General features: G+C 41.7%; 1 pseudogene; it reads right to left on the bottom strand.

Moving 5' to 3' along the window:
* Window positions 1-34,898: 34,898 nt before the first annotated feature.
* On the bottom strand, window positions 34,899-40,429 carry LOC128497742 (serum paraoxonase/arylesterase 2-like; annotated as a pseudogene).
* Between the last annotated feature and the right edge of the window lie 31,660 nt (window positions 40,430-72,089).

The following is a 72,089-nucleotide window of genomic DNA, read 5'->3' as shown; positions in this document are numbered from 1 at the left end:
CCTCCTATATGCTACTCTGTCCCCTGATATGCCTTTTACCCCGATATGCCTTTTACCCCGATATGGCTTATACCCCCTATATGCCACTGTGCCCCCCTGATATGCCTTATAGCCCCCTATATGCCACTGTGCCCTCCCTGATGTGCCTTATAGCCCCTTATATGCCACTGTGCCCCCCTGATATGCCTTATAGCCCCCTATATGCCACTGATATGCCACTCTGTCTCCTGATATGCCTTATACCCCCCTATATGCCATGTTTAATGTTATCTCTATGTGAAATGTGTGACAGTGTAAACCCCAGGGAGATGCTTAGTGTGGCATTTGGGTACAGGTGCTATCCAGATCGTAAATATGGGTCCCTGGGGTGGAGCAATTGGAGAGCAGGGTGGGCCAATGCTCCGTTTTCCCATGCTGTGGAAATTCCATGCCGGGTTTTCCAGGAGGCAAGAAATCTGCAGGATCCGGTCCGGGATTCCTATGGGGCCGGCGTCAGGCACAGGTGCTGGACATTAAAAACCCCTGGAGCCTGATACTCAGAGAGACTGTTGGGGGAAGAGGAAGTTCCCTATGGTCCCAGGGCAACGAGAGGCCCTGAAGAGGACAATCCCTGAGCCAAGTGAGGCAATACCTGCCTGGACATTTTGTGTGTTGTCTGGGGGAGGTTTTCCAGAGCCTGGCGTAGCTGGGTCTGGCTGGGAGGTTGAGGTAGTGGGTGATTAGGCTGGTTGGTCTGGACCAGCATAGTTCAGTTAGAGACGACTCCAATTGGAACTAGGTTTTCTTTTGCAGGTTTCACAGATACGTAATACTTTTATCCAGCAAAAAGAAACTTCATGTCCGGATCATCAATAAGTCGTCACAAACACATCAAGGCCATCCGCCATAAGCATATGTATTTCAGCCAGCAATACACACAAGGGCACATACCATGCAACAGTCAAAGAGTGGTTTTGGGGGTTTAAGCGGTTAAAATAAAGGGGAAAAGAAAAAAAAAGAAAATAAAGCGCTGTTTTGTTCAAAGCTGCTGTTCCTGGCTCTGATTGCCCTAGAGGACTTAGGTGCTTAGGACCCCTAAAAGTGACATGTATGGCCCTCATGCTATAGGGTTTGTCACATATGGTGGAGGATGCGGGCAAAGCACTGCTATGGTCTGTGGGCTGAAAGCAGGAACCAAAAAAAAAAAAAAAGAAAAAAATAAATAAAGCGCTGTTTTGTTCAAAGCTGTCCTGGCTCTGATTGCCCTAGAGGACTTAGGTGCTTAGGACCCCTAAAAGTGACATGTATGGCCCTCATGCTATAGGGTTTGTCACATATGGTGGAGAAAGCACTGCTATGGTCTGTGGGCTGAAAGCAGGAACCAAAAAAAATAAAAAAATAAATAAAGCGCTGTTTTGTTCAAAGCTGTCCTGGCTCTGATTGCCCTAGAGGACTTAGGTGCTTAGGACCCCTAAAAGTGACATGTATGGCCCTCATGCTATAGGGTTTGTCACATATGGTGGAGAAAGCACTGCTATGGTCTGTGGGCAGAAAGCAGGAACCAAAAAAAAAAAAAAAAGAAAGAATTTCGCTTTATTTTAACCGCTTAAACCCCCCAAAACACTGTTTGACTGTTGCATGGTATGTACCCTTGTGTATTGCTGGCTGAAATACATATGCTTATGGAGGATGGCCTTGATGTGTTTGTGACGAATTATTGATGATCCGGACGTGAAGTTTCTTTTTGCTGGATAAAAGTATTGCATATCTGTGAAACCTGCAAAAGAAAACCTAGCTCCCAACTGGAGCCCTCTCTAACTGAACTATACTGGTCCAGACTGACCAGCCTAATCACCCACTACCTCAACCTCCCAGCCAGACCCAGCTACGCCAGGCTCTGGAAAGCCTCCCCCAGACAACACACAAAACGTCCAGGCAGGTATTGCCTCACTTGGCTCAGGGATTGTCTTCTTCAGGGCCTCTCCTTGCCCTGGGAGCACAGGGAACTTCCTCTTCCCCCAACAGTCTCTCTGAGTATCAAGCTCCAGGGGTTTTTAATGTCCAGCACCTGTGTCTGATGCCGGCCCCATAGGAATCCCGGACCGGATCCTGCAGATTTCTTGCCTCCTGGAAAACCCGGCATGGGGAAACGGAGCATTGGCCCACTCTGCTCTCCAATTGCTCCACCCCAGGGACCCATATTTACGATCAGGATAGCACCTGTACCCAAATGCCACACTAAGCATCTCCCTGGGGTTTACACTGTCACAAATGCTATGTCCATGTTTAATGCTTTATCCATGTGTAAGGCTGTGTCAATGTTTAATGCTATATCCATGTTTAATGTTATCTCTATGTGCAATGCTATGTCCATGTTTAATGCTATTGTCAGGAACCACTTTTTCGCTGCCTGAACCATGGCTTTTTTTTTTTTTTTTATACCTGTGGTGTTTAAATCTGCTACCACTAGTGGCCACCCTCTGGAGCACTCAGAACTGAGGTGTGCCTTTTTACCTGGGTTGAGCCCTAGCCAATACATCCAGCTGGGCAGGGCCGGCCTTTGGGGTGTGCGACCTGTGCGACCGCACAGGGCGCCACACTCCAGGGGGCGCCGCCGCGGGGTCCGCCGCCGCCGCCGCAGCGCGGTCCGACGCCCCTGCCGCCACGGGGTCCGCTGCCGCCAGTATGGGGGCACCCCTCCAGAGACGGACAGTAATGTCCGCCGCTGGAGGAGCAGGCTCGCAAGGGAGCAGTATCGGAGGCCTTGTGATCCCCGCGGCAACAGCTGCTGTGCGCCGGGGTTTGCTGTCAGATCCCGGCGCACAGCACTGAAGCCGCGCCCACCGGTCTCCGTGCCCTCTGACCCGGAAGAAGAGAAGACAGAAGAACTAAGAAGAAGAGCGAAGAGGAGGCAAAGAAACTGAAAGAGGAAAGGTAGGAAAGCATAGAGTGACAGTGAGAGTGGATTGGTGTATATGTGTGGATTAGTATATCTGTGTGGTTTGGTATATCTGTGTGGTTTGGTATATATGTGTGGTTTGGTATATGTGTGGATTAGTATATATGTGTGGATTGGTGTATATGTGTGGTTTGGTGTATATGTGTGGTTTGGTGTATATGTGTGGTTTGGTGTATATGTGTGGTTTGGTGTATATGTGTGGATTGGTGTATATGTGTGGATTGGTGTATATGTGTGGATTGGTGTATATGTGTGGATTGGTATGCATGTGGATTGGTATATATGTGTGGATTGGTGTATATGTGTGGAGTGGTATGCGTGTGGATTGGTATGCGTGTGGATTGGTGTATATGTGTGGATTGGTGTATATGTGTGGTTTGGTATATATGTGTGGATTGGTATATATGTGTGGATTGGTGTATATGTGTGGATTGGTATATGTGTGGATTGGTGTATATGTGTGGATTGGTATGTGTGTGTGGATTGGTGTATATATGTGGATTGGTGTATATGTGTGGAGTGGATTGGTGTATATGTGTTGGATTGGTGAATATGTGTGGATTGGTGTATATGTGTGGAGTGGATTGGTGTATGTGTGTGGATTAGTGTATGTGTGTGGATTGGTATAAATGTGTGGATTGGTGTATATGTGTGGATTGGTGTATGTGTGTGGATTGGTATAAATGTGTGGATTGGTGTATGTGTGTGGATTGGTAAGTGTGTGAGAGTGATGGGTGTTATGCTGTACCATTTCCAATGTATTTTTCATTATATAATTATGCTCTAAAGTACATCATAACTCCCATCACTCTATACTGTTCCTTACAGTGGCAGAGCTGGGAGGCAGAGGCCTTGCACCCTCACCGCAGGACTTCTGAAAGGTAAGTGAACTTCAAAGAGGGAGAGGGTAGATAGTTAGGAGGGGGTAGATAGGGAGAATGGAGTGAGACGGGGTACATAGGGCAATCATACTCCTATCATGCCAAGTAGTCTACGAGTACATCCTGGAATCTGCGGGCATGATAAGAATGTGATTGCTGTTAATCATATATATATATATATATATATATATATATATATATATATATAAATATTGTTATTTAATTGTTTTGTTATGTGTTATGGTGTGGGGGGGGGTCATATTCGGTTTCGGCCAGGTAAATGCTGCACTTTTGGTTTCAGTCCAGAATTCGTTTCGGTGCATCCCTACTACTAAGCCAGACAATGAAGTGGTAGGCCTACACCACATCAATGTTTGGCGTAGTATATAGTGATTGGGGTTTTGTTACAAGTTTTGATTCCTTTCTTTTTTTGGGATGGGGGGGCACCAGACGAGTAGTCCGCACAGGGCGCCAGAACACCTAAGGCCGGCTCTGCAGCTGGGCCTTGTTACCTGGGATGACCCTGCCTTTCAGTCAGGGCCTTTGTATTGAAGTCTATGGATCTTCCTACTGTGGCTCTGCACTTGTACTGTTCCTGGTTCCCTGCTTTGTGTCCTGATCAAGTGGACTCCCTGCTTTGTGTCCTGATCAAGTGGACTCGCTGCTTTGTGTCCTTCCAAGTGGACTCCCTGCTTTGTGTCGTTCCAAGTGGACTCCCTGCTTTGTGTCCTGATCAAGTGGACTCCCTGCTATGTCCATGTTTAATGCTTTATCCATGTGTAAGGCTGTGTCAATGTTTAATGCTATATCCATGTTTAATGTTATCTCTATGTGCAATGCTATGTCCATGTTTAATGCTATTGTCAGGAACCACTTTTTCGCTGCCTGAACCATGGCTTTTTTTTTTTTTTTTTTTATACCTGTGGTGTTTAAATCTGCTACCACTAGTGGCCACCCTCTGGAGCACTCAGAACTGAGGTGTGCCTTTTTACCTGGGTTGAGCCCTAGCCAATACATCCAGCTGGGCCTTGTTACCTGGGATGACCCTGCCTTTCAGTCAGGGCCTTTGTATTGAAGTCTATGGATCTTCCTACTGTGGCTCTGCACTTGTACTGTTCCTGGTTCCCTGCTTTGTGTCCTGATCAAGTGGACTCCCTGCTTTGTGTCCTTCCAAGTGGACTCCCTGCTTTGTGTCCTTCCAAGTGGACTCCCTGCTTTGTGTCCTTCCAAGTGGACTCCCTGCTTTGTGTCCTTCCAAGTGGACTCCCTGCTTTGTGTCCTTCCAAGTGGACTCCCTGCTTTGTGTCCTTCCAAGTGGACTCCCTGCTTTGTGTCCTTCCAAGTGGACTCCCTGCTTTGTGTCCTTCCAAGTGGACTCCCTGCTTTGTGTCCTTCCAAGTGGACTCCCTGCTTTGTGTCCTTCCAAGTGGACTCCCTGCCATGTGTCCTTCCAAGTGGACTCCCTGCTTTGTGTCCTTCCAAGTGGACTCCCTGCTTTGTGTCCTTCCAAGTGGACTCCCTGCTTTGTGTCCTGATCAAGTGGACTCCCTGCTTTGTGTCCTGATCAAGTGGACTCCCTGCTTTGTGTCCTGATCAAGTGGACTCCCTGCTTTGTGTCCTTCCATGTGGACTCCCTGCTTTGTGTCCTTCCAAGTGGACTCCCTGCTTTGTGTCCTTCCAAGTGGACTCCCTGCTTTGTGTCCTTCCAAGTGGACTCCCTGCTTTGTGTCCTTCCAAGTGGACTCCCTGCTTTGTGTCCTGATCAAGTGGACTCCCTGCTTTGTGTCCTGATCAAGTGGACTCCCTGCTTTGTGTCCTGATCAAGTGGACTCCCTGCTTTGTGTCCTGATCAAGTGGACTCCCTGCTTTGTGTCCTGATCAAGTGGACTCCCTGCTTTGTGTCCTGATCAAGTGGACTCCCTGCTTTGTATCCTGATCAAGTGGATTCCCTGCTCATCGATATATCTCTTCCACAGCACCAGGTCTGCTTCAAATGGATTGTTGTGCCATATCTGTTCTGCTTCCCATTCGGCTACGAAAAGGTTGGCGTAACTCGGCACGAACCTGGGACCCATGGCTGTCCCACAAAGATGACGGTAAAACTGGTGTTCAAACCAGAAATAGTTATATTTCAAAATAAAATCGATACATTCCAAAATGAAATCCTTCCGATGTGTTGCATGTTATCTCCATGTTTAATGCTATCTCAATGAGTAGTGTTATGTCCATGTTTAATGCTATGTCCATGTTTAATGCTATGTCCATGTTTAATGTTATGTCCATGTTTAATGTTATGTCCATGTTTAATGTTATCTCTATGTGTAATGCTATCTCCATTAGGGCTGCAACTAATGATTATTTTCATAATCGATTAGTTGGCTGATTATTTTTTCGATTAATTGATTAATCGGATAAAAAAATCAATATGCAAATTTTTCGTGTATTTAAAATAAAAACTTATAATTTACTTTAAGATGTGTCATTAACACTTTTTTTTCTCTTTATCACAATGGCATTTCTCTATTTGCCTTCTTATTTTACTGATATAATAATGAAAGCTATATTCTAAAGGTACAGGAACCCAAAACACATTTTTTCTCAAACAAAGTTTTACCAAAATACCGAAAAAAGTTTTACTAGTAAATATTCATTCATGTAAACTATTTTTTCATATTTAATAAAAACTATGTCTGAGAAAAATGCCTCTTCTTTATATTTTCTTTTATTTGCCAACCTGCCCCCAGATATGCACATCTCACCCCCAGCTTGCCACTCTGTCCCAGAAATGCCTTATACCCTCCTATATGCCACTCTGCCTCCCTGATATCCCTTACACCCACTATATGCTACTCTGTCCCCTGATATGCCTTTTACCCCGATATGCCTTATACCCCCTATATGCCACTGTGCCCCCCTGATATGCCTTATAGCCCCCTATATGCCACTGTGCCCTCCCTGATGTGCCTTATAGCCCCTTATATGCCACTGTGCCCCCCTGATATGCCTTATAGCCCCCTATATGCCACTGATATGCCACTCTGTCTCCTGATATGCCTTATACCCCCCTATATGCCATGTTTAATGTTATCTCTATGTGAAATGTGTGACAGTGTAAACCCCAGGGAGATGCTTAGTGTGGCATTTGGGTACAGGTGCTATCCAGATCGTAAATATGGGTCCCTGGGGTGGAGCAATTGGAGAGCAGGGTGGGCCAATGCTCCGTTTTCCCATGCTGTGGAAATTCCATGCCGGGTTTTCCAGGAGGCAAGAAATCTGCAGGATCCGGTCCGGGATTCCTATGGGGCCGGCGTCAGGCACAGGTGCTGGACATTAAAAACCCCTGGAGCCTGATACTCAGAGAGACTGTTGGGGGAAGAGGAAGTTCCCTATGGTCCCAGGGCAAGGAGAGGCCCTGAAGAGGACAATCCCTGAGCCAAGTGAGGCAATACCTGCCTGGACATTTTGTGTGTTGTCTGGGGGAGGTTTTCCAGAGCCTGGCGTAGCTGGGTCTGGCTGGGAGGTTGAGGTAGTGGGTGATTAGGCTGGTTGGTCTGGACCAGCATAGTTCAGTTAGAGACGGCTCCAATTGGAACTAGGTTTTCTTTTGCAGGTTTCACAGATACGTAATACTTTTATCCAGCAAAAAGAAACTTCATGTCCGGATCATCAATAAGTCGTCACAAACACATCAAGGCCATCCGCCATAAGCATATGTATTTCAGCCAGCAATACACACAAGGGCACATACCATGCAACAGTCAAAGAGTGGTTTTGGGGGTTTAAGCGGTTAAAATAAAGGGGAAAAGAAAAAAAAAGAAAATAAAGCGCTGTTTTGTTCAAAGCTGCTGTTCCTGGCTCTGATTGCCCTAGAGGACTTAGGTGCTTAGGACCCCTAAAAGTGACATGTATGGCCCTCATGCTATAGGGTTTGTCACATATGGTGGAGGATGCGGGCAAAGCACTGCTATGGTCTGTGGGCTGAAAGCAGGAACCAAAAAAAAAAAAAAAAAGAAAAAAAGAAATAAAGCGCTGTTTTGTTCAAAGCTGTCCTGGCTCTGATTGCCCTAGAGGACTTAGGTGCTTAGGACCCCTAAAAGTGACATGTATGGCCCTCATGCTATAGGGTTTGTCACATATGGTGGAGAAAGCACTGCTATGGTCTGTGCGCTGAAAGCAGGAACCAAAAAAAAGAAAAAAATAAATAAAGCGCTGTTTTGTTCAAAGCTGTCCTGGCTCTGATTGCCCTAGAGGACTTAGGTGCTTAGGACCCCTAAAAGTGACATGTATGGCCCTCATGCTATAGGGTTTGTCACATATGGTGGAGAAAGCACTGCTATGGTCTGTGGGCAGAAAGCAGGAACCAAAAAAAAAAAAAAAAAAAAAAAAAAGAAAGAATTTCGCTTTATTTTAACCGCTTAAACTCCCCAAAACACTGTTTAACTGTTGCATGGTATGTACCCTTGTGTATTGCTGGCTGAAATACATATGCTTATGGAGGATGGCCTTGATGTGTTTGTGACGAATTATTGATGATCCGGACGTGAAGTTTCTTTTTGCTGGATAAAAGTATTGCATATCTGTGAAACCTGCAAAAGAAAACCTAGCTCCCAATTGGAGCCCTCTCTAACTGAACTATACTGGTCCAGACTGACCAGCCTAATCACCCACTACCTCAACCTCCCAGCCAGACCCAGCTACGCCAGGCTCTGGAAAGCCTCCCCCAGACAACACACAAAACGTCCAGGCAGGTATTGCCTCACTTGGCTCAGGGATTGTCTTCTTCAGGGCCTCTCCTTGCCCTGGGAGCACAGGGAACTTCCTCTTCCCCCAACAGTCTCTCTGAGTATCAAGCTCCAGGGGTTTTTAATGTCCAGCACCTGTGCCTGATGCCGGCCCCATAGGAATCCCGGACCGGATCCTGCAGATTTCTTGCCTCCTGGAAAACCCGGCATGGGGAAACGGAGCATTGGCCCACTCTGCTCTCCAATTGCTCCACCCCATATTTACGATCAGGATAGCACCTGTACCCAAATGCCACATTAAGCATCTCCCTGGGGTTTACACTGTCACAAATGCTATGTCCATGTTTAATGCTTTATCCATGTGTAAGGCTGTGTCAATGTTTAATGCTATATCCATGTTTAATGTTATCTCTATGTGCAATGCTATGTCCATGTTTAATGCTATTGTCAGGAACCACTTTTTCGCTGCCTGAACCATGGCTTTTTTTTTTTTTTTATACCTGTGGTGTTTAAATCTGCTACCACTAGTGGCCACCCTCTGGAGCACTCAGAACTGAAATCTGCAGGATCCGGTCCGGGATTCCTATGGGGCCGGCGTCAGGCACAGGTGCTGGACATTAAAAACCCCTGGAGCCTGATACTCAGAGAGACTGTTGGGGGAAGAGGAAGTTCCCTATGGTCCCAGGGCAACGAGAGGCCCTGAAGAGGACAATCCCTGAGCCAAGTGAGGCAATACCTGCCTGGACATTTTGTGTGTTGTCTGGGGGAGGTTTTCCAGAGCCTGGCGTAGCTAGGTCTGGCTGGGAGGTTGAGGTAGTGGGTGATTAGGCTGGTTGGTCTGGACCAGCATAGTTCAGTTAGAGACGGCTCCAATTGGAACTAGGTTTTCTTTTGCAGGTTTCACAGATACGTAATACTTTTATCCAGCAAAAAGAAACTTCATGTCCGGATCATCAATAAGTCGTCACAAACACATCAAGGCCATCCGCCATAAGCATATGTATTTCAGCCAGCAATACACACAAGGGCACATACCATGCAACAGTCAAAGAGTGGTTTTGGGGGTTTAAGCGGTTAAAATAAAGGGGAAAAGAAAAAAAAAGAAAATAAAGCGCTGTTTTGTTCAAAGCTGCTGTTCCTGGCTCTGATTGCCCTAGAGGACTTAGGTGCTTAGGACCCCTAAAAGTGACATGTATGGCCCTCATGCTATAGGGTTTGTCACATATGGTGGAGGATGCGGGCAAAGCACTGCTATGGTCTGTGGGCTGAAAGCAGGAACCAAAAAAAAAAAAAAAGAAAAAAAGAAATAAAGCGCTGTTTTGTTCAAAGCTGTCCTGGCTCTGATTGCCCTAGAGGACTTAGGTGCTTAGGACCCCTAAAAGTGACATGTATGGCCCTCATGCTATAGGGTTTGTCACATATGGTGGAGAAAGCACTGCTATGGTCTGTGCGCTGAAAGCAGGAACCAAAAAAAAGAAAAAAATAAATAAAGCGCTGTTTTGTTCAAAGCTGTCCTGGCTCTGATTGCCCTAGAGGACTTAGGTGCTTAGGACCCCTAAAAGTGACATGTATGGCCCTCATGCTATAGGGTTTGTCACATATGGTGGAGAAAGCACTGCTATGGTCTGTGGGCAGAAAGCAGGAACCAAAAAAAAAAAAAAAAAAAACGAAAAAAAAAAAAAGAATTTTGCTTTATTTTAACCGCTTAAACCCCCCAAAACACTGTTTGACTGTTGCATGGTATGTACCCTTGTGTATTGCTGGCTGAAATACATATGCTTATGGAGGATGGCCTTGATGTGTTTGTGACGAATTATTGATGATCCGGACGTGAAGTTTCTTTTTGCTGGATAAAAGTATTGCATATCTGTGAAACCTGCAAAAGAAAACCTAGCTCCCAATTGGAGCCCTCTCTAACTGAACTATACTGGTCCAGACTGACCAGCCTAATCACCCACTACCTCAACCTCCCAGCCAGACCCAGCTACGCCAGGCTCTGGAAAACCTCCCCCAGACAACACACAAAACGTCCAGGCAGGTATTGCCTCACTTGGCTCAGGGATTGTCTTCTTCAGGGCCTCTCCTTGCCCTCGGAGCACAGGGAACTTCCTCTTCCCCCAACAGTCTCTCTGAGTATCAAGCTCTAGGGGTTTTTAATGTCCAGCACCTGTGCCTGATGCCGGCCCCATAGGAATCCCGGACCGGATCCTGCAGATTTCTTGCCTCCTGGAAAACCCGGCATGGGGAAACGGAGCATTGGCCCACTCTGCTCTCCAATTGCTCCACCCCAGGGACCCATATTTACGATCAGGATAGCAACTGTTCCTGGTTCCCTGCTTTGTGTCCTGATCAAGTGGACTCCCTGCTTTGTGTCCTGATCAAGTGGACTCCCTGCTTTGTGTCCTGATCAAGTGGACTCCCTGCTTTGTGTCCTGATCAAGTGGACTCCCTGCTTTGTGTCCTTCCAAGTGGACTCCCTGCTTTGTGTCCTTCCAAGTGGACTCCCTGCTTTGTGTCCTTCCAAGTGGACTCCCTGCTTTGTGTCCTTCCAAGTGGACTCCCTGCTTTGTGTCCTTCCAAGTGGACTCCCTGCTTTGTGTCCTGATCAAGTGGACTCCCTGCTTTGTGTCCTGATCAAGTGGACTCCCTGCTTTGTGTCCTTCCAAGTGGACTCCCTGCTTTGTGTCCTTCCAAGTGGACTCCCTGCTTTGTGTCCTTCCAAGTGGACTCCCTGCTTTGTGTCCTTCCAAGTGGACTCCCTGCTTTGTGTCCTTCCAAGTGGACACCCTGCTTTGTGTCCTTCCAAGTGGACTCCCTGCTTTGTGTCCTGATCAAGTGGATTCCCTGCTTTGTGTCCTGATCAAGTGAATTCCCTGCTTTGTGTCCTGATCAAGTGGACTCCCTGCTTTGTGTCCTGATCAAGTGGACTCCCTGCTTTGTATCCTGATCAAGTGGATTCCCTGCTTTGTGTCCTTCCAAGTGGACTCCCTGCTTTGTGTCCTTCCAAGTGGACTCCCTGCTTTGTGTCCTTCCAAGTGGACTCCCTGCTTTGTGCCCTTCCAAGTGGACTCCCTGCTTTGTGCCCTTCCAAGTGGACTCCCTGCTTTGTGTCCTTCCAAGTGGACTCCCTGCTTTGTGTCCTTCCAAGTGGACTCCCTGCTTTGTGTCCTTCCAAGCGGGCGGTGTGCCTTTTGGACCCTTCCAAGCGGGCTGTGTGCCTTTCGTGCCCTTCCAAGCGGGCTCCCTGCCAAAAGACTTATTACCGGTATTTTATTTTGCCATACGTCTGGTTTCTTGCTTAGACAGTATTACCCTTATTTGCTGGTCCTGTTATACATAAAATACACTGCATTACCTGGATTTCTGTTTGTGGTGTCTTTGTTTGCATAATCATGCACCGTGGGTTACAGACTGAACCCCAAGTATCCCCTGCGCATGGGCTCCTACCCGACCCGATCACCGGAGTCCGGACAGAATACAAAGGCCATTACAAGGAGCCCGTGGGGTTACTTTCAGTCATCAAAGTGATAGGAGAATGTTTACTTGAACTGTGCAAATCTGGGACTCCAACTCCAATCACTCTCATGAAAACCATTCACCTACACCTGTTCCGTCACCTGACAAATCCAACAAGCCTGTTACCAGTATGAAAAAGGAATCTTCTAGGAAACGTGAACCCCTTACCACAACCAAATTGCAACAAAGGGGTGATGATCAGGCTTGCTTTTACTGTGGCAAAAAGGGACACTGGATCACCCAATGTCCTCTGAAACCTCCCAAACCCTCTGTACCGATTGAACAGTCTACGTCACAAGCACAGAGCTCTCCTAAAAGGGGAAGTAGCCTTATTCAACAGGACAGTGAACCCATGGAGTATATACCACCCCTGGTGATTCCTAATGCTTCTCAAACTGTAGTGGATGTCCAGCTGATGACTGTTCTGTGATGGAATGCAGCTTCTGTGATTCTACAGTCTGTGGCAGTGTGGGTTTCTCCCGTATGGATGAACTTCCTATTGCTTTCTGTTCAGCCATGATTGCAAGTCCTATCACTCTTACCTCAGCAAAGTGTGATACACCAGAGACTACCATAGCCCCTAATATCTCCTTTGGACTGATGGCAAAGATACATGACCCTGTTCCATCTCTGAGGAGGAAGGGGCCTTCCATCAGTGCTTCCCATACCAAGTCTTCTTCTCCTGTTTTGAACCAGTGCAGTTCTGGTACTATCCCCCTGCCCCCAGTAGTGCCCTGGGTACAGGACAGCTATGTGACCCCTGGTACATGGAAAGAGAAAACACTGAATCATACCTTCTCATCAACTTCTTCAGCATCCAGTCCTAATTTGACCTATGATTGCACCACAGATAACCTTTCATTGTGTTATTACCTCTAATGGCAATGTAATCAGAAATGAAGACCTGGAGATCTGTGAACAAGCTTTACCGAAAAAGAATAAGAAATCACGTTAAGTACACCCTTCCGCTCAGTTTATTAAAGGTGTACAGATTTTGTTCAGACTGTTCGCTTTCAGTGACCACTCCTTGGGGAGGAACCACTTTTTCGCTGCCTGAACCATGGCTTTTTTTTTTATACCTGTGTTGTTTAAATCTGCTAACACTAGTGGCCGCCCTCTGGAGCACTCAGAACTCAGGTGTGCCTTGTTACCTGGGTTGAGCCCTAGCCAATACATCCAGCTGGGCCTTGTTACCTGGGATTACCCTGCCTTTATGAACCTGCCCTGCCTTTCAGTCAGTGCCTTTGTATTGAAGTCTATGGATCTTCCCGCTGTGGTTCTGCACCTGTACTGTTCCTGGTTCCCTGCTTTGTGTCCTTCCAAGTGAGCGGTGTGCCTTTTGTGTCTTTCCAAGCGGGCTCCCTGCCAAAAGACTTATTACCGGTATTTTATTTTGCCATAAGTCCGGTTTCTTGCTTAGCCTGTATTACCCTTATTTGCTGGTCCTGTTATACATAAAATATACTGCATTACCTGGATTTCTGTTTGTGGTGTCTTTGTTTGCATAATCATGCACCGTGGGTTACAGACTGAACCCCAAGTATCCCCTGCGCATGGGCTCCTACCCGACCTGATCACCCGAGTCTGGACAGCTATATCCTTATGTAATGATATGTCCATGTTATATCTACTTGTAATGTTATGTCCATGTTTAATGCTATGTCCATGTTTAATGTCATCTCTATGTGTAATGCTGTGACGGAACCCTCCATCACTGGGACCACCGGAGAGGCCTAACTGCCAGCCTCCTCCCTATTGACTATGGGCCCTGGGTTTGTAAAGACTTCTGTGGTTACCCCCAGCAGTATCATCTCATCACTGGCTGAGGGGATTATCTCCAGCTGACAGCCAGGATCTGGACTAGCCGGCTCCGTGACAAATGCTATATCCATGCTTAATGCTATGTCCGTGAGTAGGTCTACATCCGTGTTTAATGCTATCTTCTTGTGAAATGCTCTGTCCATGTTTAATGCTATGTCCATGTGTAAAGCCATCTCACTCTTTAATGCTATGTCCATTTATATTGAACTGATGATGTTAAGGCAGTCTATTAAAGGGAAAGAGCTTGCGGTGGAGACATAATCATCCGCAGAAGCTTTGTGCTTCCGTGTTGTCAATTACGTTTTGCCTTTTCTTCTCTACAGGTATAAATACACAGTTAACCTCTCAGTGTCCAGAGGGAAGGACAATCTTTCAAGCCATGGTTCCCCAGAGGTTTCCCCCCCTTAGGGGTGGTTTTTCCTCTCCTGCGTGCTGAAAGGTGACTCTTCGTGAGTCTCGAGGTAGCTGTCACCATGATCATTGCTTTCCGGCCTAATTAATTGAACTATTAATTAATTTTGTAATTAATAATAAATAAATTAAATGACCATCAGTTTCTGTTGTGTTTTTTTTATACTATTCACTAAAAGTAGCTGTAACCATATGTAATAACAAAAATGAATGGAGTTTATCCAGACCAATGGATCGGGCCCAACCAGTGTGTACGCTAAAGAGCTGCAGGGCTGGCTTCCTCAGGGCCCTTTGCCAGGCATTTCATGCTTTATTAAAAAACATCAATGCACAGGTGTACAAAAAGGACAATGTATGAATTTAAAAGGTTACAAATTTGCATCAGTGCGTCTCATGTTTAGACGTCACTTACATCTTCACACACATCATAGTTAAACATTTAGAATGAGTAATGTTATACAAAATACTAAAACCCCATATTTTTCATATATATCTAAACCCTCACTAAATCAGTTAAATTGACAGAACATACCCCCAACAACAATTCAGGTGTCCAGATTGTATATGCATTTCGAGCATTTTAATTGGGCTTATAAGGTGTATATTGCTGTTTTTGGAACTTTTTTTTTTTTTTTTTACATTTAGTATGTTGGGTTTGTAAATGGAATCTTTAAACAAAGAAGCCATGAACACCACCCAATCTAGGATATGTCACTAGTGGCTTCAGGACACATTCCAAGCAGACATTTGGCCATAGATTAGCTATAGAAATACTTTGTTGAACTTTTTTTCCACCAACGCTTCTGTGTTTTTTTTTGTTTTTTTTTAAAGAATTTTTTGGCACAGGGTTATGAGTTATGGCAGAGAAATCCAGTATATGTTTTTTAGATTATGGAAATGCCCTACATGCATAGGTTTTTTTACATTATTATTTTTTTTTAATTTGCCTGGAACAAACTTTTTGATAGCTGCGCAGAGTTTTTATATAGGTCATGTGCCATCAAAATACCCTACATTTTCATCTTGTTTTACTAAGTTGCAGCAATCCTATGGTCTGTTTTTTTTTTTTATCTCAATTAAAATCTCCGTTTATTCAAGGTATGCGTAAAGACAAGTTATAGTGTGTACATTAGAGGAATGAGAGACGCCTCCCGCGTTTGCACAGTAAAACAACGGTCCGCTAAAACAAATCGGTAAGCATACCAGGGTCCGAAAGACTCTAGAATGAACAGTGGAGAGTGAACAACACCAGATACGGAGAGGAGATCAAAATACTATGATCATGTCAGAAAATACAGTACTACAAAAATACAGCAGTATTAATAAAAAATAAACATAACTAAAACAGAATCAAAACACTCCAGGATGTCATTGCAATCCTACTGTTAAAGCAAAAGCAGAACGATATATATATTATTGAAAACATTTCCAATTCCCTATTGTATGATACAGAGACCTGGTAGAAAGGGACAGGAAGGGCAGTGGTACCTAAGGTTCTATCCCAATACCTTTTTTATAGCAGACTTTTTGTGCGTTTGGTGGGGGGATTGTACAAGGAAAATACAATTTTTGTCTTTGGATGAGAGGATGTTTCTCAAAATCTTTAGCTGGAACTGTAGAAAAGTGTAATTCTTTCCAGTTCCAAATTTATCTTAAAGCACCTATGCATTAAACACGGAAATTTGGGTCAGGTAGATCACAACTTTTGTATACCATGTTGTGGTCTTGCCTAACACTAGGTAGGGCTGTTGACTTTGATCGGAAAGGTATACCTCACCATGTTTTATTGTTATTGATAATGCACTGTGGTTTTGGGAACTGTGCATCACCCTTACCTCTGACATGTACCAGTACCAAACTTTCATTGTGTATGGAGGAGAGAACATACTCTACATGTCTTCACAGAGCACTTTTGTTTTGGGTACACCGATTGGTGGATGGAAGCTTTTTAGGCTGGGGTGTCATATATATAAAAAAAATTAAACAACTCCAGGCTGGTATCGGAATTATCTACCTGGATACCAAAGGTATGTACATTTCTAGTTTCCTATTTTTCCTTCTTGCTACATAACCCTGCACCCACTGATCTTTATACTTTTTTAATGCTATAAGCACATAAGCTTTCTAGACCTCAGAGGTCTTTTCGTCACCATTTCTTCTTCTGTAGGAGAGTCCAAACATACACCTTTCAATACAAATCATACAACTTATGCAGTTAAGTGTCCATTTTGCTTGTGGAGCTCAGTAAGAACAATACGAAGACTTTGCTACACTTTTAATTTCATTTCAAATATTTTAAATACACGATGGATACTTAACATAGACACAACTGTACAATGGAACTGACAACATGTTGATATTGTTTTAAAGATACAACACCTGGCTTCTTCAAAATATACATAAATAAAAATTCATTAATTCAATCTGAATCCCGTTATGACCGATGTATTCCTGGTTTTCATCACATTGGTTACAGATCTTCAATTTTATCTGGCAAGTGGGTCCAATACAAAAGCCTGACAAATGGAGATATTATTATATTGTGGAGCCTTGAACAAGTTTTCTAGTGTGAACTCTTAATTCAACTGTTTCTTATTCATTTATCGAATATCAATGCACTTATTTCACTTTTTTCAATTGTTTTCTTTCTCTCTAATTAATGATATAATTCATTATGTTTACTATGTTTTCGACGTGGTAAGTGGTAACTAGGTACCGGATAATTTAAGAGTTCCTCTAGACATATATACAGTGCACGCCGTCCCAGTTTCCTTAAACAGTTTGGTGGTTTCATGGGAAGGTGAAAGTGGCCATACCAAGTCAGGACTCTAGGAACGATTCTTAGAATCATGTTTATGCATTGTCATCTTTAAAGAGTTTCTTCTGAATCAATCTCATCGGGAAGGTTCATACAGGTTATCAGAGAAATATAGAGAAGAGCATCTCTGGATAGCTTCACCCTACTAATGGGAATCTCCGAGCGTGGTTTCTCCTTCTCTGTAACATAAGTTACATGCACGGGGCCTTTGAAGTCAGTTGTGGAGATGTTGTCATGTGTGTTCCGATTCATGTTGACACTTGAGTACTTCTGCGTACTCTTTGTAAGAGGAGTCGCAGCCACCCCAACGCCTGTGCGAAGGACAAAGAACCATTTAAACAAGTGATATTCATAAACTGCTTATTGCACGGCTTAGGGACAGCATTAGAACTCTTTGCTGTGTGATATGTATGCTCTATGTATGTTGTGCGGATATATATATATAGGCAATAAAGCTTGCTAAAATTGTTTGTAAATACCCTTCAGCGTTACCTGCAAGAGGAGTGCAGACCGCCCAGCAAACGGTTATAGATTTCCACATATCCACACAACTATTTCCAAAGCGGGCAGAAAGGCCGGGTGCCCCGGGAAGGGCTCCTCGTAGCTGCGAGTTTGGGAGTTGCCCTCAGACCTCCCATATACGTGCCAGCCTTCCTACCGCCTGACACATCGCATCTCTCTCCTTCTTCGCAGCACGGGCTGAACAATGACAAGCGCAGGGCACATACAAGGTTCTCTTCCTGGGTACAAATAAAATGTTAGCTGCCGTTGGCTGCACTGTTCAGCTCTGGAGTTATTTTTGTATGGCACCATATGAATTGGTCAATACATAACAATTCCCCTGCAATGCATGTGTTCTTCCTGTGTGTAAGTGTAAAGTGTCAGAGAAATGTATGCCCCGGAGGTATCCTAATCTCATTCTATTGGTGAGATTATTTCAAGTGTCACAAATCAGGGATTTGTATGGTTAAAGTGATGCTTAAAGGAAATTTGGGGCTTTAGTCAGGATTTTGGCCATCTTGCCTTTGCTAAGGTCACAGACTCCAGCTTTTACTGACTATATCTCCCCAAATTAACTGGATCAAAAAAACACCCATAAAAACTTCCTATTGCACAGGATGGTGAGTGTGTGGCTTTGTAAACCAGTGGCCCTCTGGGAATTTGCCTCGTATGCCAGATGACCAGTCCAGGCCTAGGTCTATTTCTTAAAGGGAGCTGGAACACATTTACAGAAGGGGGGTACATAGAAAACTAATACAAGTCACATAGAAAGGATCCAGTTGTGATGGAACTGCTGCGTTTAGTCCTTTTTACACTAGGCATCACAATGGATGTGTGGGGGATTGAAAAACGAACACAAAAAAGCTTCAGTGAATTACCTAAAGCATGAGTTGACAAATTTGGTTTGAATCTAGGAGCCAAACAAAAATTTAGGAGCCAACGTTTTTTTCTTCCCCAAACATGTTTTTCTTTTCATTTATTACCTCCTGGTCTGCTGTATCACTTTGTACAGTGCTGCAGTTAACCCCATTATGACAAAGGGTTATTTTACACCATAAAAACTCAAGCTTGTATGTTTAACCATTATTCTTACACTTACACACACTAACACATACAGTAACTGACACGCGTGTGCTACACTCATGTACACACATGCTAACACTATACACTAATACACACATCATATGCTGACATAATGCCAACATGGTGGACATACTGACTGGGACTATACATATACACACATACACACTGACTCTGGCATAACAATGTAAACACACACTCAGACTGACCACAGTAACTATACAGATACACACTGACTGACACTACAGTATACACATTCATGCATTACCCAAACCCGCACACACACATACGCCTCGTAGAGAACGGCAATGCTGCTGTCCATTGTGAATCTGGCAACATATGCTTTTCGGGGGGGGGGTTGTAGTGAAGCAGGTGCCATGAGGCGCACAGCAGGGTCGCATAACATGCATTACATGACCCCGCTGGGGTGTCAAACACACAACACATGGTTTACAGACCATTTGATGTAGCACCTAAGCAACGCAACATACGGTAAATAATGCATGACACAGTGCAGTAAATAAAATATGAATACAAAGTATGAATACAAATGTCACATAAAATAATATGGTATTCTTCCACAACATATACCAGTGACTTGTTCTAGCCTTGGCTGAATATGCCCAGGGCAGCAGGTCATGAGGCATTAGACCTTTTAACACAACCGGGAGTAGATTACCCTACTGAGCAAGCCAGATCCCCTATGGACTACAGCATTATGGGTTGATTGGGGAAATCAATGATCTCGATTGTAACCAGCCCAATTACATCTGGATGGAATAACCCCCTATGGCAAGCTTCCACAACACTACAGGTCCTTAAGAGACCAACACTATTATATTACAGTGCCCTGCAGAGAGGATGGCAGCTGCATCGGTGCAGGATGTGGGTAATGTGCTGCCCTGTGTCAGGCCTGGCATGTGCATTACTAAAGGAATCGAGGAAGAACGTTCAGTTTCAAACAGATTTATGGGTCCTGCCATTTGTTTTGATTAGTTACACATTACTATATTTGAAGCAATAAAATAGAAACCACAATAGGCTGAGTGTAGTGAATGATTAATAGCCACTGGACCTACTTATACATTGATTTTATGTGGTTTTATTAAGGATATAATTGAGTAACGTATTTTGTCAAAACCACTATATCTATTTTTAGCCCAAGGCCTATACCTTTTATTTTTTTTATAATTTGCTTGGGACATAGATACATATAATGATTATATATGTATATATATATATTATGTATATACATATTATGATGTCATATCTTTGTGTGAAGCAGTGGGACAGTCGCCTCAGGATCACACACAGGATTTCTGCAAGGTAAGTGAGTAAGAAAGGGGTAGTAGGAACATGTAGAGATAGGAATAAAGATATGGATAATGAGGAGAAGAAAGAAAGGGGAGAGAAGGGAGAGATAATGAGAAAGAAGAGAGAAGAAAGGGGAGAGATAATGGGAAAGATATGAGATGGAGAAAAGTTATAGAAATAACAAAAAAAGGAGATAATGAATTAAGACAGATAATAGATAACAGTCAGATAATAGAGCGGTAAAGAGAAAGAAGAGGGTTAAAGAGGAAGAGAGATAAAAGGGAGAAGAGAGAGCAGGAGAGATAAACTGAAAGGGGGAGAGAGATGTGGACAAAGGGTGAGGTATACAGAAAGAGGAAGTGGAGAAAGAGGAAGTGGAGAAAGAGGAAGAGATGTATATAGATGAGAGATGTAGGGGGAAAATGTATATACTTACAGCAAGTCAGCTCTAGCGCTGGATCGGTGAACACTGCAGGAGAGGGTCTATTCAGACCCCCATGCACAAGCACGACAAGCATTCCCATTGATTTGAGTGAATCAGTGGCAAACAGTGACCACAGACAAAGAGGAAAGCTGCAGCAACAGGGCTACAACTTCTAGGTCATATAAGTGCTCTATTGCATTTTAGTTTTGATGAATGCATATTAAAGTAACCTTCGCGACAATGGCTGTTTTAACATTTTTGCTGTGTTTGTGCTTAGCTATGATTTTCTTTTTTCTCATGTACTGTAACCACTCACATTATATATTGGGGGGGTTCTGGACAAAAAAATATAAGAGTCCATTATTTTGATCATATCATATAATGTATTAAAAAATATATATATAGAAAAAATTGAAAATGCTTTTTACTACATGAACTAATGAAAATACCTGCTAAATAGATTTTAAAATTTGCCCTGAGTTTAGAAATACACAATGTTTTTGTATTTTTGCAAGTTATAGGGCAATAAGTACAAGTAGCATATTACTATTTTTAGTAAACTGTCCCCTTAAGTTCTACACTATTCACATACTATCCAACATGTGATCCAGGGAATCTTGGACCCAGACTCGCATAGCTTTCTACCATTTTGTTGGTTGCATGTAGTTGCTGCTATGTTTTCAAAATCCAGGCCAATCTTCTGCCCCAATTCTCATGTTTGCAGGTGAACTAAAAGCCTGTGTGATACCTAAAACAAAATCCACGTTAGTGACCCATTTCAATATAAATGTTTATATTAATGTATTTGCTAAGAACAAGACATAATTTATTATTCAGAAAAGTAACTCTCATTGCCAATATAGCTAACTTAAAGATGTGTGTAACATGTAACACTGAAGTTTTATTTCATAAAGAAGGAATGGCCATTTGAAGTCACTGTGCTTAGTCGAGTTTTAGCTGATTGTTAAGATAAACCAACTCTGAATTCATACTTCTCTCTCTATGTAAAACAAGCGGATTGAGAGTATCTTTTTAAGCATGTTTGCAGGGATCAGTTGAACATCAGATAATCACTTGTAAATTCCTGGTGGATACTGTGATGTTCTTGTACTCAACGTGTAGCTCTAAACTAAGCAAATGCACTAAAAGTTGCAAACATACTGTATGTCAAAAAAAAAATAAAAAAATCTGCTTCATAGGTAGTTTAAAATAATGCATTTTGACACATTTGTGTCTACAGTGCATTACTCCAGTTACCCAGGAACGCAAATCAAAAACTTTGTAATGGCATTAAATGTATCAGTAAATCAGACTAAAGCTTCCAGGGATAGTGATAAAAATCTTTATCATACCCTTTGTAAGATTCTAGTACTGGTTGTTTTTCATATCCTCTTTATAAAAGCCGTGCTATATGGAAAACAATTGAATAATAACATCTTGGTGATACTTACATTACATTCTTGGAAATACACTATTTGGACAAAAGTATTGGGACACATGACCATTACACCAACAGGGACTTTTATGACATCGCATTCTAAATACATAGACATTAATATGTAGTTGGACTCTCCTTTGCAGCTATAACAGCTTCCTCTCTTATGGGAAGGCTTTCCACAAGATTTTGGAGAGTTTCTGTTGGAATTTCTGCCCATTTATCCAGTAGAGCGTTTGTGAGGTCAGGCACTGATGTTGGACGAGAAGGCCGGACTCACAATCTCCATTCCAGTTCATCCCAAAGGTGTTTGATGGGGTTGAGGTTAGGGCTCTGTGCGGGTCAGTCAACTTCTTCCACACTAAACCCATTTTTATGGACCTTGCTTTGTGCACTGGGCACAGCCAAACTGGGATAGGAAAGGGCCTTCCCAGGGGCATAACTAGAAACCACCGGGCACCGGTGCAGGCCCCCCAACTGCAAGAACTGGTCTGTGCCTTCTTTGCTCCTTACCCTCCCTTCCAACATATGTAAACACACTTACACAAATTACATACACTTACTCATACTCACTGACACACACTCCATCTCACCCCACTTAAGCAATTACTCATCCATGCTCACACACACAAGTATACATCTATGCTCACATACATGCACACACACAAGAACACATCCATGCTTTCACACACAAGTACACATCCATGATCACACACACCCACAAGTTAACATCCATGATCACACACACACGTGCACAGGAATGCTCATACAGGCACACACATATTATACATATATATATATAGAGAGAGAGAGAGAGAGAGAGAGATTTATTCACGGGTAATGCCTCTCGTTTAGACTTAATCTAAAGTAACATCATGGCTGCTGAGGTTTATAGTGCCTTTTCATTAGTATGATCAGTTCTATAAGAAACCTGCATATGTAGCCTAGAATGTAACCTCATTGATATAATTTGTTACTATGGAAAAGTTATACTCCGCTTACATGATTTCACGTTACATTACTTTTTTTCTTGGAAGCTTCCAAGGTGTTGCCTGTACTCAGCACCATATGTGGAATATCACCTTTAGGGATAAAACATTTTGAATAGATGTCTGAATAGGGACACCATATTGCATGTATTGTTGTTTTAGAGGACTCTTTATCGAGTAGAGTGTCTCTTTATAGGACTCCTGTTATGTAATCATAGTCTTCAAGCCTCTCAAATCATCCTGCCTTTACACAGACATTTCGCTTTGTATTTATCAATATTGCTTCCTTACACAATACCTCTCGTCCATGGTCTATCCGTTTCTGTCTTATCACAAAGCATAAGATACAGGAGAATATTAACCTGAAAGAAAACCGAGGCATTTATGTTTCAATTGTATACATTAGGTCGATAAACTCACAAGCTGCGTTTGCTTGTCAAGCAGTGGCGTCTCCAGCTTTCATATTTAGGGGGGGGCACATGGGGGGCCAGGGAACAAAGTAGGGGGTCCAATTATAAAACACTACATATACACTATATATATATATATATATATATATATATATATATACACATATACACACACACATGTTAGGCAGTTATTTCTCATTCTTTAATATTAGCCCCTGCTGACAATATATATAAATATTAGAGCCTGCTGCCGATATATAGAAATAGTACACCCTCTTCTGATATATATTAATATTAACCCCTGCTGCGGATATATATTGATATTAGCCCCTGCTGCGGATATATACTTATATTATACCCTGCTGCCGATATACATAAAAATTATACCCTGCTGCCGATATATATTAATATTTGACCCTGCTACCAGTATATATTAATATTAGCCCCTACTGCCAATATATATTATTAGTCCCTGCAGCCAATATATATTAATATTAGCCCCTGCTGCCGATATATATATATAAATACTAGACCCTGCTGCCAATATGAATATAAATACTAGACCCTGGTGCCAATAAATATTAATATTAGCCCCTGCTGCCAATATATGTTCATATCTCCATCTCCCTCCCTATCCTATCTATCCCCTCTCCCTCCCAATCTATCCTGTCTATCCCCTCTCCCTCCCAATCTATCCCCTCTCCCTCCCAATCTATCCTATCTACCCCCTCTCCCTCCCAATCTATCCTATCTACCCCCTCTCCCTCCCAATCTATCTTATCTACCCCCTCTCCCTCCCAATCTATCCTATCTATCCCCTCTCCCTCCCAATCTATCCTATCTATCCCCTCTCCCTCCCAATCTATCCTATCTACCCCCTCTCCCTCCCAATCTATCCTAACTACCCCCTCTCTCCCTCCCAATCTATCTCTTCTCATTTCCTATGTACCTCTTTTCACTCTCTAACCCCCTCCTAAATTTCTATCCCCCCCCTTTGAAGTTCACTTACCTTGGGCTTGTAGAAGTCCAGCGGCGGGATTGCGAGGTCTCTGTCTTCCTGGTTCTGCCGCAGTGTGCGCGACTTCATTGCTGAGCGCCGGATATGACATCATATACCGGCACTCGGCTAGAAATGCCGGCACTGCGACCAAGGCAGAGGCCTCGCGGTCGCGGAGAAGAGTGAGAGACGCCGAACGGTCGATGAGAACTTATTCCTCAGCGACCGCTCGGCGCCTCTCTCTCTCCTCCGGATCTATTAAAACAAAAAAAAAAAGACGGCGTTTCAATTGGGGGGGCACACCGGGGGGCACAGCATGATGTAGGGGGGGCCATGGCCCCCTCTGGCCCCCCCCGCCGACGTCACTGTTGTCAAGTAGCGTATGATGAAGTTCAATATACAGAACCAACCTACAAATGTATATATTAACTATATCAAACACCTGTGTTTTTTGTTTGTAAATAGGTTTGTGAAGAAGTGTATATAATAAAAATACTATATTTTATAATTGCACTGGACTTTTTTCTGCCTTTAAGAAGCGGTTTACATGTTACCGTATTTGTATGTAAGACTACATTTTGATTCAAAATATTACAGAAATTATATTCAAGAAGACAGGCGCCTCTTTGATCCTCCCCTTTCTCATTATCTCTCCCATTTGTTTATCTCTTGCTTTTCTCCCTATCTCTCCTTCTCTTTCTCTCCGTTTTCACCCTACATCTCTCATCTATATACATCTCTTCCTCTTTCTCCACTTCCTCTTTCTGTATACCTCACCCTTTGTCCACATCTCTCTCCCCTTTTCAGTTTATCTCTCCTGCTCTCTCTTCTCCCCTTTATCTCTCTTCCTCTGTAACCCTCTTCTTTCTCTTTACCTCTCTATTATCTGTCTGTTATCTATTATCTGTCATTTAGACCTCTTCTGTTGCCCCATGAGTGTGGTGGACGATTACCTTAAGATGACATGAAAAACCCCATGCCTGGGCAACAGAATCCTGGTAGCCGTTTAATACAAGTCCCTTGCTGCACAAGATCCTGGACCAGGTTACACGTAACAAATTGTTAAGCAAAAAGAGAAGTTCAATAAAAATTTGATTAAACTTTATTATTGGTATATTCGTTCATACAATTCAAATAAAATATTTAACAAGCAGAGATCATAAAAGTGTTTTTCTTCTTTACTTGTGGCAGCAGAAGATTCTGCAATAGAAACAAAAGACTTAATATTAATGGTTATAATGGCACAACAGAGGTCAACCTGAAGTCCATCTTTGTGCAGGAGATTATGATATATATATGTCAAATAGGCATACCTGGGAACTCTCTGTGTTTGACCCGGAGATCTCCAGTTGAAGTACCTACCGGTTCCTCCGGGTCTCGAGAGCGGGGTCTTGACGCAGCCCGCTCCCTGCCCATTTGCCCTTTAAATGGGCGTGTTTCAGTCTAATTTCTCCTACCTTATTTACGTATTTACCTTCAGTATTAGCCAACAACCTCTATTGCACTCTTTCCTTTCCTTTATTCTTGTACTTTTACTAATGCTCTATTTTCAGTCCTTAAACTTGGCTTACTTCTGTCTATCTTCTCCCTCTGCTTCCTCTACCACCACTGCTACTTCTGCTATCTTGACTTCCTCTTCTCTGATGCAATGCAAAGAAAAAAAGTTGCTTTACAAAGAGTTTTAATTAGCATGCTTGTGAACTAATAAAATTCCTCCTTGTTTTCGAGGTTAAAGAATAAGATTTACTCTCCAAATGCTCACCTCTGTATCTGTTCTTCCATTTCAATCTCTAAAAATGAAGACACATTTATACGTTTTTCATTCCAATCAATCTGTTCTCCTGATATTTGTTACTCTTTTATTAGATACACAAAAGAGTTACGACAAATAAATCTGTTCCACTACAAAATCTTTTCTTTGATAGTATGTAGTGTTCAGTCTGTTTGTTCTTAGCTTTTGATAAAAAGTCTTCTTAATGAGAGGTAATGTGTTGTATGATGTGTTTAAGAAATGTTTCTTTTTAGTGACTTTGGTTCTTTAGTTAATTTCCTGTACACTAAGCAGGTTGCTCAGAGTGCATCAGATTGCACTGGGATCAAGCTGAATGGCAGCCAAAATCTGGTGACCTATTATAAAACAGCCCTGGTTGTAATTATATATTATGTGTTCATTTTCTAACACTTATTAGTAACAACTAAATTCCTGCTAACACCTGGGTAGTTATCACCCCAATTCTATTTCAAGGACAGCTGGATTGTTATGTGGAGACTGGCCCAGTCTAGGAAAAGATAAGCCAGTTTTGTTGCTCCTGTAGGAACAATCAGATGTTCCCATCATTCTTTTGCTGTGTGTAAGTCTCCTCAACAGCACTGCTCCTTTCACTTTGCAGGGAGAGGGAGGTCTTTTAATACATAATAACATAACAAACAGACAAAAAAGGAGAGGAGGGCTCTGCTCTTGCAAGCTTGCAATCTAATTATTGGTGGTACAGCATAACTCATAACTATATACTGAGCCAGACAATGATGGTGGTACAGCATAACGCCTATAACTACCGTATTTATCGGCGTATAACACGCACTTTTTTAACTAAAATTTGAAGCTGAAATCCTACCTGCGTGTTATACGCCGATAAATCCTAGAGCCAGTGGCGGAACTACCGGGGTCGCAACTGCGACCGGGCCCTGGAGTTCTGCCAGTCAGGGGGGCCCAAGGGGTGCCGAGCGGTTGCTGAAGACGACCGCTCGGCAACTCTCGGGCCCCCCTGACTGACAGAAATCCAGGACTCCTCTGCTGGGGGCCGCCGCCGCCTGCCTCAGCCTCAGCCGCCTGCCTCAGCCTCAGCCGCCGCCGCCGCCCGCCGCCTGCCTCAGCCTCCGCCGCCGCCGCCTGCCTCAGCCTCCGCCGCCTGCCGCCTGCCGCCTGCCGCCTGCCTCAGCCTCCGCCGCCTGCCGCCTGCCTCAGCCTCCGCCGCCGCCGCCTCCGCCGCCGCCTGCCGCTGCCGCCTGCCGCCGCCGCCTGCCGCCGCCGCCGCCTGCCTCCGCCTGCCGCCGCCGCCTGCCTCCGCCGCCGCCTGCCTCAGCGCTTCAACTCTTGTGTTGGAAGCGTGAGGCGTTTGTCTCGTGTGCCGGCGCTCAGCAGTGAAGCGCCGGCACCCGAGACAAACGCCTCACGCTTCCAACACAGGAGTTGAAGGTAAGTGACCGGGGTGGGGTTAGGGAGAGAGAGGGGAGATCCTGAGAAGGGGGGTTAGGGTGTGTGTGTCTGAGTGTGTGTGTGTCTTACTGTGTGTGTGTCTTACTGTGTGTGTGTGGTTTCCCAGATAGCAGTGATTCTGATGAAGTTTTTTTTGTTCAGTTTTTTTGTTAAAAAATGGGGGTGCGTGTTATACACCAGTGCGTGTTATACGCCGATAAATACGGTATATACTGAGCGAGACATTAACAGTCCTACTATTATAATGTGGTCCATACCTTTATTCCCATTTTTAACGTCTTATTTCTCAGGATTTAGCAGAGCTTATCATACAGGTACCAAAGAAATAATTTTATATAAATGGTAAGGTCATTACAGTTGCCTGTATGGACCCAGTTTCCTGACACCAATAGAGATAATAATTTGCAAAATACCCGTGGGATACAGTCTCTCAGTAAGCGCCGTACTCCGCCCCCCCAAACTTGCGATCTCACTTACATATACTTTTGTCTTAGCCTAAAGTTGGCATTGTCCCATGCGATGACGTTGACTATGTCACTCAAAGTTGTTTACCACGAACGGACACCTGCTAACCTTGAACATGTCACTCAAAGCATGTAATATGTAATATGTAAGTTTTACAAAAACAAAGCACAAAGCTCAAACGGAGACAGTTGACCATCGTACGTTATGACTGCCTGATATCTACTAGTATACTTACAATATTATAAATGAAAGTGTGAGTACACTAAATCTTAATAGATAATTATATATTGCATTAATCTTAAGCTATTACATTAATCATGAAGAAATTAAAAAGCAAATATTTTATCATAAGCCTATAACAACCACATCGGCCTTTTTTTCCAGGACAGATATAACTTTTACATATTGCTGACCAGCCCAGATAACATGCTGTCCTGCAGTATGGAGAAGGGAAGGAACCAACTAGTCAGATATGCATCCCCCATACTGCATGGCAGCATCTTATCTGTGCTGGCGGCATCAATACATGGGGGGGCAGCTGAGGCCATTACATAAATCAATACTAAAGGAAGGGGTAGGCTGGGGGTGATACACAAGGGGGCATCTACTAGTTCTATAATCAAATAAACAACCAGGACTTCCGCAACTCAGCACTCTTCTTCTCCGTAGAAAGGACCAAAGTCGCTACACCACTTAATCTGCAGCGAGTGGTACCTCGTCTACGGGTACATTCGGATCCCTCAAAAATCTTATTCCATACAGCTCACCTTCTTCAGTTCAGAGAGAAGCAAGGCCTCTGCGTCATCCAGTCGCAAGCCTGGGGGCAGATGTGCATAACGGGGGGAAGGTTGGAAAATAAAAGGAAATTAAAACAAAATATTTTTCTCAATAGCTTCTATTTTACAAAAAAAATAGTTTACTTAGTTTACATGAATTAACATTTACTGGTAAAACTTTTTTCCTATAGGGCCATCTTATATTCAGGCCTTTTCTTTTTTTCCTAAATTAATAATCAGATTCTGGGGGGTAGTCTTATAATCAGGCAAATACGGCAATTTTGGGCTCTTCTTTACCAGTAAATCCACAAAGTATATATATATAAAAAAACAACACATTGAAACATCATTTTTACCTAGTGTACTCCCAGAAATAAAAAATTGGTTGGGGCTAATTCCCTCCTTAGCAAAAAACCAAAAGATTTTCATACATGTGAAAGGTGTAAGATGTGTGTCAACTTACCGAAAAAAAACCCACCAGTTTCACTTGCACACAAACAGGAACAACGTATGAAATAAAAAAGCATTACCTGCAATACCTGGGAACACTTAGGAAATATTAGAAATACAAGTGTGAAGCACAGTGTAGCAAGACACTGCAATTCATGTACAAAATTCTCCATGGAAACCTTTAATATTGTGGGGATAGATGTAGTGCCACCAAATTGGAGGGGGGCAATTATGTAGAGAATATCTCCAAAAAAGAAACAGAATGGATTTTTAAACTTAGGACCTATCAAAAAGGAGGGCTCAACACCGATTTAAATATAATATCCTTTATTTAGACTATTACAGCATTTAATTTTAACTGTAACATTTAAATCGCAACATTATTTTTGGTGATTCAGTTCTAATATATGCCAATATATATCCATATGTGAGACACTATAAATACATTTATTATTACACATAATACTTTCTATTGGCCTATGTTTCAATTTAAAGTAGGCATTGTCACATTTACCTTCATTGCACTATATCTCTCTTTCTCCCTAAGATATTTTAGATATTTCTTCTCCATTATATTCCTTTCATTGATTTTCTATATAAACACACATAAAAAATGTAAATATACACACATTAGCCATATTCATTCTATTTATGTTTTTCTATATATTTAGATTTTCCCTATACGTATATAATAATTGATATATATATATATATATTTATATATATATATATACGTAAATATCATTATAAAATTCATAAATAATACATAATGTCTAGGGACACTCTTTGTATGAAAGCATTTCAGATATTTTATTGTACCTTCGTTTTCTATTCTAAATTAACATATAAATTATCACTATACAATACATTAATTGATTAGGTATTCTTTACTATAATGTAGATACATAAATATGCATTTGTATTTTTTCGGAAACACTCCTTTGAATTGTCGGGTTTCCTAAGGAAGTTCTGTGTCTTCTTCCCCTTGATCTATAACGGAGAAACTGTCTGATGTCACTCTCCCCTGGCTGGACGCTTGGTAACATGGAAAGATAGATTGGATGACCTACCGTATTTGCTCGATTATAAGACGAGGTTTTCTTCAGAGCAAACGCTCTGAAAAATACCCCTCGTATTATAATCGGGGCCGTCTTATAATGAGACCTCAAATAGGTCCGACTAAAAAATATATTTTTTAGCAAAAAAACCACAATGTCCAAAAATAAATAAATAAATATTTCGATGCCATTTCATCTGTAGAAATGCCTTATACCCCCTATATGCCACTCTGCCCCACAGATATGCCTTACACCCCCTATAAGCCACTCCGCTCCCGGATATGCTTATACCCTATATTTGCCACTCTGTCCCCCAGATTTGCATTTTACCCCTATATGCCACTCTGCCTCCCTGGTATGCCTTATACCCCCTATATATGCCGTGTCAATGTTTAATGCTACATCCATGTATAATGCTATGTCCATGTTCAATGCTATGTCCAAGTGTAATGCTATCTCTGTGCAGGGCCGGCCTTAGGGGAATGCAACCTGTGCGGCGCACAGGGCACCATGGCAACAGGGGCGCCTGTCCGGGACTTAAATTAAAACATTGGGGGGGGGGGTTTAACTTTATTTAACATCCTCCATGTTAAATAAAGTGTTTTTTTTAAAAGGATGTTAAATAAAGTTAAAACAAAAAAACTGTGCTTTAATTTAAGTCCTGGGCGGTCGCTCGTGAAGTTTTCAGCAACCATTTGGCGCCCCTCACTCTCCGAGACTCCGTTGCGGTGCTGGCGTTTCATGCTGAGTGCTGGAATTATGCCACACCGCGGCAGAGCGGGAAGACGGCTCCCATCGCAGGACTCCGGCAACAAGGTAAGTAAGGATAGGGAGAGGGGGCAGAGGGGGAGATTTTTTTCCTTTCTTTTTTTTTTGGGATGGGGGGCGCCAGAGGAGCAGTCCGCACAGGGCGCCAGAACACTTAAGGCCGGCTCTGGATGTGATGGTCAGATGTTGATGTTGTACTTTTGGTCATATAACTTAAACTCATTTAAACTCTAATAACATCAGAGCTGCTGTAAAACTCATCTGCTCAACTATTCACATGTAACAAATTAGCATAAAGCAGCATCAGCAGGGGAATATCTCTTTGCACCGACAGAATCTTCTATTGCACCCATATTGCAAAAATGATGGACTTAACTTGCACCTGCACCCGTGTTGCACCTAAAGGACTTGTTTTATTTATTTAGTATTATAAATATGTGCAGGAATATTTTCTCTGTTAGACACGTTATGCAAACAGAAATATTCCCTGGCTGTCGCTTTATGCTAATTTTCTCAAAGTTACTTTGTTACATGTGAATAACTGAACAGCTCGGATATTATTAGAGTTTAAAGGATTTTCAAGAAACATTTTTTTCCTCACTCCAGTTGTCCTTTAATTCAACTTCCTCTACGTGTTTATTTCTTGTTTCCATGGCAACCGGACAGGTGACTGGGATTCTGAAAACAAACATTTTGGACGGATTTCGTCCAATCTTAAAACAGAGACAGACAAATTTCGTCGACTATGAAGAAATGTTTCCCCCGAAAACAAACATGGAAACGAACCTTCTTTTGCCAGTGCCCAATATATATATAATTATTATTATTAATTGTTTTATATAGCACCATCAAATTCCGTAGCGCTGTACAATGGGTAGACAGGACATAACAAGCATGCACATCTTAAAGAAAAGGAAGAGCAAGATTGGGGTATTAAATCCCTATAAACCAAAGCTATATACAAGTAAAACCAATTTGAAACAAGAAAAGTATAAACTTAACTTTTATGGACTTGTCTAAAATAGATAATAGACAAATATACATGCATTTGGATTCGTAAGAAATTGTATTTTAATAAAATTTGTGAATTTCGTTAATTCGTACCAATGTCTGAAAATGAGCTGTCAATGGCCTGCCCCCTCCTAAGCCAACAAAGTTAGTTCTTGTTTATGTAAATAAGTTAATATGCGTGTAAGCATACTACTATATGTGTGTTAGTATGCTATTGTGTGTAAGTATGTTAGTGTGTGTGCGTGTAAGTAAATGTTATGTGTGAGATGTGATATGGATAGGTGTAACAGAGTTATGTATGATATGTGATAGTTATGAGGGAGTCATGTATGACTTGTGATGTCTGCGAGGTGTTATATGTGATGGGTGGGAGGTTTTCTATGTAGTTGTGAGTGAATGAGGTGTTATGAGTGAGGTAGCGACGTGTGATGTTTGATAGGTGCGAGGGATTAGGTTGTTATATGTGATAGGTGTAGCAGAGTATGGTGTTATGTGTGATCATTGTGAATTGTTATATGTAATAGGCGTGAGGGGGGTGAGGTTTGATATGTGATATGTAGAGGATGTTTTAGTGAGTGTCAGTTATGGTAAAGGTGTGTGTTCTAGTGCATATATTAGTTATTGGGGGGTTAAGGGTCTGAAAGGCCTCATGGCTTTTCCTGCCCATGGGCCAGTAGGTGCCAGAACTCTCCTGGTTAGTGTATTAGTATGTTAGTGTATGTATGTTGTTAGTGTGTGTGTAAGTATGTTAGAGTGTGTATAGGTATATAACTGCATATATGTGTAGGAGGATCTTGGGGGCCCAAACCATAGGTCTCACAGAGGGCTTCAGCATTTTTTGTTAGGGCACTAGAAACAGGGCCGGCCTTAGGGGTGTGCGACCTGTGCGACCGCACAGGGCGCCATGGTAGCAGGGGCACCTGCCCGGGACTTAACTTAAAACATCGTTTTTTTTGTTTTGTCATGTTAAATAAAGTTTAAAAAAAAACAAAAAAACCCCGATGCTTTAATCTAAGTCCCGGGCAGGGGCGCCGAGCGGTTGCTCGTGAAGTTCTCAGCAACCGCTCGGCACCCCTTACTCTCCGTGACACCGTTGCGGCAACATGAAATGCCGGCACCACGGCAGAGTGAGAAGACGGATGCCTCCCGCTCTGACCGCAGGACTCCGGCAACAAGGTAAGTGTGTGGGGGGGGTGTAGTTTGAAGGGGCAGAGGGGGGTGTAGTTTGAAGGGGCAGAGGGGGGCAGTTTGAAGGGGCAGAGGGGAGGGGTAGTTTGAGGGGGGGCGCCAGAGGAGTAGTCCGCACAGGGCGCCACAACGCCTAAGGCTGGCTCTGACTAGAAAACATCACCATTTCTCATGATTAATAATGAAAAATGAGTATTTGAATATTAAAAAGATTTGTATTAAAAAGATTTGTACGAACAGAAGTCAGCAAACTATGAATCATTTTATTCATTTTATTAAGTCAAACGAAGTAAACCCATTAACTACATACCACCCTTCATGTTTTCATTATTACATTGATGAAGAAAACGTACATACCAACACAGATGTGTACTTTCTGACACAACAGTGAAACTGACACAGCCTTAAAATGCCATCAACATTTCACATGGAAGCCATGTTTTTATTAATTTCATGAAGAAACATTTTAACTCTAATAGATAAACATGCAACCATTCATATTCGAGGACAGAAATACAAGTTGAAATTACAAATGTTACTAAAATAAAAGCTGAAACCTTTCTCTTTCTCCACTGATCCATATGTGTTATTCGTTCAGAATAACACATATGGATCAGTGGAGAAAGAGAAAGGAGCACTTCCGCATCACAGGGGAGAGGTTGTCCCACTGCTGCGTGCCAAGAAAGAAGAAGGAAGACATGGAAATCAGGAAGAAAAAAAAGGAGAAAACGTGAGGAGGGGAAAAGAAGAGGGTAGGGAGACATTAAGAGAGAGTGTGACAAAGGGTAACAGAGAGTTACAGAGAGCGAGTGCAGAAAATGAGATTCAAAAGAGAATTGTGAGATTTTGTTTGATTGTTTCATTGGACATTCGTATGAATTAATGAAATTGGTAAATTTCATAAAAACTTAAAATCTGTACCAATCTGAATAACCAAGTCTATTATGCATTATTCTCACAGTTTATTTTTGTGATCGTAAATTATCCAGGGATTTGCACCCATTAGCATTGCTGTTGCTATTGTACATCACTGAGATCATAGTTCACAAATAGAGGGTACTCATTGGTACAAATGAATGCAGCATTTGTTGTTTGCAATACTATAGCTGCAGTATTCAACGCAGGTGCTGCAAAATACAGGAAAACTGTTAATTCTTCCATAGGATGAGATAAAACATGAGAATGAATATTGTGACAATGAACCTTGGCAAAACAATAAATTATACTTTTGTATGATTCTGATAATCATTCGCAATCAGAAAAATTGCTACTTCAATGTATAAAGTTGGCATTTGCCCAGCACCCACCATCAATAGACCATGGCTGTCAAACCAGTTGCTAGAGAAGTTGGCCTAGGCAGTCATACATGATAATTAAGGATTATATTATTCAATTATAAAATCTAAATCTATACAGGCATAAAGAATCTTTTTTACGAAGGCATTTTTTATTATTTTAAACAAAATTTGTTTGGTTACCTTATTGTGCACCAAATACAATATGTTTATTTAGTATACAGAACTATAAAGTACACGATTAGAAGACAGCATACTCCTGCCATCATATGTACTTTAGTGAATTTCACTGCTGAGAGATCCCTTTAAATGTATGTGGTGCCACCCTTGCAAATGCAAGAATCCCTAATATGCATTTCCAAGGGTTCAGGTGAGTTTCTGATGTCTCTGGGACGCTTTCAAATGTTTCACACAATGTGTGTGATTACTCCAGGTTACAGTACAATCCTTTGTGAAATATCGTGCCTACAAAAAGCCTCCCGTCGTAGAATGCAGCACGAGAAGAGCCTTGGATCAAAGAACCATTGTTGACATACATTTGGGTCACTATAGGATGGTCAGAATGTATGTTCTGCACGCGGACAACCTAAAGAAAAAAAAAATACATTTTGGAGAGTGAAGGTTCTTTAAAAGTAATTTATTCAAGTGTTCCTAACAAAGTTATTGCTCTACCTTAAGAGCCATGAATTTTTATTTGACTTCTTTCTTTCCATAGAAATATAAGTACAACCCAGCGTGCCCCCAGTGCCTATGCATGGACAGATGTCCATAAATGTTGCCAGGAGGAAAGAAAGCAGATAAAGAGAAAGCATACAGAAGGGGATCAGTGTAGGGATCAACCAATCTCAAAACCACCATGTGAGTGCCACATGGATATTTTATTATTAGCATTCATTCCTTACTCCAGATTATCCAAGGTTTATTTTTATTGTATAAAAAAAACCAGGACCACCTCCTGTTTTTACAGTGTGCTGTACATTTCCTATTATAAACTAATAACTCAATGTTTCCTTTTTTACAGTTTATGAAGCTAGAGATGGTGGTAGTGCAGTCAGACACTGTTGAACTGGCTCTTCACCTAGAGCGGCATTAAGGGCACTAATCAACCTCATGTGAGAATTATTCCTGCAATGATTCATTTAGTTTTTCATAAACCTCTAAGATCACAAAAGTTTATGTGACTTTTTCTATGTTGAAAAGAAAATGCTTCACGAAAATTTAAACACTAACCTCTGATCCAGGGGGATCTTCAGTTTCTTTCCATTTGGATGTGCTCCTGTCCAAATGTCTCCTGTGTTTGGGTCAACAAACAGATTGTCCACAAGTGTATCTAACTGCAAAACCTAAAATAAAAAAGGAATATGTGTTAAATAAAACATCATCATCTCCTCTGAAACAAGTGATAGTTATTTTAGTATTTTGTGTATGGTTTAATATGTCTCCTGATATCTAAGTAAACCATTTTGAGGCAACATTCAGTAATTCTCTTCACCGTACCCATGATAACAAGTCAAGGTATCTTGAGAATGGGTACATAACTGTTTCATAGAATATCTCCCAACAGTCCCAGTTTTCGATTTTCAGGAACTTTTCCAATGACCCTGGCCATACTTGACAACTTTTGCTCCAGGTATCCAGGCACAGAAAGGGGAGCCTAAAGTAGATGAAAGTTACGTGGTGCTGCATGACCCTGCAGCATTGAGCCTGGAGCTCCATGAGGGTGAAAGGGTAGATTCTCAGAGTCGCACAGTCTGGAACTGACTCCTTGTTCTACACTGTTCTGATCATATATAAGACTCCCAATTGGTGCTGCCAGTATGTTGTGGTTGATATCCCTGATCAAATCCACTGGTGACTCAATTAAGTGTATTTTTAAATAATGACAAGTCAATGTTCCCACGAGGACCGATATCAGAGTCATTAGGTTAACACATTCGGTGAGTCACCACACAGAATCTTCGTGATGGGCTATTAAAGGGATAATAATTCAAGAATCTCAGGGTCAGCTCATTAGGAAAGGTCCCAGGCATGGTTATTTAGCATAGTGAATAATGTTGTTTCTTACTAATAAACTCATACTACCTAAATAATAATAATAATAATAATAATAATAATAAATAGTAGCATCACAATTAACTATGAATTATCAAGAACAATTGAAATTCAGCAGTAATGTAAGCCTCTCACCTTCACTGGGGAGAGCAACCAGTTTGCCTGTTTTTCAGAGACATTAATCGCACGACCAAGAAAATCGGCTACATAAATATACCTTTAGGAAAACAGAAATGGCATAATCAGATATTTGGACTACAATGGGATGATCTACACAGTGAGAATTACCAGCATGTGGGGAGGTCGAAGGATAAAAGCTTATGAAGAGACCACGAGCAGGAGGGAGCCGGAAGCAGTGATTTTGTAGGGTCCCCGATGTGTGGGGCTGGTTTGGGAACCCTGCTTGTCCCTGCCCAAGGGCATCTCCAAAGGTGCCTTCTATGGCTCCAAGATTCTGATTCTTGTTTTATGTCCAGACAAATATTCCACCAAAAAACCCTGGCCTTATAGCTGTTCCTGCTTACTCACTGTTTGTGGTATTAGCACCATTTTAGCTCTGAAAATATGTTTGCTTTCAAAAGCTGCCATTCTGTCAACATCTTGTCATAAGCGTTTATAGCTATACGTTACTTTTTATCGGTTGACATGGTAATTCCATTTGCCATATTCAATCCAGAAACTACTTCTTTTACTTCACTCGGGCTGTAGTAAAGCACATTTGACCAAGATAATCCCAGAAACCATTCCACTAGTCTCATGGTGAAATCGGTAAAGTAATGATCATTGGTGGCATAAAAGTTTTCGGGTCCCACGGCTACAATGTCATTAACGCTGCAAGGAAGAGAAGATTTAACGTAGGTCAGGATTACGCAACTGCAATATTTCATAAGGCAGATTGATTAACCATTAACAGGCTCCACGATGTATGACCTAGGTCCAAACCATAGGACCAAATGCTTGCCTCAGGAAATACCTCATAATTACATCACAAAGGAGTCCCAGCATCTTACAATCACAGGGGTGAAAAAACATAAATAAAAAATAGCAAAATACTTAAAACTGTCCACTTAAACTGAAAAATGTCCTGGCATTGAAATGAGTTAAATTTCCACTATACTTTAGACATCTGAACCCTTTGGCACATCATCTTCAAAAGAGATAAGGATTTATTAGAGAGAACAAATAATAATTTGCTTATAACTGATAGATTCCATTAATCTGAGCTGAATATTTATATATGGTTTGTCAACATGCTTTATCTGTACTGTTGGTGTATTTATTAATCCCAGATCCTGGGCTGTCACTCAAGAGCAACTTTAGAGCCATATTATATGAAACATTGAATATTCAGTGAAACTTGAATCATAATGAAAGAGGGACATCACACATCTAAAACTCCACATTGTATTTATCAAAGCTTTCCATGGAAAATAAAAATGTATACAACTGTAAAATAGTACAAAATGTTTGTGCAGGTAGGCTATCACTGCATATGATTGTTATTACCTTTGTAGCAGCTCATGTTTTATTGTTTTCAGGTGTATAAGAACATTTTCCTCCTCATCAAATTAAAAAATCTCAACGGTGGATTTAGAATTTGGTTGATTGACCACGAAGAGGTAGACTGTCATCTAATGAGACATAACACAGAACAAAATCACAACATAGAAAATACTAAATTTTTACGATGAAAAGATACAATTAGAAGGCATTTACGCTTTGTGCCGATGTATCACACAAAGTTTCATGAATGGACAAAATGTCCATCTACAGGTACTCTATGGTAGCCTTAGAGTTCTTCCCAGTTTTACATTCAAGTTGACATTTACAAGGACTGAAGTCCTTCCCACAAATTGGGTTCATCAGCTGTAGCTATATGCTAGGTTTCCATTATTGCAATGCCTCTTTGAACATGTTTACAAATACATAAACTGGAGTCAAAAGAGATGGGCAAGAAATGCTGTGTATGATGAACTGGAGACAAGCCAGAAAGCAAATCTAAGCTTTCTGAACAGAGCCTGTGTCAGTCCCAGTTACTTGATATGGAAAATCCAGATAAATGCAAGGACCCAAAGACAGTGGAGTGCTCCCTATGGTACCAGTAGCGCTGATGTATGTACATAATGTAGGGCTTTTTTAGTATTTCTATTTTGCTGTTGAGACCCTCTCCTGGTGAAGTTAAAAAGTTTATTATATTTCGTCTGCAAATTCCAACATTTAGGATTGTGAGGGTGATTGAAGCCAACCCCTTGTTTTGCTGGTAGACATTTGTGTGGGGCTTTAATTTACATAAATCACATGAATGACAAAGCAGTGTGGAAAATAATTTTTTTTAAATTGTTGTAGCTTAGCCTATCCAGACTGTCTTGGTCTGTGTGTTTGGGTGTCGGTGTGGCAGAGCCTGTCCTGGTGTGTCTGTTTGGGTGTCGATGTGGCAGAGCCTGTTCTGGTCTGTGTGTGTTTGGGTGTCGGTGTGGCAGAGCCTGTCCTGGTGTGTATTTGGCCATCTGTTCTCTGGTACTTTATTTTCTGTAAATTGAACTGTTTAATTTTTACTTATTCAGAGATAAAACACCCTCCTGAATTTGTAGTCACTTCAGAGAACAACATTCTTGGCCCAGAAATCAGTGAGAGGAAAAGTAAAGGTTTTGTGTTATTTACTCTATTTCAATCTGCATATTTTATTAAAAAGGATTAGGGGCAGTACATGTCTCGTGCATGATAACTTTTTTTTTAGTGTACTGAGGAACTTCCAGTCCCTTCACATAAGATTCTATCCTATATTATCTGCCAAGCACTGATGTCATCAATGAGTTAAGATTCTGTCTGTAATTTGAACTCCCTGATTTTTGTAGAAATTATGAAATTATGAAACTAAAATGCTGGTGAGCTTTTTTCTGCAAGCTCACGCTGCTCCCATCACTATGCAGCCATCAGACTGCTGGGAATGTAATCTAAACGGCCGATGCGCGCTGATGCCGCCGGCCGGAGCTACATTAACACTTTTTTTTTTTTTATTTATATGGTAAGCTGGATCGGCTTGCCATATAAAGTAAAAAAAAAGTATTAAAGCAGAGGTGGCCGGCGGCATCAGCACGCACCGGCCGTTTAGATTACATTCTCGGCAGTCTGATGGCTGCATAGTGATGGGAGCAGCGTGAGGGGTGAAAGGTCAGTGCGAGGGGGCGGAGCTTTCACCCCTCACGCTGCTCCCATCACTAGATGGCCATCGCACACGGTTGCTGGGTGCTGATGCCTGCCGGCCGCATCAGCGCCCAGCGGCCGCTTTGATTAGATTTCGGGCAGCCTGGTGGGCAATTGTCCCCCTGCCCAGCCCGCCCCTGGCACCGAGGGAGGCGTTCAATGCCATTTGCAGCCGCTCAGCGGCTGTCTTCATGGTTAGTCTGCCGGCCGCCCAGCCCACGGACCTTCCGGCCCACCGGGAAATTTCCCGGTATCCCGGTGGGCCAGACTGGCCCTGATTACACTTTTACAAGAAACACACTGGAAATTGGGCAAGGTGGGTACACTGAAAGATACTTGGGTACAGGAATGTGTGTCTGCCACCTATGGCACTAAATCCATAGGTATGGTGAATATTTTTAGTAAATCATTGAACTATACTATCCATTCCGACAAATAGAGGGCGGATATATAGTTTTGGATATTTCAGTGGTTCAGTGTTTGTATCCGATGCCCCGAACAATATTTCTCCCCACGAGAGCTCTGTGTTTTCATCTGAATTTCATGGGTCCACATTCACTCACACTCTCTGTCTCTCACATTCTCTCTCTCATGCTCTCTTAATGTTTCCTTACCTTCCCTACCACTTTCACTTCTGCCAGCCGCTTCCACATCTTCTCCTTCTTCATCTTCTATTCTCTCCCTTCTCTATTCTATATTCTTCCGCATCTCTGCGCACATAACCTGGCGGGAATTTCAATGACAATGACAATGCTTGCTGTGACGTCCTTTCCCAGATCCTCCAATTGAGGGAGAGAATGCCACTGAAAGCCTTCACTTGAACTCAGGGCAATATGGTGCTTGAATGATGTCTTCTCCTGATCCTCCAAAAGGGGAAGGACGTCACAGCAAGCGCCACTGTTTTGCCCACACTTGAACTGGTGGCAATATGGCACCGGTTTTTGTTTGGAAAAATGTGTGGCCCAGGATAGGTGTAAAAGTTTACCAGGTCATGTTATTCTTTCGCCAACCAAATTTGCAACACATTTTTGCCAGATTTATTGTAGTCTTGGAAGGAGAGAAATGTAACAATTGTACATCCTGCAGACACTTGCTACTGTTGTAGGTACAAACATGTGCTATAGTTTAAATGATATATATATATATACCGTATTGGCTCGGATATAGGCCGCCCCCGTATATAGGCCGCACCCTAAAAGTTTGATGCTTTTTTAAAGAAAAAGTTTTTTTCTTTAAAAAAGCACCAAAAAAAAACATGCTGACACTCTGTCCCCCCCCGAGATATGCTGCCACTGTCCTCCCTCCCCGAGATATGCTACCACTGTCCTCCACCCCCCCGAGATATGCTGCCACTGTCCTCTCCCCCCGAGATATGCTACCACTGTCCTCCTCCCCCCCGAGATATGCTGCCACTGTCCTCTCCCCCCGAGATATGCTCCCACTGTCCTCTCCCCCCGAGATATGCTCCCACTGTCCTCCTCCCCCCCCGAGATATGCTGCCACTGTCCTCCCCCCCCGAGATATGCTGCCACTGTCCTCCTCCTCCCCCCCGAGATATGCTGCCACTGTCCTCTTCTGCCCCCCCCGACTTACCGGAGCAGAATCCCGGGTGTCTTGCGGGGCCGGCGGGGGACATCTACGCAATACGCGTATACAACTTCCGGTGCCGGCACTCGATGTGCCGGCACCGGAAGTTGTATACGCGTATTGCGTGCCGGCACCCCCCCGTGGGAAGTGCTGGCAGGGGAGGCTGTCTGAGCGTATCGGGGAGTAGGATGCAGGTCCCCTGCATGTCCCGGGCGTCGGCCGCTAGACCCCAAATATAGGCCGCACCCCCACTTAAAGGGGGGAAAAAGTGCGGCCTATATCCGAGCCAATACGGTATATATATATATATATATATATATATATATATATTGTGACAAAACATTGTGGCTGAGGGTCACAAATGTCACTATTCGATCTTAAGCACCTAGGAACACTGAATAAGGCCTAGGAACACTGAATTTCAGAAAACATTTTTCTGGAGACCTTTCTGGAGACCTCTCTGGCTATACTTTGCTGCTCCATAGGCTGACTAGCCTAAACACCCAGTAACAATACTTTTGTACTTATTGCCATATAACTTGAAAAATACATAAAAACAAATACTAGAATCTATTAGAATGTTTTTTTCATTAGCTTGTGTCATGAGTAGAATATTATTAAAATAAGGTCAGAAATTATTTTTGTAAATATATTTTTATACTATGTTAAATAAATATATGGTAGCTAAATAAAGCGCTTCTTGTCCTGAAAAAAAAATAAGATTTGTGTGGGTTCAGTAAACAAGAAGAATATCACAGCTAAACACAAACAAAGCAGAAATGTTAAAACAGCCATTGTTATATATTATGTACCGTATTTGCTCGATTATAAGACGACCCTAATTATAAGACGACCCCCCAAAATCTAAATATTAATTTAGGAAAAAAACAAAAAGCCTGAATATAAGACTACCCTATAGGAAAAAAAGTTTTAATTCATGTAAACAATTTTTTCATATTTAATAAAAGCTATGATTGAGAAAAATATATATTTTTTTATTTCCTTTTATTTGCCAATCTGCCCCCCCCTCAGTTATGCACATCTGCCCCTGTTATGGAACCATTATATATATCAGCAAGAAAAGCTTATTGCTTTAATGAATATAAGCTGGCCTCGACCAATAAAGGGTTACACCTCACGCAGATACGTGAGAGACGCAAGTAGCAGTGTATTCAGTTATCTATATTTTACTAACCGCAAGCGCCATTCTGGCTATATCTTGTTGCAGGAAAGTATCTAATATTTGTTTCTAACGGTTTTCTGCCTTTCTGCCTATTTCCGCATAGTTTCAGGATTAACCAATTAATAAGCTTTACGTAACCTGACGTCCCTTTTTGACGTCCCTATATAATCTATAATATAAACAAAATAAAGCAGAGTGATTTTGGACCTGACCCAGAGTGTGTCGTGTGTCTTATTTTGCTCTCCGTGCACGTACATTTATATTCACATAATTTGGAGCAGTTCAACAATTGAAGAAAGGCTTTATTGGAAAGCATCCAAAACAGTTGGCGCCCAACGTGGGGCTCGAGGAAGCCGTACCTGTCGGAGGTCCCTCCCGGGGAGAGTTCACGCCGTGAGCTGACGATTAGACCCTGGGACTGCAGCCCAGTTACAAGGTAAGATCGTTTCTTATCTACCTTGTGTGTCTCTCGTTACTCACGTGTGTATTCGGAGGAGGGAACTCAGGTGGTTGACGCACCCTCGAGAGGCAATAAAAGAACCCCATGTAAATCTACTGTATAATCACTTGTTGAACTGTGGTGCCTCCCTTTTGCTGGCGAGCACACTGTTTCGGAAAGGTTTCGGAAAGTGTTTCAAGTCTACACCGGATCAACCCAGTTGCTCTGATCCCCAGACGGTGCTGTAAGACTAACACTAATTTGGACAGCCTAGTCGTCTGTCCCTAGCACACTGTAGAAATCGGTAAAGTGTTTCAAGTCTACACCTCCTGATCAACCCAGTTGCTCTGATCCCAGACGGTGCCGTAAGACTAACACTATTTTGGACAGCCCAGTCGCCTGTCCCCAGTGCATAATATTACTACAGTGTGTGTGTGCCTCGCTCGTATCAGAAGGTTTCGGACGGTTGCGGACAAGGTTACGATACCGCTGCGGAATGGGGAACGATAACAGCGTTCCAAGTGGGTTCTGTACTCCCTCCCAATTAGTTGCTGACAGACGAGGGAAAAGATACATTAAGCAATTATCTAAGTTGGAAAAACGATATAAAGTACCCAGAGGAGGAACCTTATCAATTTGCACCTGGCAAAACCTCCTAAATGAAAAAGCAGGAAAATTAGACGACGACGGATTGAAAGATACTGTTAAAATCTGGCTAGATTGTAGCAAAGAATTTAAATCGTTAGATGGCGAAGAAATGTATGATGAAAAGCACTCAAGATATCTGTGTAAAATTCCAATGTCTTATACGCCACAGCTCTATAATGGCGCCGAGTCGTCGGACAAGGGGTGGAGCTGCCCAGCCTGTAATGCAATGACGTCAGGAAGCCGTCGCTCTTGTCTGTACTGTGAGGCCCCCCGCCCCCCGTCTACTTCGGCTACTGTGTCGTGTCTGACACAGACACCAGCGCCATCTTGTGACGCACTTCACCAACTGTCTTCAGTGGAAAATCCCCACCAATTGCCTGCCCCGCCTTCCATGTTAAATCCGGTACAGGCATCGAGGCCATCTTTATTAACTGACAACGCCCAAAATTCTGGCCTACCTCCAGCTCCGTTATCTTCTATGTCTATTCCCACAGTGTCATTGTACCCAGTAGTTAATCCGGATGGCACATTTGTATTACCTACCCAGATTACAGCACCCAGACATATGGTCCCAATCATGATAATGGCAAGCGGTGAGGAAACAAAGAAGGAAAATATATCTACTAGTGCTGTTATGCTTCCGGCCCAACACCAGGCTGAGGAAGGCCTACTACTCCAGGAAGGCAAAACACTAGAAAAACCTCAAACAGTACTATTTCCACCCACTCCTCCCGTAGTTACACCCCCGGTATCTACACCCAGCACTACTGTCCCGTTAATGATGATGGGCCCAGGCGACAGTCCAGAAGGGGAGGAAACCAATAACTAAACCCCAAAGAAGAACTAAGCCCACACACACACAGTCCCCCTTGGTGGGTTTTGGCCCACCTGTTCTCCATGCTGAGGAGATGGGAGCTAGGCCTAAGCACCAACCTATTTTCACTGATGAAAAAATAGGCACTCATGACAGTCTATCAGAAGAAGAGGGCTCAGAGGAGGGGGAGGAATCCCAAAGTATTTACCAGAGCTTACCTTTTGTACGTTCTCCTATAGGCCATCGCCGTATAAGATATACTCGACAATCTGATACCGAACAGCCCTCAAGTACGTCAGCCCCTCAGCCACCATCCATGGGGAATACAAATCCCAATAATCCGTTTTCTTCTCAATTCGCTGAAATTATGTCTGCAGCTATAGTACAAGCCACCCGACTCGCCACAGAAAATGCTACTCCACGAGATGGTCTCGCTTCCACGGAGCCGCGTTCCAAGTATGTAGCATTCAATCCGCAACAACTGTATACAATCGTCAAAGATCTCCCTGAACCTGATACACATCCAATGCCATTTTATCGAAAAGTTTCACAGGCCTGGACTACCTATGGATGTACCTGGTCTGACCTTGTTAGTATTGTCCAAGCCAAAGCAGGAGACTACGCAGATTTTATTCTCAACCAAATTATACGAGACCCATCTTATCTACCTTGCGATCCCAGATCCACTGAATCAGGTCAACAGTTTATCAAGCAATTGGAAATCTGGGCGAAGGACAGATTGTCCGAACAAACAGTATCTCTACAGGATATAACTCAAGAAAAAGGAGAGTCAGTGGAGAAATATGCCTACAGAATCAAACGACATTTTCGTGATCTAGGATTCTCACTCCAAGAAGTGGCACATATTCGTATGTTGGGTCGTGCCTTTGTAGACGGCCTCCATTCTGATCTCAACAAAGTACTCACTACCTGCCACCCGGAATGGAGGTCAATGGATCTTGAAGTCCTTATACAGGTTGCTAAAGGATTGGAGGCAGGAAACAGCAAGAAAAAGTCCGCCATCATGGCGGTAATGACCGGAGCCGATGCCACTAATGAAGCCACGGACAGACAGCAACAACCTCGTAAATGTTTTGGATGCGGAAAAGTCGGTCATCTTAAAAGAGTATGCCGTAGTCGCCATCTGTGGGCCGCTTATCAAGCCCAGAACCAAAACCAGAACCAGAACACTCTTCCTCCACCTCCTCCTCCTCAGCCATAGGAAATAGGCGAGCAAATGGAGGAAGGGGACTCTATTTGTATGGCCGTCTCCGCCCCTCCTTCCGGCCCTTCCCCTAAGATCACTCTTGATGTAGCCGGAAAACCTTGCTCATTTCTTGTTGACACTGGCGCTGCTCGTAGCGTGCTTTGTGAGACGGATGCATTACCATCCTGGCTATCTGATATACAACTCCCCTGTAGTGGGTTAGAAGGCGTGGTTCAACACAACCCACTCACACGCCCCTTACCCGTCACAAGCTCTTCAATACATCTGCCTTCATCTACTCTAGTTCAATTTGTGGTCAGTGCCACTTGCCCTTTCAATCTTCTAGGAGCGGATTTTCTCAGCAAAATCCAAGCCAATATTACCTTCACTGACAAAGAAACTGTCACTCTCAACACTGCTCTTGCCCCTGAAGAAACCTGTATGCTTATGGCAGTAGTACATAATCCTGGTGCCGAAACCTGGGATAATCTATTTAATTCTTTGAATACCATGCTAGACCATCTTCCAGCTACCCTATGGGCCTCTGGACCTATGGACATTGGACGTCTCAATGTCCCACCGGTACAAGTTGTGCTTAAGAATCCTAATATTCTTTATCAGTGGCCCAACTAGATGCAATATCTATTCAAGTAGCTGCACTCCTAGAATCCGGTGCAATAATACCTACTACTTCTCCTTGCAATACTCCGCTGTATCCAGTCAAAAAGAAGCAGATAAAAGGCCAACCTCCAGTGTACAAGATGGTACAAGATTTACGCGCTGTCAACGAAGCCACGGTTCTGGATACCCCTATTGTGCCAAATCCACATACTTTTCTATCCAGTATTCCACCTACGGCATCCTGGTTCACTGTAATTGATCTTGCTAATGCCTTTTTCTCCATTCCATTACACCCTTCGTGTCAATATCTTTTTGCATTCACACATGCTGGTCGGCAATACACCTGGACGGTGATGCCACAAGGAGCTCAAAACAGCCCGTCCAGTTTCAGCAAAGCTATGTCTTCTGTGCTTTTTTCATGGCAAGACGCTCACCCGGAAGTTGAGCTCCTGCAATACGTGGATGACCTACTTCTTTGTGCTCCAGACCCATCCACGTGTCAAGAAACTACCCTGGACCTACTCTATTTTCTAGCTACAGCTGGCTGTAAGGTCTCCAAATCGAAACTACAGTTATGTTTTCAAAAAGTGATTTTTCTGGGACACTGTATTACCAAAGGCCGTAAACACCTTACAATGGCACGAAAAAAAGCCATCCTGGAGTTGGCTCCGCCAGAAACTCCACATCAGCTACAGATTTTTCTGGGTCTCATTTCATACTGTCGTCCCTGGATTCCCGACGCTTCTGTGCTAATGCAACCACTCTATGACTGTATACCTCGAGAACTACCAGCAATTTTTTATTTAACACCAGAGGCACTGGACTCATTCGACGCTCTACAACAAATGATTGCCTCATCTCCAGCTTTAGGAATTCCGAACTATTCTCTGCCGTTCCGTCTCTATGTTATGGAACGGCAAGGCCATGCCACAGGTGTTCTCACTCAGATGCACGGTGGTCGACATCGTCCCCTCGGATTCTACTCCAAACGATTGGACCCAGTTGCTCGCGCGACACCTTCCTGTGTAAGGGCTATTCACGCTGCCAGCTGTCTTCTGGACGTCACTTCAGATATTGTCCTCGGACATCCCTTGACAATTCTAGCTCCACATGACATCTCAGCTATTTTACAACAGACTCAACCCAGACATCTCACTGCTCAGCGTCATCTTCGTCTCCAAGGGAGTCTGTTGTTGCCCGACAATGTTACTATTCAACGATGCAATGTTCTCAATCCGGCTGCCCTCCTTCCACTTCCAAGGGGGGAGTATACTGATATTCCGTCTACGGATTTTATTGATCTAGCCACAGAAGAAGATCTTCAGGAACAGCTATTGTGGCATACACAGTCATCAAATGTCGATTTTCCAGATGTACCACCCGAGGACGATCCATATGATTGTCTGACCATGATGCAAGCGGAAGTCGGTTCGCCTCCGAATATACAGGATACCCCACTCTCAAACCCAGAATGGACCCTATTTGTGGACGGCTCCAGATATGCCGATGACAAGGGTCATTTCCATACGGGAATGGCGGTTACGACTGACACGACTGTACTCTGTGCAAAAGCTCTACGACCGGATCAGTCGGCTCAGGAGGCTGAACTAGCTGCCCTCACCGAGGCCTGCATTATGGCTAAAGATTCTACCGCGAATATCTATACGGATTCCAGGTACGCCTTTGGAGTTGTACATGATTTTGGAGTCATCTGGAAGGCAAGAGATTATATCACCGCAGCAGGGACTCCAATCAAGAACGGGAAAGCAGTTGAAGCTTTGATGACTGCGGCCCTACTCCCGAAACAAGTTGCAGTGATCAAAGTCAAGGCACACTCACGGGCTGACACTATGGAAGCAAAAGGAAATGCCTTAGCAGATAGTGCAGCCAAGCAAGCAGCTCTCGATGAAGACTCAGTGGTCCCTTTAATGACGGTGACCAAGAAAGCACCAATGGAATTAGACTGGGATATTTTAATTCAATTACAACAACAAGCTTCAACCAAGGAACAAAATCAATGGATACAAGAAGGAGCATCCGAGGATGAGCGGGGAGCCTGGGCCAGAGGCCAATATCTTTGTTTACCCCGGACTTTATATCCTTTAGTCGCATCACTAGCTCATGGACCGACGCATCAGTCTAAAACCATTATGAAGGAGATTATCGACAAAATCTGGATCGCACCAGGAATCACCCCAATGCTAGCACGAACCACCGAATCATGTTTAATCTGTGCTCAGTGCAATACCGGAAGGACAGAACCTACACCATCCAAATGTTTACCGAATGCTCAATACCCTTTCCAACGGATTCAAATTGACCATATTCAAATGCCGATGTGTCAGACATTTCAGTATGTACTGGTAGTGGTAGATGTGTTTTCCGGATGGCCAGAAGCCTATCCAGTACGAAACCAAACCGCACCCACTACCGCAAAGAAGTTTATTCAGGAACTCATTTGCCGGTTCGGTGTCCCAGAAGTCATAGAAAGTGATCAGGGACCTGCATTTACGGCAAACGTCACTCAAGAAGTGTGGAAAATCATAGGTTCACATCTTGTTTTCCATACTCCCTACAGACCGCAGAGTAGCGGGAAAGTGGAAAGATTAAATGGCATAATCAAATCAAAGATATTGAAAATGACACAAGAGACTGGTCTAAATTGGGTACAGTGCCTACCCATCGTACTTTTTGCTATCAGACATATGCCAAAGGCGTCACACAAACTGACCCCACACGAAATATTTTTTGGAAGTAGCCCTAGGTTAGGACAATACTTCCCACAACAGTTGCAAATGAATTATGAAACAATGGCAAAATATGTTATTGCTTTGACTACTCAATTATCTAATATATATACCCAAGTTTTCTCTTCTATTCCAGATCCCAATATCCTCGAAGGTACTCACTCTCTATTGCCTGGAGAGTGGGTGGTCGTGAAGAAACACGTCCGATCTACTTTGGAACCGAGATTCGAGGGCCCTTTTCAAGTGCTACTAACGACTCCTACCTCAATAAAAGTTGAAGGGAAACCCACGTGGATACACGCATCGCATTGCAAGAGAGTCAAAGGATACGATCCTCCAATCAATGACTCCTAGAATGCATATCCTTTGCAAAAGAGTGGGCATCCCACTATTATTATCATTCATTTTCCAACATACATGGGGAAAACCAGCCCAAGCTATCAGTCACCAGGGGGGTCGGGTAGCCATTACAAGAGATGCAAAACAAGCAGGTCCTCCCATTTTTTGGTACAACTCCAGTAGCACAACAGTAGCCACATACTCATTCCAATTTTGTCACATTATAGATTGTGTTTCTAAACGCTACACCAATGTATATACCGGGGTAATGACACAAGAAGGGGATACCACCGACAATTTTGACCCCGGGTATTGTGATGTTCAAATAGGAGAATGTGTTGGGTACATATGCTATGTTGGAGGGCAATAGGGGGACGACTGCAGGTATTGGGGCTCTGTTATAACTAATTCAGGAACCAAATGGGGATATAAGCCCCCGAAGGAAGTTTCGACCCCCATGTGTATATAGATGCAATAGGATTTCCTAGGGGGGTCCCAGATGAGTATAAAGCCCGAGATCAAGTAGCCGCTGGTTTCGAATCCATTTTTCCCATTGTTACAATAAATAAAAATGTTGACTGGATTAACTATATCTATTATAATCAGCAGAGATTTGTCAACTATACCCGAGATGCACTCCAAGGACTTTCGGATCAATTGGAGGCTGCAACCCAGATGACTTTTCAGAATTGTATGGCATTAGATATGATTCTGGCAGAAAGAGGCGGGGTCTGTCGAATAATTAGAGAAATTTGTTGTATTTTCATCCCAGATAATACAGGCCCCGACGGAAAAGTGACCATGGCTATTAAAAAGTTAAATTCTCTAGGAGACGAATTAAAGCGCAACTCCGGAATCGATCATCCATGGGCCGAATGGTTTGGCTGGCTCAAAGGATGGAAACATGCTCTGGTCCAGCTGGGAATAATTTTACTGATTATTGTGATTATTGTTGCTTTTATGCTATTCTGTGTAGTCCCTTGTCTTCAACGCCTATGCGATAAAATGTTTGCAGTAGGCGAGACTATCCCGTTAATGCTTATGTACGATGACACGATGCCAAGCTTTGCATCTTCTTATGAAACACTATCTAGTTCGATAGTTCCCCCTGACAGTAATCCCCGCCCCGTGTAGGGACATATAGATCCGAGGGACATGTCCAAGACCTGAAACCGGGATTTTATCCAATAGGGATAATTTGTCGCCACTGCAGGTGAAGAGGATGCGGGATCATGTCCGGTAGGATCTGTCAGGATTAGGGACAGTCGGCCATCGTATATTCAAGGGGGGACTGTTATGGAACCATTATATATATCAGCAAGAAAAGCTTATTGCTTTAATGAATATAAGCTGGCCTCGACCAATAAAGGGTTACACCTCACGCAGATACGTGAGAGACGCAAGTAGCAGTGTATTCAGTTATCTATATTTTACTAACCGCAAGCGCCATTCTGGCTATATCTTGTTGCAGGAAAGTATCTAATATTTGTTTCTAACGGTTTTCTGCCTTTCTGCCTATTTCCGCATAGTTTCAGGATTAACCAATTAATAAGCTTTACGTAACCTGACGTCCCTTTTTGACGTCCCTATATAATCTATAATATAAACAAAATAAAGCAGAGTGATTTTGGACCTGACCCAGAGTGTGTCGTGTGTCTTATTTTGCTCTCCGTGCACGTACATTTATATTCACATAATTTGGAGCAGTTCAACAATTGAAGAAAGGCTTTATTGGAAAGCATCCAAAACACCCCCAAGGTTGCCACTCTGCCCCCCAGAAATGCCTTAATCCCCCTTTATTTGCCACTCTGCCCCATGATGTGCCTTTTAACCCTCTATATGCCACTCTGCCTCCAGAAATGTCTTATGCCCGCCTATATGCCACTCTGCCCCATGATATGCCTTTTAACCCCCTATATGCCAGAGTGGCATATAGGGGGTTAAAAGGCATTTCTGGAGGTATATATATATATAACTGCTAACAGCAATCAAACTCCTATCAAGCCAAGGCAGCCAGTACATGCTGGAACCTGGGGATGATAGGAGTTTGAGTACAGCCTCCCTATGCCATGCTACCACCTCCCCCCCTTACACATCCATGCTATCACACACACACTCATTCACAAACATTTAAATACTCATTCATTCCATTAATCACACACACGCTCAAAACCCTCGTCTTATAATCGAGCAAATACGGTATATACACAGACACACTGTTAGGTGGCCTGCTGTGCCGTGTCTGCAACTGTCCAACTGCAGTTACAGACGCAAAGGAGTATTATTGTTATTGTAACATACCCTTCCAATGTTTTAGGTGTCCGAATTGCGACACCTGTTTCGGGTGGCGTGACTAGAGGTGGGAAGGGCCTGTCCCAGAAATGGCCCGCGCTCCCTTATGTGATTATCCACCTTGCAACACTAATGTTGTGAGGAGGCTGTGGGAGTTTCAAAGAGGTCTGTGCTGTTAGAACACAGATCTCCATTGCTTTTTCACCTCCCTGGGCTGGTCAGTGGAGATCAGAGGATCTCCTCAACCAGCCAATGCACCAACAAAACAGCACACTGTGGAAGTCTACCCAGGGCATCACGACAGTGCTGGACTGTCAGGAGATATATATATACACATAAATATAGAAAGTGAGAAAGACAGAATACATGAGTAAAATGTATATTTCCATACTGCTTAGAAAGAACACTGTATTTAAGGCTTATAAAAGGCATTGGCTGTAGAGCTTTGTTTTCGCTTTAGATCCAAACAAAAAGGGCTATGGGATTCTCAAGAGCTCATAAAAAGTAACGACCCAGGGATCAAACCTTTAACAATAGATTTTTTAGTTCAGCTGTATGAAGTTGTAACTTTCATATATTGATTAGTGTAAATGCATAACTATACCCCTAATAGTACTAAGGATGAAATTATTCTCCAGTGATTCCGATTATTATTCGAACACAATTTTAACATAATATCAATATGAGCATTCTGTTGAATCTCCTCAGCACGTGTCTGTATTCTGGTTCATATATGAAAGGTTATATTGCCATCTGGTGGAAAGATGATAATATGCAGCACCCAGGTGTTATTTGGATAAATGAATTTCTCCTTTGTTAAATGACCATAGGGATTTCCCCTCTTGCTGGTTTATAATGGGGTGCAGTATGCACATGTATATGTTAGTGTCAGTATATGTAAATGTGTGAATGTTTGAGGTTGTAGAAGTAGCCTTTGACCCTGGAGTTATGGGTGAGTATAATACACAAGTATTTTTTTCTACAAAATTGAATGTAAAGTTATACCTGCGTATTATACATTATATGTGCATAGTATACCTGAAAGGTTATGCTCTATAATCTGAATGCATATATGCATTAGATGGATAATGATATTAAAACGTACTTTTGTGGGCGCATCTGACATGACTGATAATGAAGATTTTTTCCATAATTTCGGAAGGGTGCTGCCATCTCCTTAACAAAACAAAAAAGAAGCGCAGACAGTATTTTGTTTTTTGTATACATTGTACTAGAGGACTGCATTGGGAGGCGGGTCCCTGCTCCATTACAGTGTCTCCTATCTTGCTCCGCCCATGAACAAGGTGGAGTCACGTGATGTGATGTCACTTTCTGTGACTCCGCCTTGTTCCTGGGCGGAGCAAGAGAAGAGACGCTGTGAGGGAACAACTTGAGGGCAGCCTTGCGGGACTGCGCGGGAAATCAGGTAAGGAGGCGGGCGTGATTGGCCACAAATGTGGCAGGAGCGGGCGGGATTGGGCACAAATGTGGCAGGAGCGGGGGGGAGCGGAACACCCACATTGCGGGAGCGGGATTCAAAACAACGGGAGCGGACGGGAGCGGGATTCAAAAAGCAGTCCCGCGCAGGGCTCTACATTGTACTGCCAACACACTGTATTTGCAGCATGCTCACACTGTTTGGCAGGCCTCATATTATACATTTGTATTATTTGAGCCTGAGACTAGGTTAGCGCACCGACATTTTTTCTTTTCCCTGTTTGCACATATTTGAGGTTGTTGGCTCCTCATCAGTCTGGTTGCAGCTTGCTGTCCAGGGGTTAATAGGGAGGAGGTTTAATTGCACCTCCCCCAACACATTAATAAGGTTTTGGTAGCAGTATAAACTGCTTTGTGTGCCCACTATGTAGGAGGTGAGAGTAGGTTCTCACCCTATTGAGAGTGTGCCTTGACGTGGCGGGTGAGCTTAATTATGCTTTGGCCAATTCATATAACCAAAACCTCTCATTTATATTATGTTTATGTATTTGTTGCCAACTTTATTAGGGTGAGAAGCGCAGACAGTATTTTGTTTTTTGTATACATTGTACAGCCAACACACTGTATTTGCAGCATGCTCACACTGTTTGGTAGGCCTCATATTATTTGTATTATTTGAGCCTGAGACTAGCTTAGCGCACCGACATTTTTTCATGTCCTTAACCCCTTCTTTACTGGGGATATTTTGTACCCAAAAAACCTGGATCATTTTTCTAATTTTTACGATATGTTTGCTCAACCACGATTCCCCCTTTTTCTTTTTCAAGGACAGATAGGGCTTTCTTTTTATATTTAAATGTATATTCTAATATTTAGTATGAATAATATATATAAAAAAAGATAAAAAACTAAGTTTTAGACTTTATTTGGATGTATAAAAAATGAGAATTTCACAGAAATATTAGAGAGGGGGGACTAGCTTTCCCAGATATTTCTAAATTACACAAAGCATGAATGATTTCCCATTTCCTAGACTGGGTAAACCTGGGACTAGAAAATACTAGTGTAAATTTGCTGTTCTCTTAAAAATAACTCAACACACAGCCATTAATGTCTAAACCTTGACAACCTTGAGTACACCCCTAAGTGGAAATGTCCAAATTGGGCCCAATTAGCCATTTTCCTTCCCCAGTTTCATGTGACTCATTAGTGTTACAAGGTCTCAGGTGTGAATGGGGATCAGGTGTGTTAAATTTGGTGTTATCGCTCTCACACGCTCTCATACTGGTCACTGGAAGTTCAACATGGCACCTCATGGCAACAAATTATCTGAGGATCTGAAAAAAAAGAATTGTTGCTCTACATAAAGATGGCCTAGGCCAGGGGTGTCCAACCTACGGCCCTCCAGCTGCTGCAGGACTGCATCTCCCATACTCCTCGGCCAGCCCCTTAGCTGAAAGAGCATTCTGGGAGATGCAGTCCTGCAGCAGCTGGAGGGCCGCAGGTTGGACGCCCCTGGCCTAGGCTATAAGAAGATTTCCAAGACCCTGAAACAGAGCTGCAGCACGGTGGGCAAGACCATACAGCGGTTTCACAGGACAGGTTCCACTCAGAACAGGCGTCGCCATGGTCGACCAAAGAAGTTGAGTGCACGTGCTCAGCGTCATATCCAGAGGTCGTCTTTGGGAAATAGACGTATGAGTGCTGCCAGTATTGCTGCAGAGGTTGAAGGGGTGTGGGGTCAGCTTGTCACACTGCATCAAATTGGTCTGCATGGCTGTCTTCCCAGAAGGAAGCCTCTTCTAAAGATGATGCACAAGAAAGCCCGCAAACAGTTTTCTGAAGGCAAGCAGACTAAGGACATGGGTTACTGGAACCATGTCCTGTGGTCCGATGAGACCAAGATAAACTTATTTAGTTCAGATGGTGTCAAGCATGGCGGTGGGAGTGTCATGGTCTGGGGCTGCATGAGTAGGACCCAGTCCATCAGTGGAACCACCACTCGTCCAAAAAGTGAAGATTGTTCCTCCAAGTGTCGTATAAAAGAGCTTCCTCAAGTGTCTTGAGTTTGGAAATACCTTAAATGTATAGAATTCCCGTATCTTTCTGGCAATTATAGGAAGATTATTAGAAGGTTTATATTGCTGTACCAAAGTTTTTACAGTATTTTTACAGTCGGTTTACTGGTCTGCTGGTAATCGTTAAAAAAAAATGCCCCAGTAACCCAAAAATTATTTATTTATGGAACAGACACAACTCTATTTCAAGCACTTGCATAGTTGCCAACATTTGAAAAAAATTTCAGGGACGCTTTGCAAGCACAGCTTGAAAATCCCCCCCCCCTGTCCAACCCACATACTTGGGCTTTCGGTGATGTCCTCTTGCCCGATTGGATGATCGGGGAGGAAGTCACTGCTGCGCCACCATTTTGGCGGATGTTGCCAGGTTATGTTCGCAGAGATGCGGATGAGGAAAGACGATTAAAGGTTGAAGATTGTTGAGGGAAGAGAAGGAAGAAGATGCAAAAGAAATGCAGAAGTGGAAATGGTTGGTGGAAGGTAGGGAATGATTTAGAAAGATTTAGAGAGAGGGAACGAGAATACGAGTGAGTGTGTGAGAGAGTGTGAGTGAATTTGGACCCACAAATGTTTCACAAATAGTTTTTTGCTTTGATGGGGGTCTGGCCTCTTTTTCAGAGAAATTGCAAAATCTCATACTTCCCCGGCTGTCAAAGATCAGAGTTCCCCGGCACCGGCGCGGGGAACTCTGATCTCTGACAGCCGGGGAATGTCTGCGCGATGCACGCAGACAACCCCCGCTGCTAGCCGCGCCTCCTTCCGGCTGCAGCATGAGTCTACACGCTGCCCCAGCTACATGACAGGAGACTCAGAAGTACCGGTAAGTGGGGCGGGGGGGGTGTTAAATGGGGGGCATAAGGCATTTCTGGAGGCAGGGTGCTCTGTGAAATGCCTTTTAACCCCCTTAATGCCACTCTGCCTCCAGAAATGCCTTTTTAACCCTCTATACGCCACTCTGCCTCCTGAAATGCCTTAAACCTCCCTATATGCCACTCTTCCCCATAATATGCCTTTTAACCCTCTAAATGCCAGAGTAGCATATAGGGTTAAAAGGCATATCATGGGGCACAGTGGCATATAGGGTTAAAAGGCATATCATGGGGCACAGTGGCATTTAGAGGGTTAAAAGGCATATCATGGGGCACAGTGGCATATAGAGGGTATAAGGCATTTCTGGGGCAGATGTGCATAACTGGGGGGCAGGTTGGAAAATAGAAGGAAATAAAACCAAAATATTTTTCTCAATCATAGCTTTTATTAAAAAAATAGTTTAAATGAATTAACATTTACTGGTAAAACTTTTTTCCTATAGGGTCGTCTTATATTCAGGCTTTTTCTTTTTTTCCTAAATTAATATTAAGATTTGGGGGGTCGTCTTATAATCAGGGTCGTCTTATAATCGAGCAAATATGTTAATTCATGTAAACTATGTCAACTATTTTTTTTAAATAAAAGCTATGATTGAGAAAAATATTTTGTTTTTAATTATTTTCCAACCTGCCCCCCAGTTATGCACATCTGCTCCCAGGCTTGTCACTCTGCCCCATAAATGCCTTAAACCCCCTATGTGCCACTGTGCCCCATGATATGCCGTTTGACCCTCTATGTGCCACTCTGCCTCCATAAATGCCTTATACCCCTATATGCCACTCTGGCATTTAGGGGGTTAAAAGGCATATTATGGGGCAGAGTGACATATAGGGAGGTATAAGGAATTTCAGGAGGCAGAGAGGCATATAGAAGGTTAAAAGGCATTTCTGGAGACAGAGTGGCATTAAGGGGCATTTCATAGAGCACTCTGCCTACAGAAATGCCTTTAACACCCTTTCTTGGTGCGGTCAGTTGATAGACACTGTGTGGCCTACATAGGTTACTGAGCTCTGAGGAAATTTGCAGTTATCCAAAGACAGTATCAGCCCTTCAACCCCACGTTGTGAACAGTGACCATAAATGAGTACCTTTCCATCTTATCCAGTCATTGACCTCAGGTCTTCACATCCACCTCAGGAAGGGACTCTAAGCTGTAGCATTGGTCTGTATCCAGCTACCTCCTGGCATTACAGAACAAGGTTGTTCTTGCACCTGCCAGTGAGTCCCAATTCAGAGAGAAGCTAAAATGGTGTCTGCTCTCTTCCTTGTCTGTCTCTGCACTCCCACTTTCTTTCTCTTTCTGGAAAGTTCTCAGATGCTAAAGCCACACCCACAAAGGTGAAGTATAGTGTCCGCAGAGTCCAAATGTTGTGGAAAGAGTGCTACATTTGTATTTTGTTTTATGTTGTGTGCATATAAATGTGTCCTCTGGGCGCTGTCTTCTGGCTCTGGGGAGTCATAAATTCCCTCTATTTAGAGACCTGTCTCTATCACTATGGCAGCCAACAGATTAGTCCAGTAAATGGTCTAGTCAGCAAAAGCATTCCATTGGTTGCCATGAAGATAATACCACTTTTCAAACTTTGCACTCTTTAATCATAACTTATTGGGGTTTATTCACTAAAGCATACGTTTGAGTTAGTTGACATTTCACTCACTATGCAATATGAAGAGACAACCCTAGCAAGAAGGGCTGAGGTGACTTTCCAAACACTTTATTAATTTAACTTAGACCAACCATGTCCTTCTCACAAATGTAAGCCCTTTATAAAATGCATTGAAGTACTTTGCAAACCCCTTTGACTTTTTAGTTAATCCAAACAATTGTTTTTCTGCTGTAAGGAGATACTTCTGAGATTCAGTAGGGTATAATAATACTTCTTGAGTGTGCTATCGTAAGAATCTATTGATATAACACACAACATAGTAGCTAAATGTGTTTTTTGTTTATGTAATAAAATGTCACTCACATAATGTTATAGAAATATACATAGTTATAGAAATATGTATAGATATTATGTGACACAATCTGATAATAAATATAACACAGAGGCCACTGAAGCTTTCATCACCCCTGTGGTTTATGGCAATCCCTTTTGACCCTAGTATATTTTAAAAGATTGTAAAAGAGGTCACCATAGCAGGGAATCCAGCTGTTTGTTGTGACAATTCAGCATATAGACTTTAGAACATGATCAAAGTGTCCTGCCCTGTCCTACTTAGGTTCAACCAGCTGACATATGTAGAACTGCATGTCAACTGATCCAATACCTTCAGAGCCACCCAAGAGACAATTGCTTCTTTGCCCTTTTATCAGCTCTCCCATTTTCTCATCTTTTAGATCTTTCAGGATTCAACTTAACAGAATACAGAGGGTAGAAGTTACATTTTTAAAAGCTCTATAAAACTACTTGGTAGCTGCAAGCGGAATATTTCCACTGAATATTTATAACCTTTTACATAAAAATATAACAATACAGTAAGTAGATAATGTCCTCTTTGTGGCCGGTATTTCTATCCTTCTGGAAGAATTCACGAGCATTTAACATGAATACTTATTTGCTTTTTTTGAATGGTAACATTACATCGCCATTGGGGCAGTATATTTAATTTGCTTTCTATATAAAAAAAAATTTGAACAAAGCTTGGACAAAATATGTACATATTTCCTTAAGCAATCGGATCATTCGAGTAATAATTCTAAGTAATGGTCTATGCTTATGATTGAATTAATGCACTTTAGTCTTAAGACTTTAAATTCAAATATCCCTCATAGTTCACAATTCAAATGGGCTTCTAGATTAAATCTTAGATTTTAGTCCATATAATTTAATAGGTTCTTGCACAGTTCATTCAGGAAAAAAGTATGCACACTTTACCTTGTTTCAATTGCCCTTTTAGTACCCTCTTAGAGTGAGGTCATTCCAAGGTCATGTAGATTGCACAGCAGTAAATGAAGCGAGGGGGGCAATTTCTCTACAAAATGCCGTATGTTTGGTATCTTTCTGCATTCTGAATTTCCGTAATGAAAATAATAACATCTCTTTTATGATATAATCTTTGCTCGGGGAGCACACAATGAATTTTTATGGCTGTATTCAAATTATATGTGTTAACCAGTTTTTTCTCCGTCCCACACTTTATGTGGATTCGTATCCTGTGCATCACCCAGGTAGATCCTGTGGTTTCTTTAAGTTCTCCAATTCTTTACAGAAAAGTAAATTGATTTATCAAAAAATAAAAATGACATGAATTTATATTGTAGTGATTTTATGCAGCTCTCAGAACTCAGCTCCACATTAAAATGGTTAAGTAACTATCACAGGAAAACAAGATTTTATCGGAGGATTATTAGGAAATAATTTGCTCAGTGCAGAAAACGGCATTACGGAAATTATAGATACTAGCAATTACCAAAGTAAGGTCATGGTATATCTTTCTGACATAGAATAGCTTTCTCAATCATTGCCAATTTTATTGTAACAAAGGAATATTACAATAAAACTGCTATTGCATATATTACAATTAATAGAAGTGTTTATAGTCATTTTTGCTTGATTTGCAGGAATGTTCTTGGAGCAATTAAAAGTGAAGTAAAAGTTCAGAAGAGACAGTAAAAGCTGAGTATTACCAATAAATCACAGTGTCAGCACATAAACACCCTGCAGTTCAGGTCAAAATGTGTAAAAGCTGACTTTTTCTATGGATATATTGGTTAATATACATCACTTGCACACTACTGTTTACTCTAGGAATCATATTCTCTTTAATGCATATGATAGCCGCGCGGTCCCTTAACATGTTTGGATGATCCGTTTTGCAGAATCTCCCCATTTGCCCCTTTTCCCACCCCTACCTAAATGCTGTGCAGGGGATGTGTTTCGCTAGACGCATTTCCCAGCACGTGATATACTCCCCTTTGGTCAGCTCCAGCATTGGCTAGGCGAATGCTGTCATCGGGGTCTGTGCAGATCCTTGTGTAAAGAACTCCCATTAATTTCAATGATGATGCTTTCTTGCCAGTGATTGACTACTTAAAGGCAAGGACAGCTAGATCATGGAGGAGGAGGGCAGCCACCTCTGTGTCAGTCAAGGTGTGAAAAATGCCCAAAGCTCTTGTAGTACTACTATACAACTATGTGGCTATTTGTTAGACAGCAAGCAAAATACACTAAGAAAAAAAAAAGAACTTGCAGTAGTTGCCTAAAATTTCGGAAAGTAGTCCAAGTGGCCATTGTCCTCCCCACATTTATAGCACCATACCCATGCCTGTGAACTCTCAGGTTTTTACTCCAATCACAGGGTCAGAGGATGAAGGGGCAAAACCTCTGGGTCATACAGTCTGAAGCTGACCTATCCATAGCCTACATTGATCTGATCATTTCAGAGACTCCCAATTAGTAATGTTGCTACCACTATGTCATGGTATGCCATGATATCCAAGTTTTAATGCATATTACTTAATTACACATTAAGTATATCTTCAAATAATAACAAGTTCCCATAGCGACAGGTATTAGAGTAACATATTTGATGAGCGACTAGATAGAGTTTGCACGATCACCATTAAAAGGGTTAATGTTTAAATAGTTTCAGGGCCAACTTCTTTAGAAAGCTCCCAGGCCTGACTGATACAAAAGAGAAGAGTAAAAAATAAAAGTAACGTTTTCCATTTACCAAATTGATGATAACATTAACACAAGGGAAGACTTACCGGCACAGAAGGAAAAGAGGGCTCTGCCATTGGAAGCTTACAATATATTAACCCCTGAGTTATATTTTATATTGGCAATACATATTTCTAATTTGCCAAAAAATCATATAGCTGCTTCACCTATTCACCCGGCAAGTCTACAAAATTACACAAGATCATTATTATGTATACACGAATACAACTATAATGCATGCTCCATATGTTTCTTTTATAAGACAACAGTGGTTTTGGAATTAGTTATAATAAGGACTGGTACTCTTTTGTCCCTGAGGATAAAGAAAGTGCAAACGGTATTGTGTATTGATTAGCTGCCCAGTAAAATGATGACGCTTGATTGATTTCTCATTCTATTACCTGATTTTACAGTGTACTGTAGGGGTTTCTAAGTCATATTTAACTCAAAACCTTGTGCTATGTGTCACTTTTTATTCCCATACAGACTGCTTTACAAGACTCACAAATAACGAGATGCAATGTCAGATTTAAAAACACTGATTTACTGCTGTCTGTGTTACACAACAGTTTCAATAACTAAAAACTTGTATATTTCTATAGATAGGAAAATGTGTTTTTAGAATTTTTTGAAGGAATTTCAGAAATACTCTTTGCATATATTATTATATAGTTTATAATTTAATATCTTCTTCTTTTGATCACATTTGTGATCAGATACATATAGATATTATACTATTTGGGAAAAGCATAGATGTGTACATCACCATATAGACATGCTGTATATATATAATGCACTAAAAAGTGATATGATCCTGACATTTATTAACAAGGTTCAAAACAAGGTTTAACTGTGCTTAATGGTGTTATTGCTTGCTCCTTTGGATTATATTCAATCAAGTCAAACAAGTTTTACTTTAAATTGCAGGTTAACTTTCTCCATAGCCATATTGCACTAATCCCACACGTTGGGCCTTCAAGATCTGAAAAAGCATATAAAATGTCAGTTAGCAGGGGGCTTTAAATCTGCCAGTGTTCTCACATGAGCAAGGGGCTTCTCTTCAGAGTTACCTAGAAATATGTCCACTTTAGATAAGAAAATGGAGATAGGGGGCATGATACAAAAAATATAATTATAATATAGGCATTCATTAATAAAATGCAAGAGGGAAGCATCTTTAATAAAACTAAGGAGTGTCAGATCTTGATTTCAATTTAGAGGGTGGAATAAATAAAAAAAAAAAAAAAAATCTTTACAGAAAGGGTAGTAGACACCTGGACTAAGCCTCCGGTGGAGTAGTAAAGACAAGAATTCAAAAAAATTCTAAATTTGATTTAAAAAAGACAGACCACACTGGGTAATTGATTCTTTTTTTGTACCTTAACTACATATACAAGTCACTATACCTCTTCATTCTTAAGGGAAGTACCTTATGTGTATGTGTTTGTGTGTGTGCATACATAATCTTGACCTATGTCCTATAAAATGGGAGCATCTAAAAAAAATAATAATTTATATGCAGGGTCAAACTGGGCATACAAACTAGCCCTGCAAATAATTGAACATTAGTCCCAAACTTTATAGTGCTATTATTGTGAGGGACATGTTTCTGGGGTTCTAGCCTCACTCATCATGATTCAAACACACTGACCCCTGTCAGCCATACTGGTGCAAACTCAAACATACAGTTGACCACTTAATTGACCACTTAATTAGGCATATCCGCTCTACCAAACTAACACACACACACAAATATTTTCACACATTCAAACACACACGTATCTCATCTTATTTCTGTGAAAATCTTGAGTTTCTCAGCTATCTTTAATACTCACTCTGCAGAAGATGTTCTATTTAATTTATTATATTTAGTAAAGGTGCCATAGGCAGGGGAGTAATGAGAAACTGCAGGGGTGGGGTGCGAAAATTGTCCCAGGGTCCCCCAATTTCACCAACCATGATCTACAGTGCCACCTTGCCCCCGAACAGCTTGTGAGCACCCCTTTGCCCCAAGCAACTTATCAATGCCCCCAAACAGCCTGTGCCATCTTTGCTCCAGCTTGTCAGTGCCCCCAAATAGGCTTATCTGTACACAACTTTACACACACACCCTCCTCCAATACCACTCATGCTAACACACACTTCATCTCACACCACTTCCATGCTCACACACGCTTATATATCCACATCTATGGTCACATACACTTACACATAGACAGGCATGATCACATACACATATACATGCATGCGCTCATGCATACAAACATACCCCCTCCCTTCTGCACCTCCTTACCTCTCATGCAGATTGCACTTTGGCACTCTAGATGTTGTGTACCATAATCTCCTTTTTGCACATGCAGGTGTTATTACATAGCCCTGGTCAGTATACAGTTAACCAGACATGGTAGAGCATAACCTGCATCATTAAATAGTAATTCAGACTCTGCATGGTACAGCATAACTCCCATCACTATATCAGTATAACTCCCATTAATATATACTGAGCCTGATAGTAGTACATCACAACTCACGTCATTACATAGTGATTCAGACAAAGACACTAGTGCAGCTTGATTCCTTTCATTATATAGTGATTCAGATCCTGATGGTTGTACAGCATAACTCCCATCATGATATACTGAGCTTAAAGATGGTACAGTATAACGCCCATCAGTATATACTGTGCGTGATAATGGTTGCATCATTATATATTGAAACAAGGATCACTAGGGGGCGCTCGTGTATACCAGTTAAAAAAGAGTTAAAAAAATGATTGTGTAGTAATATGCACAAATCTTAGTACTGTATGGCTATATAATGCACTCACAGTATTTATATGTATTCAGGCCTCATAAACATCCCCTCCTCCGGGTGGATATGCAATATATATATGCAAAGAAAGCAGAAAAACAGGGGACTCCAATGGTGTTGTATCAAATAAATCTTGTGGTACGCAAACGTAGAAAAACACTTACACTTTTTGAAGGGGTGTAATACCCGTACGCATCAAATGATTTTTCTCTGCTTCTCCAACGATTCTGTATCTGCTGAATCCCAGTAGTCTGCTGGTGTGGAGCTGCACTCAGTGTTGTAAATTAATATAAATCCACAATATAGTGGGATAAAATATACTATTTATTTAAGGCTACAAGCCAAAATAAAAACTTGTTAACAATCATCCACCAAGGGATGTTTTAACAGGTAAATAAAAAGTCCAGTAAAAGTACTTAAAAAGAGCTCTGTCAAGTCCTCAACGCGTTTCGCCGTCCTTGTGGCTTCATCAGGAGTATTTTTCATGTTGATGTGTGGTCCTTTTAAATCATTATATATTGAGCCAGAAAAAGATGGTGTTACAGCATGACTATCATTATAGAGTGAACAGACACAGGTGGTGGTATAGTATAGCTCCTATCGTTATATAGCAAGTCAGACACAGGTGGTGGTACAGCATAATTCCCATCATCATCATTATTGTCATCATCATTGTTTGCATTTTGTTTCTTTTTCACTCTCACTCACACTCTCACACTTTTACTCATTCTTATTCACGTTCTCTCATGTTCTCACTCACTATCTTTTACACTCTCACTCACACTTTTTTACATTCTCACTCACTTTTATTCAATCACTTTCTCACTCTCACACACTCATTCTTATTCACACTCTCACATTCTCTCACACTTTCACTCACTCCTATTCATGTTCACGCTTATTCACTCTCATATTTTCTCACACTTTCACTCACTCCTTTTTATGCTCTCTCATATTCTCACTTATACTCTCTTAGCCCTCAGGCTCTCTCACCTTCTCATCTGCTTAGGAAAAGGGTGAAAGGGAGGCAAGTAGCTAGAGAATGAGATAAATAATACGGGAGTTAGGGAAGGAGTTACTGTGTATGTATGTTACAGTGAATGTTTATGTGTTAGCATGAGTGTGTATGTGTAATCGTGTGTCATGTCATACTAGACATGTTTATAATGTATTGCTTTCCAAACAGCTTTCAAAATCTAAATTACAAATTTCATTTAAATCCGTTAAATGTTCAAGACAACAGATAACATTTAAAATAAACTAATTCAATTGAACTCTAGTAACATAATAAAAATACTAATTAAATACATTTTGACTTTTAATATTTTTTAATATCCCCCAACTATTACAGCTACCATAACTAAGACAGCCTATGATAAAACAAATGGCTTGAAAATTATTAAATGATCTTTCATATTGAAGATTCGTTTTTAAAATGTCTAGTTGCAAAATGCAATAAAGATTAATCACTGAATCCATATAAATTATTCATTTGTAATGACATAATTTTGTAGATGCTTACACATAACTAATTAATGCCTGCAATTAAAAATTAATTTTAGCCCTTTAAATAATTAGTTAATAAAAAACATGAATTAAATTAAGATGTACAGAGTTAGAACTCTAATTATATTACATCAGTTATGTTCATATTTTAACTAGAAATGAAAAATTCATCTAAACTAAAATGTTTTTTCTAAGTGGTATGTCTAATGTACACTGTACACTAACTAAATGTTAGCTGTACAAATAAATAATAATTTGAAATTGAAGGTGCTGTTCCACTTACACAAAACTTAAATCTGAGTCCCTACATTAATAAGAAAATAGCTCTTAGCTGAGCTATCGTTTTATTTCTTCTTTTAAAGGTGCTGTTCTACCTACTGGCTTTTTTTTGAAACATTACTGTTATATTCCTTTCTTGTATTCACTAAATGAGTTTACCCTTGTTTGTTCAGTTTTTCTGACTACAACCTATCAGTATTTGTTTTATATTACTTACATATTAAGCCTCCCCTAATATTTATGAGTAAGGTAAACTTTTACCGAATCTGACTCCTTATGCTAATTAAGTAAATTTTGTCTAATAATGCCCTTCATAGACTTTCATAAGAGTCCATCTGTGAAATTTAGAGATATTATATTGGTTATTACAAGGCAGTAAACGTGGGTTCATTGTTTGCGGAATGATTAGAATAAACTGGGGCACTGGGCAGAAAAAAGGTGTCAGATGAGATTCAACACTGTTAACTATAAAATAATGCCTTTGCAAAGCAAAAGGGTAAATGCTGTGTAGAAACTAAATTTGCTTAAACTTTGAGAATCACTGTTGGGGGTTGGTAGTTGCACACACTAACATACTGAAACACTAACACACAGACACTCACACTGATGCCTGACACAAACATACCCAGATGCATGGTCACACTAACACAACCAGAGACATGAACACACACACTGACACTAACACAACCGGACACTCATCACTAACACACACACCAACATATTCTGACCCAAACACACAGCCACACTGACATAACCTGACATACACTAACATACCTAGACACACACTGACACCCAAACTAACATGCCCTGGCATACACTAACACATGCAGTCACACACACACATACACTAACATACCCAGACACGCAAAAAATCACTCACACCCACACACACTAGCACAACCACACACACCACAGTAGCATACCCAGACACACACATTTGCGGACACTAACATACCCAAACACACACTAACACACCCAGATACACACATAAACTCACATGATGCTTTAACCCTGGCAACTCAACTTAATGCTGCTCGCACAGAGTATGAGCTGCCACCCCAGACCCGCCCATGGTTTTGGTCTGTGATTCACAAGAAATACATTTTCGAAATATAGAGAGGTAAAAAACTTCTAAATTAGTTAAGGAAGTTAAAACACTGGATTATGTCCTTGGCCAAACTGGATTTACTTACACTAGCAAAAAGCGCCTCAGAGGTAATCTTATAACTATGTTCAAATATAGGAATGGTCAGCATAAGGTTTCTTCAGGAAATTGTTTCTCTCAAAGACTGAGCAAATTAAAGAGGGCATACTCTAAGATTGAAAGAACATTGTTTCCATCTTAAACAGAGGAAGAAATTCCTTACCATGACACTCTGGAATACTTCTTGGCATCTGTTGCCCCATGGAGTAGGCAGCCAAATTCGGCTGGTTGTTAAAATGGCAACAAACACTGTTGGGGGAAGGGGTGTTAAAGTGCCAGCATATTTGTTATGAGATCATGCTGGGATCAGGTATTGTGATGTTCCATGTGCCCCCAACAACTCTGATTCCGTCTCTTCCCAACACAGTAATGTTAAAAAAATAAAAAAATAGTGTGTTGTAGACCTCAAATACAGGTGTGCTAGATATACAAAAGATTGGCATACTTATGGCATTGGCACACTATTTTAATTACCGTATTTGCTCGATTATAAGATGAGGTTTTTTCCAGAGCAAATGCTCTGAAAAATACCCCTCGTCTTATAATCGAGGTCGTCTTCTAATCAGACCTCATTCTGCTGGGGCCGTGCTGCTTACCGGGCTTTGGTCGCGAGCAGCGTCTATGCTACTAGCAGCAGGAGAACAGGAAGTTAGCACAGTCCTCACATAACTCTACCTCCCTCCTCCTTCCTCCGGGGGGCGGGGCCAGAGAAGTTGCTCCCACAGCTGGGCCCCTGCAGAAGTCTGCGAGTGGGAGATCTGCAGTTCAGGTAAGGGCGTCGGGGAGGGTTTTTGAGTATGTGTGATTAATGGAATGAATGAGTATTTAAATGTTTGTGAATGAGTGTGTGTGTGTGTGATAGCATGGATGTGTAAGGGGGGTGGTGGTGGTAGCATGGCATAGGGAGGCTGTAATCACACTACTATCATCCCCAGGTTCCAGCATGTACTGGCTGCCTTGGCTTGATAGGAGTGTGATTGCTGTTAGCATATATATATATATACCTCCAGAAATGCATTTTAACCCCCTATATGCCACTCAGCCCCATGATATGCCTTTTAACCCCCTATATGCCAGAGTGGCATATAGGGGTATCAGGCATATCATGGGGCAGAGGGGCATATAGGGGGTTAAAAGGCATATCATGGGGCACAGTGGCATATAGGAGGGTATAAGACATTTCTGGAGGCAGAGTGGCATATAGAGGGTTAATAGGCACATCATGGGGCAGCGTGGCAAATAGGGGGGTATAAGGCATTTCTGGGGCAGAGTGGCAAGCCTGGGGGCAGATGTGCATAACTGGGGGGGGGGTTGGCAAATAAAAGGAAATAAAATATATATATTTTTCTCAATCATAGCTTTTATTAAATGAGAAAAAATAGTTTACATGAATTAATATTTACTGGTAAAACTTTTTTCCTATAGGGTAGTCTTATATTCAGGCTTTTTGTTTTTTCCTAAATTAATATTTTGATTTTGGGGGGTGGTCTTATAATCAGGGTCGTCTTATAATCGAGCAAATATGGTAATAATAGTTTTTTTTTACCCACCGAGGTAAAATTGCCATTGCATTAAGGATTTTTCTTCCTTCATCTTGATCAGTGTAAAGAAGAAATGCCTTAGAAAGATTCAACTTGTTCAACCTCTTTAACACAGAAACATAGAATATGACGGCAGATAAGAATCATTCGGCCCATCTAGTCTGCCCGTTTTTCCTGATATAAAGCATTTAGAACCCTATCAATCATTGGTCAGGTCCTATAACGAGGAAAGCTTTGTCTTTCCCATGCCTGTTTGAATTCCCTCACTGTATTAGCCTGCACCACTTCTGCTGGGAGAGTACCAGTAAAGTAGAGCTTCTTTACGTTACTTACGTTCAGCCTCTCACTCTCTAGTTTTAGACTATGGCTTCTTGTTCTAATGGTGTTCCTCAATTCTATTAAGCTTTCCTCCTGTAATACTTAAATCCCTTTAAGTATTTAAATGTTTCTATTGCACCCCCCCTCTTCTTTCCTCCAAGCTATACATATTAAGATCTTTTAATCTTTCCAAATAAATTATGTTTTGCAAACCACTTACCATTTTAGTCGCCCTCCTCTGAACTCTCCCCAATATGTCAATATCCTTCAGGAGATGGGTTCTCCAGAACTGTACACAATACTCTAGGTGAAGCCTAACCAGAGATCTGTAAAGTTGCAGAACCATCACCCTCTCCTGGCTACGAATGCCTCTCCCTATGCAACCCAGCATCCTGCGTTCTGTTACAGACACTTTATTGCATTGACCGCTTACCTTTAAGTCGTCAGAAATAATTACTCCTAAGTCCCTCTCTTGTATTGTCACTGGCAGAACATGTCCCCAATGCTAAATCCTGCCTTGGGATTTTTACATCGCAAGTGCATTATTTTACATTTATCAACACTAACAATATTGGCTATGTAACTGTAATGAGTCTGTGTTTTTTTTTTAGTATGTTAGACAAATACACATGACAGATATGCAAACGACTACACCACATCATGCCAGAATCAAAAATCTATGTTACAACTGCAAAAAAAGAAAAGAAAATTTTCCCTAAAAGGGAAACTATTCTTCCAAAGAACAGACAAGACAGATGAAAAAGAGACCAATGGTATACACAGTAATATTCCTAACCAAATCAGCAAAACCAGTCGCAGGAAAGCACTTCTATTGAAATCACTAGTGCTTGGCATGTATCACGTGAGCCAATATACCACCTGGGCACAGGCAGCAGGAAATATGTTTGTCTGAACACAACACATGCAAGCTAAGGAGCTTGTGACAAGAAAAGAGGCAATTGCGTGAATGGAGGAGGTTCAAAGAAACCTCTCCATGCATTTTCTAAAGGGAAAAACTATTATTTAAATGGACTCTGCTATCATCAGTATAATATTTTATATTTACATTGAAAAAAACCCCTGTTTGCCTTGATTATAAATCTATACCTTAAAAGAAAGTGTGTTCAATGTGTCCTTCAATTGTAGTACATTAACCTACATGCTTTTATGTAGAACCACAGATGTTAATATAAAATACATTTTAATTTAATTTTGGTTTTTATTGTGCATGTTGGTTTAAGAAAAAAAGTATTACAGATTAAAACAAAACAAATATTGCAATAATAGCAAAACATTATACGATCTTTTTAATGTTGGTTTTCTCATTGCATCATTAACTATATTTTACTCAAAAAGCATCCTTGATTAATGCATTGATTTAGCTTCCGAATGTACATGGCTTCTAGGCAGGCTAAAGTATTATTTATTTTTATTGGTTTATAATATGTCAATTTTTCTTCCTTATCTGTCAACCCCCACACAAATACATAAATCAAAAAAACATAGCAATACATATACTAAAAATAATTTTTTGCAAGGCCTGTCCCCTTTAACATGAAGTATATAGTTTAGTCTAGAATTTGAATAACCTTCAACCTACTTTCTTAATTTAAAGAAAATAGGGTTTTTTAATACTTGTAAACCTTGAAGTCCTTTTTTCTGTTTTTTTTTGTTTGTTGCTAAGATTAGTACGTGTTTTGTGCAAAACAAAATGATTTCATAGTCTACAATATTAATGAGGTTTATAATTACATAAAAACTTTGTATTATTGGTTCATATTGAACAGGTAATTAACTTTAATTTATTATTGCTGTGTGTAGTAATATGTTTCATGTAAATAATACCTGAATATTAAAAAATCTTGGGAACTAGCCTTAGAAATAAATGTTTCATCTGAAAATTCAGTTCTCCGTATAAAAAGCAAAAACATATTTTTTGTTTAGCCATCCTTAAATTAGCTGTGGGGAACAGTTTATATGAAGTATCACAGATAAAACATAAATTCTGATTTTGTCAACTGTCTAAATCGAGCACAAATGTGAGAAGAATGTATGATTGCCAACAAAATTTATAGAAAAAATAGCCTTAAATATCTTTGTCTAAATGTACTGCTAAAAGGTACAAATACATTAAAAAAGACAAAATTTACATTTTATATATATATATATAAATTGTAATTTTTTTTTTGTTTTTCACCAATGTCTCGTATTGAGTGTTGTGAAAAAGTATTTGCGCCTATCCTAAGTTCTTGTTTTTGCATATTTGCCACACTTAAGTGTTTAATATTAGACAAAGATTGCCCGAGTAAACACAAAATTTGTTTTTTAAATTCATGTATAGAAGTAAAACAGAAAAAACTGTGGTAAACCTTTCCAGGAGTGGCTGGCCTACCGAAATTATTTTATAGTCTGCATTAGGGCTGCAACTAACGATTATTTTAATAATCGATTAGTTGGCCGATTATTTTTTCGATTAATCGATTAATCGGATAAAAAAAACAATATTTAATAATTTAATGAAATGCCCTGCACCCACCCACACTCTGCCCCATCAGTTTCCCACCCGGCAATCATATATATTCTCTCTCTCTCTCTCTCTCTCTCTCTCTCTCTCTCTCTCTCTCTCTCTCTCTCTCTCTCTCTCTCTCTCTCTCTCTCTCTCTCTCTCTCTCTCTCTCTCTCGCGTCACATCCGTCATTACGTAACTTCAAGCAGACGGACACTACAGAGCTCTGCAGCAGAAACGGGGGAACGCTGGCGGAGGTAAGTGAAAGGAGCCGAGCGCTCCAACGACGAATCCATCACTCGATTAATCGATAACGGAAATCGTCGACAACGATTCCCGTTATCGATTATTATCGATTTTATCGATTCGTTGTTTCAGGTCTAGTCTGCATCGGCGACTCATCCAGGAGGTCACAAAACAACCCAGACAAACATGTAAAGAACTGCATACTCCACTTGCCTAAATTAATCTCAGTGTTCGTGATTCCACAATAAGAAAGGGTGTGCAAAAATGGCATCCATGGGAGAGTTGCGGGTGAAAACCACTGCTGGCCAAAAAAAACAACACAAATGCTTGATGGAAAATCCTGAAGAAGAACGTCTGACCTTCGTGACCTAAAGCTCAATCACAGTTGGGTTATGCAGCAGGAAAATTATCTGACTCATTGGCAGTTATCACAAACATTTGATTGTAGTTGTTGCTGCCAAGGGTGGCACAACCAGTTGTCAGGTGTAGGGGCAATTACTTGTTCACATAGGCAAGGGTGTCCAACCTGCGGCCCTCCAGCTGCTGCAGGACTCCATCTCCCATAATGCTCTTTCGGCTAAGGGGCTGGCAGAGGAGTATGGGAGATAATTAATTATATTAATTGAATGATCTGAAATATTTAAGTGTGCCAAATATGCTAAAATCGAAGAAGGGAAGGGGAAATACTTTTTTATAGTACTGTACAATCATTCTAACAATACATTTTATAAAGCCACAAGCACACATTCACACATATGTTGAAAAATACTATATCAGAGCAGATGTAAAATTCTTTGTTTTTGACCTATGTATTCTTTTAATCAGATTTTCGATCTTGCAGGTTTGACATTGTATCCCTGTACAGCTCCTCAATAAATCATAACAGGGGCTGTGACATTAATAATGTGTTAAGAGCTTATTCAGTCACCATGATAGTCGGGATTAAATCCAAATCATTTTGCCATAAAGCTGCCTCTCCATAAATATG

The sequence above is a fragment of the Spea bombifrons genome, chromosome 5, assembly GCF_027358695.1.
Source record: "Spea bombifrons isolate aSpeBom1 chromosome 5, aSpeBom1.2.pri, whole genome shotgun sequence".
Classification (NCBI taxonomy): domain Eukaryota; kingdom Metazoa; phylum Chordata; class Amphibia; order Anura; family Pelobatidae; genus Spea; species Spea bombifrons.
Note: the sequence above shows the minus strand (reverse complement) of the source record. Positions and strands in the feature narration are given on the sequence as shown.